Source organism: Martes martes, assembly GCF_963455335.1.
Source record: "Martes martes genome assembly, chromosome: 9".
Classification (NCBI taxonomy): domain Eukaryota; kingdom Metazoa; phylum Chordata; class Mammalia; order Carnivora; family Mustelidae; genus Martes; species Martes martes.
Window position 1 is genome coordinate 102,643,466 of NC_137896.1, and position 61,499 is coordinate 102,704,964.

Here is a 61,499-nt window from a genome sequence, read left to right on the forward strand (position 1 = left end):
AGCCTTAGATAAATATAAGTTTTCTATCCCAGCTGTGTCCTATGCAAAAATACTTCAAATTTATTTGCCTGCGTGTGTTGCTTGGCAGGTATATTCGTTACATAATAATATAAACTAGACTTTAATCTTGGACTTCCTGAGCAAATCTGTGCTTCGGCCCCATATCTGCTGACACACCAGCTCTTTTCAGCTTTCTGTAGGCCCACGGACTGCAAGCCAATTTAAACTTCCTCGCGTAGCTGAACTCTGTTAGGTGAACCCGGAATCAACAGAAATGCTCCTTATTTCAGCCAAACGCGCATAAAACAGTCATTTCAGTCCATGAAGAGGGAAAACCTGGTCCCCGTGAATTCCTGATTGTCTCAGAGGCTGAATGCCTGTCCTTGTGCAGCCGTGAAGGGTTCTATGTTCTCCCCAAGCTGGGGAGATGATGTGCGCGGCCCCTCCGGAAACAGAAACCTCCCCAGCCTCCCTTGGCCCCTGCCACTCCTGCCTGCCAAGCTGCAGGGCTATGTTCTTTGAGATGCTCTCCAGCTAAATCAGGACCAGGAAAGAGAAGAGAGTCACCCTGATTTTTTAAATGGGATGTGTAGCGACCCCTGCCCCAATCTGGGGGCCAAAAGGCAAGACAGAAGAGGGTGCCCTATAACAAATGGGGGGACGCTGCTGGTACCCATGGCCACCATTTTGTTAAAGCTCAGCAGGACACTAGAGCTGTGCCCGGCGTGGTATGGGAGCTACGTAAAGGATTGTGACACAGGCCTCCTGGGCCCACCCTCCGAACAGCAAGCCTCCTTTCTTCAGCCCCCAGGTCCAATCCCAGGATTGGAAAATAGGGGCTTAGGACCTCAGTCATGCCTGCGGGTGTCATTCTCCTTGCTGACAAGGAGAGGCCTGGCCCACATCTCTGTGGTTAGGGGACAGCTTTAGTGAACGCCAGGCACAGCACCCTTCACCCTCGACTCTCTTCTGGGCTCAGCATCCTTGCACTCCTTGTCCCTGATATTCTGGAAGCAACACAAGGGCATCCAATATGTCTGTCTTGTTCAAGGCTGTGACTGCAAGGATCAGGCACATAGAAGACCCTCACTCAGTATTCATCAAATCATTATCAAAATTTCTTTTCTTTTTTTTTTTTCTTTTTGAGAGAGAGCATGCAAGCAGGGGCTGAAAAGCCTGGAGCACATGTAAGGGAGGCTGGGCTAAGCTATGAAGTTCACTTGGTTAGGTGTAGTAGACCCATGTTCAACTCAGGAAATTTCCAACCTATAATGGGTCGGAACATAGGGCTGTGAGCCCATCATAATTCAGGGAGGATCTGTATGTGACATTCACGTGCACACGTGAGGGGCCTTCGAGGCTTTGCAGCTCCTCCCGAGCGACCCGGCCTCCCTTCTTATTTCCAGACTCAGGACTCTTAACTAGCGCCGTCCCCAAATCCCTGCACGCTGGGGATCCCGGGGCCCTGGTAGAGAGCACTAGTTGCTCGAGTTGGGAGTTGATGCCCATCAGAGGCCACCCGGGACCCACTTAGAGTCAACAACAACATGCTTATTATTTGCTGTAGTGCGGGAGAGGTTGCAGTTCAGGGGGCTGGGGGCCATCTCAACAGAAGAGAGTTGGAAAGATAATTCGAGTTCTTGAGACTAGAGTGAGTCATGGGATGGTCTTGGCAGGCATGGGTCAGATTTTGTCAACTAGATAGCTGCTGGCAGGGTCGGTGGTCTTGTCTGTGAGTGAACAAGTGTGAGGAGTCTGCACCGGGACGCTCTGTGACGTGTGTGCCCTGAAGGGAGGCGGGTTGTGGAGTGTGTGAGGCCTAGAGCTTTGCGTTCCATCACGTCGCGGTTTCTGTTTCAGTTCCCTGGTTCTGCTCCACAGCCTGGCTGACAGCAGAGCAGTTTTTCACTCTTTATTAAGGGGAGACTGTGGCAAATCCTATGAGGGGGCACGCTAGGCAGGGACCTGCCTTTCTGACCACCGCGTCCCCCGCCAGCTCTGAGAGGGGCAGCTGCGTACAGCGGTGCCCGTTGAGACTGCCTGGGAGATGGCTCGGCTTCCAGGAGGGCCCTGCCTGGCCTCGGAGGAGTTTCTGTGGCATTCCCATCCGTGTGTGTTTTGCCTCACTTTTGAGCTAGATTATAAATTGTATCTTCTGTTTGTATAAGAGGAAACGGGGGCACCTGGGTAGCTGAGTAGGTTAAGCATCCGACTCTTGATTTTGGCTCAGGCCATGATCTCAGGGTACTGGGATCGAGCCCCACTTTGGACTCCGTGCTCAGCAGGGCATCTGCTTGAGATTCTCTCTCTCCCTCTGCCCCTCCCTCTGTGCGCTCTCTCTCTGAGTAAATAAATAAAATCTTTTAAAAATGAAAAAGAGGAAAAGGAAATGCAGGCCATGTGTTCTGGGTCTTAGGGCACAAGTTAACTGTAATCAAGTCCCCCCCCCCCCCACCACGCCTTGCTCTCTAATGCCACTTCATGTTCATGAAAGCAGAGACTCTCATGGAAGTGCTCGTTCACGGGCAAGCCACAGAGGGAGGGGGCTCCCATAGCTGTGCTGTGGGAGTAAGAGCCGCACCCCTTCTGCTGTGGGAATCCTGCTGGAGAGGGGAGAAGGGAGGGAAAGGAGGGGCAGATTCTGAAGGGAGAATGGCTTTGATTTTGTTTCCAGCCTCTAGGCTAATCCAGGGTTAGGATTAAGAGTCCAAATTCCTTCCTTATCCCTGGAGTCAATGACTCTCTTTATGAAATATGTTGATTGAGCCCTTTGTTTCGGCTGGTCCTGAGGAAAGAAGTAGAATTATATCATTACTAGTTACAATATGAGCCAATTTCTCTTTCAAAAAAAGAAAAAAGGGTACAATGTTTGCAAATCAGCCTCTGCCATGTCCCTGATGTGACTTTGTACTCCTTGCAAATGGCCTTCTTCTGGGATTTTAGCAACAACTGTTACTTTTTCTAAGATAAAAATCTTTATCTAAAGTGTATCTTTATCACTTTATCACTACTGTCATCTTTATCACTCTGCAGTGAGCCAAGATTATTGACAAAGACAAGGATTGCGGGGCCAGGACGTGGACTTCTTTTTAAAAATTTTTTTTTTTTTTTAAGATTTTGTTTATTCATTTGACAGACAGAGATCACAAGTAGGCAGAGAGGCAGGCCAAGAGAGAGGAAGGGAAGCAGACTCCCCACTGAGCAGAGAGCCTGACATGGGGCTCGATCCCAAGACCCTGAGATCATGACCCGAGCCGAAGGCAGAGGCTTAACCCACTGAGCCACCCAGGCGCCCCACAGACGTGGACTTCTAAAGAGAAGTCTGTGCCCCGAGGTTAGTGGCTATCCATGATGCCCGGGATTCCCCGGGTTCAAGATGATGCCTCCCCCAGCAGGTGAGATGACTGACCCTCAGCAGCTGCTCCGGAGGGGAGACTGGAATCCTGGGTGTATTTGTTTCCTCAGGCTGCAGTACCAGAGCACCACAAACTGGGGGCCTTAAGACAATAGAAATGTATTCTCTCACCGTTCTGGAAGCTACAAGTCAGAAGCCAAGGTGGGGGCAGGACCACACTCCCTCTGAAGGCTTTAAGGCCTGATCTTGCCCTGACTCTTCTGTCTTCTGGTGGTCCCTGGTAATCCTTGGCATTTCTTAGCTGTGACAGTGTAAATCCAACCGCTGCCTCTGTCTTCTCTCCCTGTGTTTGTGTCTGTGTCTCGGTTTTCTCTTCTTCTTTTTTTTTTTTTTTTTAAGATTTTATTTATTTATTTCAGAGAGACAGTGAGAGAAAGCATAAGAGGGGAGAAGGTCAGAGAGCGAAGCAGACTCCCCTCGGAGCTGGGAGCCTGATGTGGGACTCGATCCCAGGACTCCGGGATCACGACCCGAGCCGAAGGCAGTTGCTTAACCAACCGAGCCACCCAGGTGCCCTCGGTTTTCCTCTTCTTATAAGGATACTTGTCATTGGATTAAGGCCCACCCTCATTTTCATTTGACTACTTGCATCTGTGAAAACCCTACTTATAAGCAAGGGTCCCATTCACAGGTACCAGGTGTCAGGATTGAACATATCTTTTCAGGAGGACACAATTCAACCAACAGCCCAAAGCCTGCTCTGCTCCAAGGCAAGAGGTTGAGGTAGAGCTGGGTTTGGCTTTTCTGACCTCCTACTACTCTTCCGTGGTGCTGGGAAGCCCACCTCAGCCTTCGAGACCTACCATTCTAGCCCAGTTTTGCAATTTAAGATATTAGTCGTGTGTCTCTCTGTTCACTTGTTGTAAAGCAGCAGGTAGAAGGAGTTGAATTTATTCCATTCCTCCCTCTACAGCATAATCTCATCATCAGTGATGGAGGGATTCTTTCATGTTAATTTTTTCCCCTTTCTGCGCTTACCCAGTCAGGCTATGAACCAGTCAGTTATGCGGGGGTCAGAAACAATCCTAAAATCTCCACGATTTAAAACCACAAGGATGATATGACGCTCATGCTGTTCCTGTCATGGGTCGGCAGTTCGCTGCACTGCTCAGGCACCTGAGTTGAAAGGACAGCCTCCACCTGAGTGGGGGCAGCCGCCATATTGGAGGCTAGAGGACTTGGAGGTTCCAGCTGGCACAGCCCAGTCTTTGGCCCTGAAGAGACGTGCACCACCTCTTGGCCAGGACTGGTCCCACCTCCAGCCACAGGGGAGAGAAGTGCACGTCTACCATGGCCACCCCCCCAGAGGTGGGAGAATAGGAAAGATCTCACCAAATTCACCAGTGTCTGCCAGGAACGCCATTTCTCTTATTCTGTGGCCTGTCCATCACCTTGTCCATAGGTTTCCATTAAGAATTTCCATCTGTAGGAAGCCCTCACTCCTGTTCCCTTCCTGTTCCTCTAATAATTCCCTTCCCAATCTATTGTCTCAGGGCCCTGCCCTTTACATACTGAATTAAACCCGGTTTACGGCAGCGATGGGTAGTCCCTCATGATTTAAGGTTCTTCGGTCATCAGCTGGTGGACAAGTATTGAGCACCTTCTGTGAGCAGGCAGATGCTGAGGCTGCGTCCTCAGCATCTGCTTGCTTACTCACATCTGCCTGCACTTAGGGAGTGCAGAGGAGATGACTGATCTCATGGAGCTGGGAGTCAGGCCGGTTAGATCCAGGCTGTACTGGGCTACAAACAATAAGAACTCCACCTCCAGCCCACCAACACCACAACGACATTATCTCATATAACAGGAAGTCCAGAGGTGGGAAAGGTTCAGGCGTATTTAAATGAAACTGGGACCCCAGCTCATTTCCCTTGGCTCTGCTTTTAGCCAGGAGGCTTTTTCCTTATACTCTCTTGTCAAAAAAAAAAAAAAAAAAAAAAAAAGGCTTCCAGCAGTAACTGTGATGATGTATTTCCTCCCATTCAGTGGAAAGGAGACCTTTCCAACCATAGTGTAAGAAAGCTCTTCCCTTCACTCCGCCTGGGACAATCCCTGGATATATAGCACGAGCTGGGGACTACCCAGTGTCAGCCTGGGTCTCTGACACTCTTCAGCCACGGATGATGCTGTGTTGCCTTGGAGCCTGGAGGGTGGGGGGTGCAGTGGTCCCCTTCCCCTAAGACACAGCCTGGAATAAGGAGTGTATTTGTTGGCTAGTGCTGCCAGAGCAGAGGACCGAACACCGGGTGATGTAACAACAAAACGATTTCCTCACAATTCTGGGGGCTACAAGTCTGAGATGAACCTGTCAGCAAGGTTGATTTCTTCCGAGGCCTTGCTCCTCGACTTGTAGATGTCCATCTTCTTCCTTTGTCCTCGTATGGTCTTCCTTCTGTGTGTGTCTCTTCCCTAATCTCTTTTTATTTTTTAAAGAATATTTATTTTTGTGAGAGAGAGAGAGAGCGCGCGCGCGCGAGAGTGAACACATGCACGCATGAGCTCATGAGCAGGGGGGTGGAGCAAAGGGAGAGGGAGGCCCCCCTGCTGCAAATGGAGCCTGATGCGGGGCTCCCTCCCAAGACCCTGGGATCATGACCTGAACTGAAGTTAGACGTTTAACCGACTGAGCCACCCAGGTGCCCCTAATGACCTCACTTTAACTAAATTGCCTCTTTAAAGACCCTGTCTTTAAAGGTATTAGGAATTAGGACTTCAACATAGGAATCTGAGGGGAGGTGGGGACAGAGTTCAGCCCACAACAACAAGAGAAGGTCATCTGAACAAAATGGGCTTCTTTTCGGAAGGTAGAAAGGGAAAATGGATAGTGGTTAAGCAACCAACAGGGTCTGTGCTATGGAGAGAGGGAAAAAACCGGGTAACCAATACAGTGATGTCAGACAGTGAAAAATACTCGGAAAGAAAATGCAGCAGAGTAAGGCAATCAAGAGGGACTGCATAGGGTGAGCAGCATTGGCGACGGTGGCTGGGATGGCGTTTCTGAAGACGGGATGTTGGAGCTATGCCAAGTGGAAGCCTGAGCGAGGAGAACTGCAGGGAGGAAGCAGCAAATCCAAAGGCCCCCAGGCAGGAATGGACTTGGCAAAGTCAAGGGACAGAGAGGAGGCTGGCGCATTTAGAAGCATCATGAGCAGTGGTCCAGGAGGTCAGCAGGGGCCAGACCACTCAGGACTCCGGATATTTGGGGTTACATTCTACGATCCAGCTGCCTTTGGGGAGACAGCTCGGTGATGATAGAACATGGAGTGTGTTGAGTTTCCACATCGGCAAATAACCACGGAGATATATCTGTCCTGTGGGCAGATTCCAAACCACCTAAACCCAGCACTGGAGTGAGTAAGACACCGCATCCCTCTCCCCCTCCCCGGGGCGGTGTTCTCAACTCCAGCATTCAAGGCCTGGCCCGAGGCCAAGTCTGCCACCTCCTACTGGCCAAAGGCGGAAATGGAGGAATTTGTACCTGAATTTCTAACCTAGGACGGGGCAATGGGTGAGGAACAAACTCTTCCTGTGATGGCCCTTGGTACCTTTGGTGGTGAGGACAGATGCGTCCAAGAAGCAAAGATCTTGTCTTCAGAAGCATATCTGACAACTTGGAAAGGGAAGGGAGGCAAGCCATTGTACAGCGTCCCTGTGTGACTGTTGCATAAGCAAGATGGACATACCACGGGGCCGGTTTTCCCCCCCAAAAGTATATGTAAAGATATTCCTGGAGATAAAGAACTAGATTGCTAAAATCTAATTCTTCACTTGAGGGTGGTCTGATTCAGAAAATTCTTTTAGCTCAAACCCACTTTTCACCAAGTCATACACTCTCATTTCTAAGTTAGCAGACATTTCCGTGGCTTTGCCAGTGCTGGATTTTGTTGGGGATCCTCCTCGTGAGAGTGGGTATGGCGAGCTGTGGCTCACTTCCCACTTGAGTTCCACTAACGAGAAACATTTCAAGGGCCTCCTTCACCAACTGGTCCCGACCCTTTCAGTGGTCTCCTTCCCCCCATCCCTGCCCTTGGCCAGCTTGCAGCACCATGCACGTTGGACTTTCTACCCCTTCTACCGTCGTGAATGGTACCCCTTGTAAGAGTGAAGATCTGATCTCCCGGGCACCTGGGTGGCTCAGTCATTAAGCATCTGCCTTTGGCTCAGGTCATGATCCCGGGGTCCTGGGATCGAGTCCCACGTTGGGCTCCCTGCTCAGTGGGAAGCCTACTTCTCCCTCTCCCACTTCCCCTGCTTGTGTTCCCTCCCTCGCTGTGTCGCTCTCTGTTAAATAAATTAACAAAATCTTAAAAAAAAAATCTGATCTCCCAACATAAGTGTAAGTCCTGTCTCAGGCAGGGTCACCTGTTTGAAAAGGACAGCCAAAAGAGGTTGAGCAAAGGAGGACAGAAAGGACGCAGGGCTATCGGATAAAACCCATAGGCCAGAAGCCAGATTTCACAAGGCACCGGAACCTGAAACAGGAAATTAGAAATGGCCCTAAAATCCTTTAAAACTTCTCAATTCAACTCAACCTGATTCTGACACTGAGGACTCAGTGGTCCATCTCCGTTTCCCTTAACTCAGTGCCTGCCTGTGACTACTTCAACGAACAGTGTGGCTGAAGTGACCCCATGTGACTTCTGAGGCTGGATCACAAAGGCCATGCATACCTTGTTTTCTGGAACACGCACCCTAGGAATCCCGAACCACTGTGTCATAAGTCTGATTATCCTGAGGCCACCACGCTCTTGAGAAACCTGAGCCATGTGAGGAGCCCAGGGATGGCTGTTCTGGTCGTCAGTCACCATCTTCACGTTTCCCGGACAGGTCAGACATGCGAGGGAGTGAGTGATCCTCGGGTCACCGCAGCCCTGGCCCTGGAGTCTTCCTATCAGAGGGAGGTGCAGACATCGTGGAGCAAACACAGACCATACCCCTACACTCTATCTGAATTCCCAACCCACAGAATCCATGAGCGTAGTTCTATAATAAGATATTTCATACAGCAGTGATAACCAGAACACAGAATTAGGCTGCAAGTCCCCATGGTCTCATTTCCTCTCTTTCCATGTCAGCATCATTGTTCTCTGTCTGTGTAGATGCCTTTTTTTTTTTTTAATTTATTTATTTGTTAGAGAGAGAGAGCGAGCACAGGCAGACAGAGTGGCAGGCAGAGGCAGAGGGAGAAGCAGGCGCCCCGCCGAGCAAGGAGCCCGATGTGGGACTCGATCCCAGGACACTGGGATCATGACCCGAGCCGAAGGCAGCCGCTTAACCAACTGAGCCACCCAGGCATCCCGATGCCTTTCTTTTGTGCCCATAAGCCAATCTGGTCATCCTAGGCCTTGCTTTACATGACTCCTTCATTCAGACACTCGAGATGCCGGGTCATAATTGCAAACACACAATTATAGTGACTGCATCTGGGCCCCCTGGGTGATCTGTGTGGGTTTGTGTGTGCATTTTCTATATCCTGTCCCCCTCTCGGGGTGCTTTGGTTTTCAGAGCGCTCACCCCTCTTTGCAATTACGTACTTTTCTTGTTTTCACGTGTATTATCTTCTCACTTGCTGAAACATAAGCTCCAAAAGTCAGGATCTCTGTCAATCTTGTCAACTATTTTGTCCTAGGCAACTAAAACAGTGCCTGCATCAGAGTAGACATCCAGGAATATTTATGCAGCTTATAAATACCCATATATTTTCACATATATGAGATAAATGTCACATGTACGAGATGCCATCATGACGGTCCACCTCTCCATCCCTGCAGAGTGAACGTGGTAAAAGCTGAGACAGCGCCTGGCAGGTGACCCATTCTGGTCTGGCTTCTTCATGACTGACTTTGAGGCACACACTCGGATTCCCAGGAAACCCATCAAGTTTCCTATGACTCTGCAGTGATATTTCGTCCTCAGCTTATTTTCCTTCTTGTTTGCTAGTGTTGGAGATGCTACATTTTAAAAAACATGACTTCTGAATGTTATCCAAAAACTTAGCTAACTTTCCATCTCTCATGAGTCAGGGATCCACTTGGGCTGGTGCCTCATCTCTTTCTGGTGCCTCTTGACGGCTGGGAGCTGAGGACAGGCAAGGGAACTAATTGTGGAATAAACCTACATTCAGGCCTCTCTGTCCTTCCAAAGGAGGGTCTGGTGGGTGTGCAGATGTGAGAAATAGGGACACCACTGGGGCTGTCTTTGATTTAGGAGTAGGAACTCCCATACACTGTTACAGATAGAAAGTAGCATAATCCTCATAGAGGAAAAAATGGACCTCAGCGATACAAAGGCAAAAAGACAAATGTATATTGCCACAATACTTTTAATAGCAAAGGATTGGAAACAACCCCGATGTCAGTCAGGGGTGACTGGTTGAGTAAACAATGGTATGTATGACTTCAAAATGGAGCATTTAATAGACCATTCTATCCGGTTCTATGGAATGATATTCAATACACTGTTACAGGAAAAAAAAGCAAGACCAGGGAAAGTATGAAATAGTGTGCTATCATTTATTGTGTGTGTGTGTATCTTTTTTTAAAAAATTTAATGGAAGGGTGAAATGGAAAAAAAATTAAGGCAGAAGGAGGAATAGGTATAGGGGACTGGGTCAGAATACAGATTTCTCTGAATGTTGCTCATTTCATGGATATGACTTTGGAGCCATGTACATAGTTTACATAATTATAAAAAAATTGAATTGAAAAGAGCAAGGTCTAAAAATTTAAGCAAAATAAAGTGAATAACCATAACCCTGATTCAAGTTTGGAACATAACCACTATTCCAAGTTATTTTAAAATGGTAATCTGACTGAACATCTCTAATGGCAAAAACCCTAAGGACAAAAAGAACTGCAAAAGAAAATTTTAACTGTTCTCAGTAATTATTTTTTATGACAGTTTGGGCATCGTTACTCTGATGATTTAAAACAATATGTAATTATTTTGGTGATTTTTGAGAAAGAGGTTTTTAGAACAAGTGAAAAAAGAGCAGATGTAAAATCAATAAGGTTATATTAAAAACCCTGTAGTCCTGAGTTGAATTGGAAGTACCTTTATAAACTCATGTAGTTAAAAAAACAAACAAACAAAACTCATAGTGCATTATTTCCTAGTTCTGTCCACTAACACCAAGAAACAGAGACCAAACCATTACCAATGAGCACTCCTAGCACCCAGATTTCCCCCACTAAGAGGAACCAGAGATCCCTGGGAATCACTGGATGACTTCAGGACTGGGTCATAAAACACCCAAGATGAGCTTGAAACATCTTGTCATACAAGATAATTACAAAATGTCAAAGACAAACTAGGGTCACGTCAAAAGGAATCAGCCAATTAACGTGATTCCCAAGAGCCAAAGATGGGATAATTTGAGTAACAGTAAAAGAAAACAACTGCAGTGGATTAAAACACACATGAAATATGTTTAATTCAAGAGTGTATGGTGTACTCAAAGAAAAGAAAACAACTCTTGCTGGACAGTTTGGAAAGATGCCAGAAACCCATCTTGGAAACTGAGGAAGGGGAAAAGTCAAGAATTTTTGCGGCCTTCCTCTACAAATCAAACTTCAGGGTGACCAAATGAAAAATTGATAGAAGTAAGTTTCTCTTTATAAAGTATGCCAGCGAACAAAGAAGAGACATCAGCACTAGAATAGTGTTTGCAACCCCTAAAGAGGTCATGGGTCTATGATAATCATGAATGGCTGCTACCACCAGAAAAGAGAAGCAACTAGAGATTATGTGGCTCCCCCCAGAAGTACCTGTCACCACCAATAAAGTAGTCTTGGACAAATAAACACAACTGGACTCTGACTAAATCTCTCGATACAACTACTGATGTGTAAGAAGTGGGACAGAGGAACATGTTAAAAGACACTGCAGAGACGCACCCAGGAAGACCCAGGCTGTGAGAAATTCTCCAGGATACACCATCCAGTACTGATCTCTAACAGGCCTCCGGGTGATCCCAGTATGTACTAACGGGTGAGAGTCGATGCTACATTTAAAGGAGACTCAAGAGGCATGACCACAAATTACAGAGCATGGACCTAACTCGAACAAACAAAAACTCTTGAGCTACTCAGAAGTTTGAACAATGACTGAGTCGTTGACTGTATTAAGGAATTATTGCTAATTTTTAAAAAGATTTTATTTATTTGAGAGAGAGAATGAGAGAGAGAGCATGAGAAGGGGGTTGGGTCAGAGAGAGAAGCAGATTCCCCATGGAGTTGGGAGCCTGATACGGGACTCGATCCCTGGACTCTGGGATCATGACCTGAGCTGAAGGCAGCCGCTCAACCAACTGAGCCACCCAGGCACCCCGAATTATTGCTAATTTTTTAAGTGTGATTGGTATGGAGGTGAAGCTTTTTCTGAAGTCCTTGTGGTTTAGAGATACACGTAGAAATGTCTAGTGTTGAGATGATATGATGTCCAGGATCTGCTTCAGAATCATCACCGGCTGGGGTGAGAGAAGAGGTGGGGGAAGGTTGGCTGTGTGTTAGTTGTTGAAGCTGGTGGTTTGGACGTGGGAGTCACCATACAATTCTCTCTACTTCTGTACATGTTTGTAACTATGCCTGATAACGAGTTTTACATGCCCCCTGCCAATGATAGGAAGCTCTCTTCTTACCTGGAAAGGGGTACAACTCCTGGCTACTCTTTGTTAACTCCTCCCTCCTCTGGCCTAGTGCACACTGCAGCTAGGAAAGGACAGGGGAGAAGTTGGTTTCCCCAGGGGAAAGTGAGTGGCGGAGAGAGAGCAGACACAGGGTACTGCCCATGGAGGAAGGGCCCAGGCATCATCCACAAGAGGGCGTCCCACGCCACCAGGCATTGATATTTTGGTGCTGCAGGGACTGGGCTGGATGTCGGATTTCATCAACAGGAGGCAGCTTTGATGAAGGCAGGTCTTGGTGATGTAAACCACTGGTTTAGACTGGGCCTGCCTGGCATCCCAGTTATCCTCAGACACCAGTCTAGGTGGGGCATGTGCTCTGTTGCTCCCCAAGTCACTCCTTGCCTGCTGGGAGGTGAGAGGCTTGCCCTTTGGAATCAGTCCTGTTCCCAGCAGGAAGAATGTACCACTGTAACACTGTACTTTCAGGGTCACGGCCATGCCCTTGGACTGCCCTCCCTCACGTTCTGCACAGGGGACCGGATGGCACGCGGGCTTCTAACCTGAGTCACAGCACTGCTTGAAAATGCAAGGCTGTGGCTAATAGTTTGACGATAATCTTGTAACAACCCATTGAGGCAGATTTGCAGACCCTCATTCTGTTGTTGGGAGAGACTGCAGCCAAGCTACAGGAGAAGAAACATGTTAAAAGCAGCTCTTGACTGTGTCTCACTCTGAAAAAAATAAGACAAGGATAGGGGATAGGTTTTTCCTGGAAACCGTCTTGGTATATGGCTTGATCACTAAACGGGTGACACACTTCCTCTGGCTCCATCTCATACCAAGACAAATATAGGGAATTTAAAAATAAAATGTCTGATGAAACGTCACCTAGATTAGCATGTATTTGGATACTGAAATCTCCTTCCAGTTTATCTGGCTCTTAAGCTTTAACATGAACAGTCTCCTCCACCCCCCCTCCCCGCCCCCTATCCCAGCCAGTGCTTGCCTTCCTCAGTCAGCTGGAAGGCACTGCCCCTTGGCTCCTACATCAGGAGTAGGAGGCCCCGAAATCAATGTAAATTCAAGCCTTTTCTTAAGCTCATTACAGCCACGTGTGGCTTTACCAATCTCCCATTTGGCCCAGCCAAGTTTCTATTGTTGGCTCAATCCCAAGGTCGCCTCCATGGTTTCTTTTTCGTGCATTTATCTCAGTGGGTCCCGCCTAGATCAGAAGAGAGCCAGGTATCCCTTCCTAGAAGGTCCTGAGCTAACTCATGTGCTGGGACAGGCCAGGCAGGCATGGAGGAGCAACAGACTTTATTTCTTCAGTTGCGAGACCATGTCACGTTCTAAGATACGATTTCTCAAAGGGGAATTCATTCCAGCAGAACTTAGGCTTTAATGTTGTTTCCTTGGTCTAGAAGAATCAGTGTGGGGATTCCAGGCCCTGCCATGGCTTTCTGATGAGAAGGCTGGCCAGCGTGTCACAGAAGGAATGCAGACAAGAGCACTGTGCTGGGCTGTGGCAGAAGACCCACTCCCCATGCCGCACGAGCGGGGCAAGACTGGTCCTCAGCACGCTAGAACCGCTTCATAATGTGGCGTGACTCTAACCATACAGAGGACTGACAGGCCTCTCAGACACATACCGTAACACAGACATAGTCCCTCCCCCGCCAGTTCAAACTCCCAATGCCATTCAGCCAGCATTTTTTAAAACTGCCCACTTCTCTGTAAAGACTTGAGAAAGTTAGTGCATAACCTACAGGAAGAGCTTAAAGCAGAAAAACAAAAAAGAAAAAAACCATCATGGCAGCAGCATGGGTCCCGTAGCTGCCCTTCCCTGCCGCTCCCCGGAAGAGTGTGTGGCACTGCCCGAGAAGCCAGGGCGGGGGGGGCGGGGCACGGGCAGGGAGGCGGGTGGGCGAGGACAAGGCAGGACAGGGAGAGACAGCTGTCGCAGTCGGGGCCCACAGCAGGGTCTCTGAGGAAGCGAAAGGAGCCCAGGTCTCCGTACTGCAGTGACCCCCCCACCCCTGCCCCGGCTGACTTAGAAGTCGTAAGAGGACACAAAGATGGTGACCTTGGACACGTGGTTGGCTTGGAAAGAGCGGTCCAGGTATTCCGACATGTCAACATCCACCTCTAGCGTCTGCGGCCCCTCCAGGGTCTGGACCAGGATCAGCTCCCCCGTCTGCCGGTCTGAGCGCTGCATCACGAAGTGGCCCCGGCTGTTCCCGCCCACGATCCCAAAGCGCAGGCTGTTGGGTCCAGGTCGGCCGGGGGCCGAGGCCGTGGCCATGCGGAAGAGCGTGATGGGTGTCTTTAGGTTGGAGGGCAGAGAGAGGTAATGGAAGGAGATGGTCTTGGGCAAGTGGCGGCAGGGTCGGCTATCCATGGGGCAGGGGTTTCGCTCACACTGGCTGGAACGGAGAGGCCAAAAGGGAAGGAGTCAGCCTTGGGGAGACTCGGAGGGGCTGCCCTGACCTGGCTTGTCTGCCCCACTGCCTTCCTGCAGAGGCCTCCAGAGTGACCTTTCCCAGCCACAGCCCCTCAGCACAGAGGCTCAGAGGGTGGCAGGTGGCAGGTGTGGCCCGGCAAGAGGTGCTCCCCTGACCCACTTGTATATGTACACATGTACACATGTATTTATACATGCTGTTAATGGGGGTTTTACAGACAAGTGAAGCTGGGAAGATAAAGCAGGTGCCCCTTCTGCCCGTGCCAAGACCTCTGTCCGTAATGGCGGGACCCCCAGCAGGTAGCGGCCAACACCTTGGAATGCAGTGCTCAGTGCGAGGTGAACTTTGCAAACACCCAGCGCTGATTCTTACAGAGGAAACCCTGTCTTTCTTAACCATTTGGAATCAAGATCTTGTGGAAGTGCTTCTGGTATTTCTCTACCTTATTCAACACACAGATACAATTTAGCATATCTCGTGGCTCATATAATCACAGTTATGTAGGTTGAGTATCACATCTGGCCGATAATCATGGATGTCCCCAGAGGCTATGACGTGGAGTCCCTTCATTGAGTGACTTTGGCCACTGACTTTCTTGATGCTTCTACTCTGCCATAGCTCAAAAAGCAATTCAGGTATCTGAGCTTGGGAAGTTAACTCATCCTAAAGACAATGCTAAGGCTCTTGTGATCTCTTTTTCAGAAGAAAATACATGTACTTTGTGATAGTTATCGTTACTCTCCTGAAAGGCCTGTCTCCCACCTTTCGAAAACAACCACCACAAACCATCAGGTGCTGAGGTTACCAGAAATCAAACCTAAACCAGTGGAAAAGTCGATCAATATAATACAAAGTATATGGGGCGTGCAGTGTGACTGGAACCGACCAGTTAGTGGGCACGAGAGCCTGAGAAGATGATCCTCTCCCAAACCTGTAATATGTACCTGCCTCCCAGTCACCACAGTGCCCTTGCGGCCAGTGTCGCCCCACCCCTGCACCTGCATGGCTGGAATCCCATCATCCTCCCCGTCAGCAGAGGAACACCTGGAACAGGAACTCCTAGCAGGGTAGACTGAGTTCCTACCGCACCGTGCAGCAATGCGTTAAATGCAACCACCAAAGGGAAATGGAAGCTCAGAGAAGCCAGACTCCCAGCTCCCTGCCTTCCATCTTTCCTTGGATCTGACTGTATCTTCTCCTAAGAACCTCCGAATCTCCCCCAGCCCCCCGGGAGGCCGGGGTGAGGGACGTCATCACCCAGCCGTGAGCGCCCCCAGCTCTACTCACAACGGAGAGGTCTTCACGTAGCTCACGTTGCCACTGCCTTCGGGGCACTCCGGGCTGACGCACTGGAAGCCTCCACCGGTGTTGATGCACATGGTCCCCCGGGGACACACGAGCTGCGGGCTCACACACTCATCGACATCTGAAATAAGGGACAGCCAGGAAGAGTGAAGATCCCCTGACATCCCTTTCTGTCACAGGACCACGTGAAAAACCCAGACAGGCGCTGGAGTGTGGTGGGCTTTCTCAATACCCAGTACTTATTTTTTAAATGGGAAACCCTGTCATCGTTCACTATTTGAAATCCAGACCTCGTGGAAGGGCTGCAAAACCATGCTGGGGAGCTCCCCTCCCCGGGATCCTGTGCTTCCACGGGGTAGACAGGTGACAGAGAAGCATAGGAGATTGACCAGTCCCAGGTCAGGAAGCTTCTCTCCGAGCTGCCTCCTCCTTAGCCTCAGGGCCCTGGAGTCTTCCCTCAAGGTCTATTTTCAGGCCCTTTAAGAGTCAAGTCTTCTGGAAAGACTTTCTCCTCAGCCTCACCCCACCCCAAATGCAGATGTCCTCTCTCTCCTTTGAATGAAGTCTGCTGCCACCTTCGCCCCAGCTGGAGGCTGTTTCTTCCCAATCTGCACAGTTCTACCTGGGCCTTCTTGAATACTTATGGGATGGAGGGAGGGAGGGATGGGTGGCTGGATAGAGGGATGGATGGAGGGAGGGAGGGATGGAAGCGGGGAGAGAGGGATGGATGGTTGGGAAGATGAATGGATGGACGGAGGGATAAAGGGAGGGCTGTATGGACGGATGGAGGTGTCTTCTACGGTCCCAGGTTACCCACTCCTCTGACCCTCGCAGCAGAATCCCACTAGGACGTCACCGGGGAGCCACCTCTTTTCTCACATTCTACCTGGGCCCACGGAGGAGCCCTCTGCCTTCTCTTCTGCTCCTTCTCCCTGCTGTCTGGGACCAGCCAGGCTCTCTCTCGAGCCCTGCAGCCCCCTGCCTCTGCAGCAGCGTCACTCACCCTCACAGCTCTTCCCATCAGCCAGTGTCCGGTACCCGCTGGGGCAGGCACAGCGGTAGGAGCCTGGGGTATTCACGCAGGTGTGCATGCAGAGCCGGGGGCGTCCTTCCTGCCTGTAGAGCTCGCATTCATTCACATCTGGGGACAGAAGTGCCCAGTATGACCAGGAGCCTTGTGGTGGACATCCACCAACCATGACCCAGGTTGGCTATGCCACAGCTCCTGGAGGCAATGGCCACTGTGGCTAAGTGGCTGGGCCTGGGTGGGGGGGCTAGGCAAACCCTATTCCCAGCAGAACGCCCAGAAGAAGAACAAGCATGCTCCCACTCCTCCATAGCCAAGGGCCCAGAAAGCTGTGGGGAGGGCTGAGAGGTCCATGTTAGCTCCTAGATGGGTTCCTTTGTCAGAGGCTGAAGACTAACAGAGAACCCTGTAGAGGCTGCCACATCAGGCGGGCAGCCTGGACTACCGGCCTGGACCCAGCCCCACCTGAACTGGCCTCATCTTTGGGGTTAGAGGAAGAGGGTCTCATTTCTGCTGCTGTAAAATGAGGCAGTTCCACCAGTTGGGCAATTCTCCAGTCTGGGCCCCCTTGGTTTGAGCTGTTCTCAGAAGGCACTTTGGTAACCAGGGGAGGTTAGCTAAAGTTGGCTGGGTCCCTAAACCTAAGTGGAGGAGGGGGGCCAGGGAATGGAGTCCCGGAGCCCCGCACAGCGCAGGGGGCCTGCTTAACCAGCCCAAAGACTCAAGCTCCTGTCTGCCACCCACCCCTGTGTGACTGCAGCCGGGTGGAGGGGAGAGGGGGGCTCCAGCCTCTTCTAGGTGGTTGTGCATGGTTGGCACTGCACTGTGGGGGCCAGCCTGGGCACCCCTGACTGCTTTCTCCACGATCTTGATTTCTTAGGATCGCCTCCGATGTCCAAGTCTCAGCAACTGTTAGGGTGACACTTACCTAGCATGCGACGTGGGCGGGGCTTTCTGAGACTTTGCCCGCCACCCCCGCCCGCTCGCTGGTGCGCCGGTAGCAGGAGGGAGGCGAGTGGGAGCCCTGTCCTCTCCTGGGTCCTCCCCTGCCCCACCCCCCGCCGCCCCCGACAGAGCCCGGGGGGGCCTACCCTGGCAGACGCTGTCGCCGGCCGCGGTGCCGCTCAGGTGGAACCCGGCCTCGCAGCTGCAGTGCTGCGTCCGCTCCACCTGCGCACAGCGCGGTGCGCGGCTGAAGGCGGGGTCGCCGGCTACGGTGTCGTCGGGGGCCGCTGCGGGGAGAAGACACCCTCAGTGCCCGGCCCTGCCGCCTTGCCGCCCTGCCGCGGGCCCGACCTCGGGCAGGGGCCGGGTGGAGAACAAGACGGGGGCGCGGGCCCCTTCTCAGAGCTTACTCTGGAGTAGGGAAGGAAAGACAAGTAAGTCGCCAGAAACCCGGTCGCTCAAGGCCGCCCAGAGGGGCCGGAGCAGGGGGAGCGCAGCCCCAGAGCACTTTGCAGGACCCCGCGGACCGCGCGACTGCCCCCAGCAGGGCTGCGGGCGTGTTCAGTCCACGTTTTCCCTTCAAAAGGCTTAACAGGGATCCCTGGAGCTTGAAACTATGGAATGTAATACACTGCGGGGGGTGGGGGGTGGGAAGGGGTATTTTTTATTATTGTAATTTAAAAAAATATTTATTTGAGAGAAAGAGCCCTACAGGAGGTAAGGGACGTGGGAGAGTGAGAAGCCGACTCCCCTCTGGGCAGGGCGTCCTTTGCAGTGTTGGATCCCAGGACCCTGAGATCATCACCTGAGCCAAAGGCAGACACTTAACTGACTGAGCCACCCAGGCATCCCTATTGTAATTTTTATACTTTTCTAAAGTATCCAAGCTTTTTGTCTTTAAACCAGGAACATTGATTTTTTTTTTTTAAGATTTTATATATTTAGTTGAGAGAGAGAGAGAGCGCACGAGCCTGTGCACACCAGTGAGGACGGAGGTGGAGGGACAGACTCCCCTCTGAACGCTGAGCTGGATGTCGGGCTCGAACCCAAGACCCTGAGATCATGACCTGAGCTAAAGTCAGACGGGCAACCCACTGAGCCACCCAGGTGCCCTAGGAACATTAATTTTCTAATACGAAAAAGAAATTAATGAGCTTTTCAAAGTTTTCAAAGTATTTAGGGCTCTCATACGTTTAGGGGAGATGGTAGAGGAACTGGTGGCGAAAGTAATGACTCAGAAGAGGACACCCGAGGAGACACTGTGTGATTCCACCTAGGCGAGGTTCTCAGAGTAGCCAAATTCATAGAGTGGGAAAGCAGAATGGTTGTGGGCGGGTGGGGGGGGGGCGGGGAAGGAGGAAATGGGGAATTACTGTTTCAAGGGCAGAGTTTCAGTTTTGCAAGATGAAAAAGTGGAGGCGGACGGACGGTTGCACAACAGTGTAAATGTACTTAATGCCTCTGGCTTGTACCCTTAAAATGGTTAGAATGGTAAATTTTATGTTATGTATATTCCACTACAATGGCAGGGGTGATAAAGGTGAATGGATTTAAAAAAGGATTCCGAGAGAGGCTCCCCCTTCGAGCTGGGCAGACCCGGGCAGAGCTGATGGGAAGGAAAGCTCCAGGCTGGGGGACCAGGTGAGCAAGAAGCCAGGACTTGGCAGGGTTGATCATAGAGACCATGAGGACATCAGCTGGCCTCAGCTGCACCTGCTCACTCCCTGTGCCCCTGGGGAGGTTCTTGTTGTGGGGATACTTGATATGTAAAGTGCCCCCTGGACCCGAGGAGCAGATGCCTAGGTCCTGACAGCAGAAACCCTGACACGGAGGGTTTGGAACGTTCAGGGTCCAGTACCAGCTCATTTGGGTTGAAGGAGGGCCCATGTCTTGTTCCTTTCTGTTTGTAGGTAGAAGGCGAGGCAGTGGAGCTGTCAAGAAGGCCACAGAGAGGCCACAGAGAGCAGCCCTCCTCGCCGGGGGTGGGGGGCGGCAGGGAGCTGCATTCTGAGAGAGCTCCCAGCAAGGCTGACTCAGCTGAACGGAACCGAGACAGTTCAGCAGCAGATCTCTGGGGGCAGCGGTGCAAACTGGCCTTGGATTGGGGCTGGCGCAAGAACAGCAAGTACTGACAGAGCCCCTACTCTCTGCATCGGGCTGTTAACCCCTGATCCCTCTTCCCACACGGAGATTACACAGAGAAATCCAGACGACCAGACGGGACACTCCAGGGTTTTCTGGCAAGGAAAGAGGACGTCTTTAGGATCTGTCTTTTTTATATAGGAAGCGCTAGTTACAGCAGAGTGTGGGAACCTTCACAGACTGCTTATCAGACTGTCTAGCTCTCTGCGAAAACAGCCACTTTGTGCCCTCTAGACCTTCTGGCTAGGGCTGTATTGGGGCTCGAGATGTGGATAATAAACTGACCACCAGGGGCGCCTGCGTGGCTCAGTCAGTTAACCATCCGCCCTTGGCCCAGGCCCTGATCTCAGGTTGGTAGGATCGAGCCCTGCATCAGGATCCCCGCTTAGCAGGAAGCTGTTTCTCCCTCTGCCCACTCATGCTCTCTCTCTCTCTCAAATAAATAACAAAAATTTAAAAAAAATTTTTTTTGAATAAGCTCACCACCAGTCAAATGTCTAGTTGCACAGTTCTGCGGGTACTGGGGCTTGTATCAGTAACTACTGACTTTGCAGAGTGTGATGCGAGCATTGGAAAGGAAGAGCCATTCTGCTGATCCGCAGAGAAGCTGCGGACCAAGTGAAGGTGGAACAAGGAAGCCTCTCGGGCCGACTTACCAGTCTGGGGAACTTCCACACTGGGGGGGTCAATCCCTCTACCTGCATTTTCTTCCATAAAAAGCATCAAAACACTGGTTACACAAAAGGGCCAAATTCCATCCCAGATAACCACCTCGGGGAACCGGAGGGATCAAGGGTCAAAAAGCCCTCTCTCCAGGCAGGGAACTGAGCTCCTGCCACGTCTGCATTTGGTGACCCACGACCAGGGAGCTCCTCTCTCGGCAGCAGAACGTCCTCACCCAGCCCCACGGCAGCCACCTACCTGTCTGGGCCAGGTGCTGACAGCGGCTCCCAGTCCTCCCCGGAGGACACATGCATTTGTACTGGTTGACTCCTTCTACACAGGTCCCTCCATTCTGACAAGGCTGGCTGGAGCATTCGCTGATGTCTAGGAAAAGAAATCATTTCCGGATACAAATAGGTGAGTTCTGATTCTAAAACGAACCCAAACCGAAGCTGAGTTGCCTTTCTTTACACAGCAGGATGACTTTGGCTTCTACTCGCTTGCTTGGCCCTTGCCACTGCCCCGAGCCGCAAGAGCTGGGGGGGGGAGGGGGGGGCTGATGGCACTGAGCCGCAGTCCACCCACCATTCCGCAAGCCATGGAGCCTCTGGCACACACTGTGCTCTCACCTGGAGCTCTGCCTGCAGGAGCTGGCCTGTCATCCAGCCATGCTCCCCCGGAGGTCCCATTCCCTAATTTATAGGGTAGGCTGCCCCATGTGCCCACAATTTCTTTGAGTCAAACCAGACTGTCCCCCACAACTCTGCCCTTAGCAGCCGGCACCCAGGAAGAACACCTTTTCATTTTTATTTTTTTTAAGATTTTATTTATTTATTTAGAGCACAGCCGGGGGAGGGGCAGAGGGAGAGGAAGAGAGAGAATCCCCAAAAGACTCCACGCCCAGGGCAGAGCCTGATGTGGGGCTCGCTCCTAAGACCCTGAGGTCATGACTGGAGCTGAAATCAGGAGTTGGACCTGAACCGACCGAGCCACCCGGGCACTCCAGGAGGAACACCTTTTGAATAAGAACCCAATTCAGGGGAGCTATAAGAAGGAGAGATGATGGTCCATCACAGTTTCCAGAGAAGGGGAAAACAAAGTCTCTCCAAGTTCCTACCCAGTAGCCCTCCTGTGCTCATTTCCTGCGTACCCAAGGAAGTCTTTCTTTTGACTTGGACATTTCCTGAATGGTGGAAAAGGGAAATAGTCCTTGCTCGTACACGTGGCAGTCCTGTGGGAAAGCTATATATAGAAAGAGAGTATATATTTAAAAATTTAATAGGTTTCTTTCTGTGTGGTAGGATTCCAGGCAATTTTTCTTTATTTACACGTTTTTGTACTCTTCTGTTTTTCTGCAGCAGAACTTTTCCACGATAAATTTTCTAATTAGAGAAAAAAAATTTTTTTAAACCCTCAGACCACATCTGCTTGTTATGAATCCTTAAGCTTTTTTTTTTTTTTTTTCCAGGCCCAGCCTTAATGCACAGAGCACAGGCCCTTTCTACCAAAGAGAGAAGACTGTCGGTTCACTGACTTGACCACAGCATCTTGGGAAAGGAAGCTGGAAGCCTCTCCTTGCTGGCATAGGAGCATCCTTTCCTGCTGTATCTATCACGAGGAAGAAAGGTGCTTTGCTTCTGATGAGAACAGCAGCCTTGCTGTGGGTGGGTTGGCAGGGACTTCGGCGTCCTCAGCGCCGGGATGCTATATAGACTGTTGTATGGTTTCTGTTAGTCAGGAAAAGGACCCAGACCGTCCAAATGCTGCTTATCCCTGGGGAAGGAGCCTTTTCAGCTTCTCAGTAACCTCAGCCTGGTTGTGCTCTCCCCATCCGTTCTGTTCTCAGATGACCGGTTTCCAGGAATGTGTCTGGAATGACACCGTACCCAAATGCCACGGAGCATGGAATTCCCGTTTCTGCCCGTTGTCCAGCCCCACCATCGCTCACCAGCAGAGTCTGAGAGTGGGCAGACCACGAGGCCATGACGTGGTGAGCCGAGAGCCAAAGAGGTTGAACACAAGTAGCTTTCAGTCTGGCCCCAGTGGGAGCGGCACCATTGTCTCTCCCTGCTGGGCTTCCAGTGGAAGGGACTGGGCCTGGCTCTATGGGGGGTGGAGGGGGGTGGGAAGGGGTGCTTTGGGGGGTGTCACTTGCTCTACAGAGAAATGCACAGGTGTCCCAGGACCTTGGGCTCTATCTCCCTGACTGGATCTTGTTGCCCAGGATTTTTGTCTCTAGACAGGCTCCCCACAGACTCTTATCTTGGTGCCCGGTGAGAGGCAGCCATTCCATGGCCCGATGCACAGTCCTGGTGCCCCATCTGCGTCCTGACTGAAGTCCAGTTGTCGTCACCCTCACGTCTGTCCCAGGCTGTGGGATTTAGCTAAGTGTGGAGTGACTTCAGAGCTGTAAAGGGGGCGGAGGCTGAGGAGAGGCCGCCGAACCGAAAGCGTGGCGGATGATTCTGTTTTAATCTGCTGTTCAGTGAGCGCTTACTGTCTCCCGGGAGCTGAGCTGCGTGTTTCACATGGACAATCTGCTTTTTTTCCCTTTTAGTTCTAATCCTTTCCTGTGTTCTGTCATCTCGTTTCAGATTTTCCATTTCTCCAATCACCTCATCGCTGAGGCTTTCTAATTTTTATTTATGCTGTCCTTTCATAGTTTTTATCTTTTCCAAATTTCTTTCTGCTTGTTTGGAAATATTAGGTAATAGTTTTTCATCTGTTTCATGGTCATTTTCTGGCATTTCCTCATTGTCTGTAGAGACTTTTTATTCTTTTTTTTTTTTTCTTATAAGAGTTTGTATGGGATTTGACAGAAGTCCCTTTCTGTTCCTCCCATTTGGGGGAAACCGGTTTTCCTCGATGGCCGGTCCAGTTTCCCGACATGGCTGTTTTTAGTGCAGCTCAGGATTTCCCCACATCGGCCCCCTTTGTGCTCCTCTCCTGCTTTCCCCTGGGCTGTCTCTTGCACTTGCTTCAAATTTCTTCCCTGGGCTCCATTTGGATCTTCCTCCCATTAGAATCTCCTCAATACCAGACTTTGTCCTGGAAAGTCTCGAGAGTTCCTAGGGGCCAGGAGCATGCGCTCCAGCAGCTGAGACTTCCTATTGAAAAGCTGTGGCCCACCCTTGAGAACACTGGCTCAAGGAAAGCCTGAACTGGAGCGGATCCTAATAAGATGATTAGATTTCAAAGAAAAAGGAAAAAAAAAAATCCTTTGGGGATCCAGGCAAAAAGACCGAGATCCTGATGATGGCAACAAGCAGGATCAGCTGCAACAGAAGACATGGAGACATATTTCACGTACTCAGGGAAAAAAGATGTGAGGCAGGGAGTTGGTGTCCAACCAAACTGGCGTCTGGTGGGGAGGTGACCCATTTTCTGAAAGGGCAAGAACTCAGGGAATTGCTCCCAGTCCCTCTGGAGGAATAGGCTAGAGAGATGTCCGTATGGGAACAGCAGTAGTCTCCCCACAGCATCACAAGGAGGGCTTCCTGGCAGCGGTGTCTACCGCCATCTGGCCCAAATGAAACAAAAATCTCCCTTGGATCTGATCAAGCCTCTGGAGTTAGCTACCAGTTTATAAGAAATTCAGAGACCAGAAAGGTCCAAACTTCCAGTTATACGGTAAGTGAGTACTAGGGACATGGCGTGCAGCATGGGGACTGTGGCTAACACTGATGGGTTGGTATCTAGGGAAGTTGTTAAGAGAGTAGATCCTCAGAGTTCTCCTCGCCGGGGAGAAACCATTTCCTTTCTTTTTCTTTTGGTACGTCTGTATAAGAGGATGGACGTGAACTAAACTTGGCCTGGTCATCATTTCACAATAAACGGAGGTCAGGTCATTATGCTGCACGCTTTAAACTTAACACAGTGCTGGATGTCATTTACATGTCAATGAAACTGGAAGAAGAAGAAAGAAAGAGATCAGAAGATCGCACTCAGTGACCCCTCAGGGATGCGGTGAGCAAAATCACGGCTGTGGGAAACAAACCATTTTCTTCAATAAATAAACCGCAAAGGATTGAGGTGGGGTGGTGGGAGGAAGGATGAGGAGGAGGAGACTGTATAGACTTTTATAATAAAGGCATAAGAGACTGGAACTTGGGTGGCTTGGTCCGTTTAAGCCTCTGACTCGATTTTGGTTCAGATCGTGATCTCAGGGTTGTGGGATCAAGCCCCAAGTCTGGGTCTGTGTTGGGCATGGAACCTGCTTAAGAGTCTCTCTCTCCCTCTGCCCCTTCCCCCCTCTCTAATAGAAATAAAATTAAAATTAAAAAAAAAAAAAAACTACACAAACTAGGGGCACATGGGTGGCTCAGTAGGTTAAGCCTCTGCCTTCGTCTCAGGTCATGATCTCAGGGTCCTGGGATCGAAACCGGCATTGGGCTCTCTGCTCAGTGGGAAGCCTGCTTCTCCCTCTCCTACTCTCCCTGCTTGTATACCCTCTCTCGCCGTGTCTCTCTCTGTCAAATAAATAAATAAAATCTTTAAAAAAAAAAACCCGCAAACTTAAAAAAAAAAAAAAAAGACATATTAGCCAATTGTAATGTGTGACACTTGCTTGGATCCTGGCTTAACTGAAGTGTTAAAACCATGTGAGACAGCTGGAGGAATTTATACCCTGACTAGATATATAGATAATAAGGAATTTGCTATATTTGAGTATGTGAGGATCGTTATACTCCTTTACTTTTGCACATTTGAAATTGTCCATAGTGAACAGTGTTTTAAGATTGCTTGTCTTGGCATTATTTATGATTGCGAAAACCTGGACACAACAAAGGGATAGTTCAGTAAAATGTAGAATAGCCTTGGGGACACTCAGGTGGCTCAGTTGGTTAAGCGTCTGTCTTCGGCTCAGGTCGTGAACCCAGGGTCCTGGGATCGAGTCCCAAATCGGGCTCCTTGTTCAGCAGGGAGCCTGCTTCTCCCTCTCTCTCTGCCCCTCCCCACCCCAGTTGTGCACTCTCTCTCTCTCTAATAAATAAAATCTTTTTTTTTTTTTAAGTGTAGAATAGCTCTTAGGAGCACGTGCTTCATAATCATTAAAGGTTATGTTTAGAAGGAAGCGTTAATGAAGATTTCCTTGCGGTAAGATCTATACACGGATGCCCAGAGAGAAGTCTGGAAGGAAATTCAGTTTCTTAAACATAATCGCTCATGCATTCATCCGATCATTCAGCGAGTTAGCCAGCCAGTCCCTCAGTAACTACTAAGAGACTAGCAGAGGAAGCTCTTTCTACTCAAATTCTTTTTTCAAGTTCTCTGAGGAAGGGCCTCGTATGCAAAATGCCCTTCCGAGCCCCATCCAGAGTCACGGCCCTGCTTTTCCAGTTTCCGGGGGGCTCCAGCCTCTGAGGGCCCCTCGTCTCCCACATCCTCCCTTCCCATCTGACCTCTCTGTGCCCTTCAGGTTGGGCCACTTGTTTTCTGTCTCTCCTCTCTCCTCACCGCTGCTCTTACATGGATTTCAGTCCTGTCAGTAGGCTAGTAACTCCCAAGTGTGGGTGTCTCTCCCATCCTCCCACTGTCCACCTGATTTCTCTGTTGGGAAAGGCAGTCTCAGGCCTGGAGTCTGAGGAGCCCTACTGGGTTGGAGAAGAACGGCCTTGGGCCTGGACCGCTGCCTTGACATGAGGCCAAGAACCCGCGCCGCCTGTGCAGGGCTTACCCCCTCCTGTGGGAAGGGGCGGTCTCCTGACCCTGATTCATGCTCCACGAGCGTTCTTCTGTTCTGCTCATGTGTGGATGTCAATGACCCTCAGCTTTCAATCTTTCAGACCCATGAGAAGGGGCTGGAGTGTCCTTCCCTGCAGCACAAGGGGTCCCCCCACCCAGGAATTGCCCTGTGTCAGCTGCTGCCCCCCCTAACCGGCCCCCACTGCTGAGGCTGACCTTGCTCTGTCTCTTCCCTCCGTGAGCCAAGGGTTCCATCCAGTGTCTGACCATGCTATGTTTTCCTGGGTAACTCCAGGACTAAGATGCCGTGGGCAGAAGTGCCCAGAGTCCTCACTGGGACTGGTAACATGGTGTTCTGCTCGTTGCTCTCCATGGGTGGGATTAATGGGGCTCTGTTATGATGTCCTACAGACGTTTTAACTTAATGTGTCCAAAATGGAGTTCTGGTCAACCGCCCTCACACAGCTTGCTTGAAAGCAAACCTACACTCGTTGCTTAGTCTTTACGGGCTCTATAAATGACACCATCCACCCCAACATTCAAGCGGAGTCAGGGAACCCTGACTTCTCTTCCATGCAGACGGCCCACATGGGATGACGGCAAATTCCATCCGTTCTGTCTCTAGGTTTGCTTTCACTCTCCTCTGCCATCTCTCTCCGCTGAACTTCTGTAGCCCCCAAGTGGTTTCCCAGCTCCTTTCCCGTCCCCTCCAGTGCACTTTCCACACAGCAGTAACAAACACGTCCAATTACTACACCTCTCTCCACACACCTGTTTGTTGTGCTCCAACTACAATCCCGCCTCCCACCCGGCCTCCGAGGCTGCGAGAGCTGGCCTGTGTGTCTCCCCACCTCTCCTGGGTCAGGCTTAGCTCACACCTGCTCCAGCAGGAAGGCTCTATGCTTTCTCTTTTTGTTTCCACAAGCATGCCAAATTTTTCCCTTCCTTAGGGCCTCTGCATGTGTTACTCCCCTTCCTGGGACAGCATCTTTCCCATCACACACCCCACCCAGGTCATCATGGGACTTGACCCCGCAAGTCCTTCCACATCTCTGCATCCCCATGACCGCCTCAGAGAGGCCCTCCCACGTTCCTGCCCCCACCGTATAGATTCTCAGCCCCTGCTTAGATCCCTTCGAGGCACAGATCCCAAACACCTATTTCTTTACTTGTGCATTTGCCTGTCTGTTTTGCTTGTTTCCATCTTAGCAGGTGAGCCCCACGAGGTTGGGCAGTGCCTCGTAGATTTGGCGTGAATCTCCAGCACCTGGCATTATCTTTTGTGCATGGCTGGTGCTCAATGAAAACTGGTTGAATGAATGAATAAAGGTCACAAAAAGAGAGGAGGAGGGAATGACTGCCAATAACAAGTCTTTTTTCCCAGCATGGGAGTGAGGGAAAAAGTTATTTATTTCTCTCAAGTTTTTTCTTTGGTTACCAATGTTGTCAAAGCAACAAGGCCTGTGGCGATGGTTCTCCCAGTGCAGAAAGCTTCAGCTCTTCAAAACATGCCCTTCCAAGAAAGAAAGGCGAAGAGGGAAATAATCCAGGGAGCCAAATGGCTGTTTTCCATTTTGGAGCTCTGGAGCCTACCTCTGCCCACAGGGCTTTCGAATGGCAGGATTATGTGAAACTTCCTTTTATGCCAAGTTGGGTTCATCACCTTCTTTCTGAGCAGCTGGCTGGGGATGGGGTGAGGGGTTGAACTGCTGCTAGAGCTCTCACTGGCACTGACATTTTGGGACTTGAAACGAATCCCCTGTGATTAAGAAGATTCTTTTCCCTCTCTGGTCATGACACAATGACCACAAGACTGCGGATATGGAAAATGAAGCGGAGGCATGCGTAGCTAAGATTCTAGGCCTCTCTGAGATGTGTGTGCGTGTGCGTGTGTGTGTGTGTAGGTCACTGGATTGATGAATCCCGGCTCATGTCCTGCCCACACTGCTAACATTGCTACAGGAGGTCACCCCATAGCACATGGAAGCTCTCCTTCTCCCTCCTGACAGGTTTGGGTGGCATCCCTTTGAGGCTCTTACTGGAGATAGCATCCATTAATTGAATAAATCCCTGCTGGGGACAGAGGTGTCCACGCAGGCACCATCCACGAACCTGGGGTGATGTCCTGGGCCCGTAGCTGTTTGAGCCCACCTTAGGGTGAACTCTCATGCTTCGTTTACACTTAAACAGATGACAAATATCTATCTGAGCTCTCCGTGTGGAATGGCCACAGCCTTGTTCCCTGAGCCCATCTATCCTGGGGTTTAGACAGTGAATGTGGTCCCAGTCGAAGTCCAGGGTAGGCTGCACCAAGCAGTCCTCAGGCAGGGGGGTCAGGGAAGAAGGACACGTGGCTAGGAAGGAGGCCGAGGGGGAGGGGAAACAAAGAACACATGGCAAATGTGGAAGGAGGTGGTAAGTTCAAGGGTGAGAGTCAGGAGGTGCACCACGTTGGACAATGAGGAAGGCCAGGAGACTTGCTGGCTGCACTTGGCGTTGGTCCTCCAGGAAAAGTCACTCTCCACATCTCACGAAAGGTGACTGCCCAGTGGGGCTGGGTGCCCTGATCTTCGAGCTAAGCTGGCCTTCCCAAAATGTCCATGGGGGTGGAGGTGAGAATGTGCAGGTAAGTCATCTGGCCGGGGTGGACACATGCTCAGTCGGGACACAGCCCTACTGTTGGCTTGCTGCAGGTAGCATTCTGATTGGTGAGGGCCCAAAGTGCATCAGGGCTTCAAAATTTTCAATATCTTCTCCTTCTGGCAGTGCCAAGAACCAGCAGAGGGGGGCGCCTGGGTGGCTCAGTGGGTTAATCCTCTGCCTTCGGCTCAGGTCATGATCTCAGGGTCCTGGGATCAAGGCCCGCATCGGGCTCTTTGCTCAGCAGGGAGCTTGCTTCCTCCTCTCTCTCTGCCTGCCTCTCTGCCTACTTGTGATCTCTCTCTCTTTCTCTCTCTGTCAAATAAATAAATAAAATCTTTAAAAAAAAAAAAAAAGAACCAGCAGAGGGGTGTTTCTCCAGAATTAGTTAACGTCAGAATCACACTGAAAACGTAGATTGCCAAAGTCTCACCTACAAAGATCTCACCCAACACAATAGGTCTTTTGAAGCCTAAGTGCCTGCATTTTACAAGCTTTCTCGGTGGCTCTGGAGGACCCAGAAATTTGAAAACCATGGCACACAAATCACGATAGGATAGGACCCTCTTTTCCATGGAGGGGTCCTGTGGCGGGGAGGCAAGGCGCCAACAGACACCTAACACATGCATGAATAGACACCTAAAGCATGCCTGCTCCAGAGGGAGGCTGGCCCAGGATCCTCTGGGGTGTGGGGTGTCCTAGTGAGCTGCTCAGATGGAGCTGGGCTGCGGGGAGCCTTTTGGGTTCCTAGCCTTGTCGAGCCCCTATTCGTTCCTTTGGTCAAGCCATTCCTTGTGACTACGTTCCCGAGCCTCTGAGGTTTCTTTCTCATTTGCTTAAAAAGGCATACTTTCAGCTCTCTCCTCTGATGAACTCATGTTTTCACTGAAACCACATCGTGCTCACTGTAAATGCCTCTCACTACTGAGGACAGAATACATGGACAATACCCGAGCAAGACAGAGAACGGCACACAGGCAACACGTGTTTGTGCGCATAGTACTGCTAGGGGAAGGGGCTGGGGCAGCCCGGCTGAAGAGCAGCGTGGCAGCCCTCGGTTCAGAGGAAGTGAGCATGCGGCCAGCTGCCCTCAACTCCAAACCCAGAGAGATAGCCCCGGTGACAAAGAGGGGAGAGCAGAAGACCTTGCTGGCGCCATTTATGGTGGTGGGGAGTTAGCTGCCATCTGGGCGGCCATGATCTGGGGCGTGGCCAAGTAGGCTACAGGGGGCACCCCAGAAAGGATGATGTGGCCATCAGAGCACCTGAGTGTCGTGAGAAAGAAATCAGTGGGGGTCCATAACTCAATCTGTAAGTTAAAAAATACAGACACCCAAAGAAATGACCATGAGATGCCATTGTGTTCCCACCTCTGCTGCCATAGCTTGTCACCTGTAAGGTGATTAGCTTGGATGGAGATTTTTCAGGGTCAAGGGTAAATCCGATACTGGCATTTCCCCTAGTGTGTTTGCCAGCTACATGGCTTATATTTGTCTGCTGGTTCCCAGCTAGGTCTGAGAGCTGGTGTCTGCAATCAATCGTCAAACCTTTGTTTTTCCCAGAAGATGGGGAATGGAGGTCTAAATCTATGAATGTGGTTCTGGCTGCTGGGTCTCCACATGTCAACCACACAGTCTGTCTTTAGAGATGACAGGGGGCAGAAGGAGAGGGAGAGAATCTTAAGCAGGCCCCATGCTCAGTGTGGAGCCCAGTGTAGGGCTTGATCTCACAACCCTGATATCATGACCTGAGCTGAAATCAAGAGTTGGACGCTTAACTGACCAGGCGCCCTGAGATGATATATTTTCTAATGTTCTGTTATGTTTCCAAGTTCTTTATGCTCTCAAATCCTCTTTATGCCGTTCTTGACAACATGTTTATTTATGTAACATTTGCATTTCCCTTTCAACTCTTGGGCTAAAATCATGAACATTCTGCCCCAGCAGGCCATCCTGTGAGCCCTGCTCTAAACATGACCGGCATCCATGACTTTCTGACCACAGACTTTTGAAAAGCCTCTTTTGGTAGAGAATGCTAAGTCTGATTTTCCTCCACATCAAGAAAGTACAGCTGTTGAACCGAGCACAGACAGTATATGTGCTGCCGAAGCGAGCACAACCGAGCACAGACAAAAGAGAAACCTTTTCATGCCCACTCCCCATCCCCACAGTGTCTCCTGGATCCTATCTACACCAAGTCCCAGAGCAGACACAAAAGACACTGGGAATGTCCTGAACCCTACAAGTCATCAGTGCCCTTGCAAACTACAGCCCCAGAACGTCCGGAAGATCATATCACCAGTATCCGGAGAGAGGTGTCTAGGAGCACAGACTCTGGGGTCAGAGTGTCTGGGAGTGAATCAGCTTAGCCTGCTCCCCCTGCTGGATGGTTTGGGGCAAGTTCCTCCACCTCTCCATGCCTTGATTTCCCCACATGCAAAACAAGACAAAATTGGTGAGAGGGTTTGGCAGAGCCCATGCAGGCCTGTCCAGGCCTGGCCCGGAGATGAGTCAGTGGACATGTGGGCCACTATTCTACAGCCGAGGAATGGTGGAGGAATCAGGCAGAACATGTCCTGTGGAATGACCCCTTTTATCCAGCAGAGAAGGAGGGTCTGTACCTCTACAGTGGGGCTGCTCCCCCCTCCAGGTGCCGTTGGGAAGACACACCACGCTGCTGGGCCCAACCAGCCGGAACCCAGGGTTGCAGGTAAAATGGACTTCATGATCCACTAAGTACTTGCTTCCAAACTTTCTGCCGTCTGGGGGGGCATTCAGAGCAGGGCAGGACACTGCAAGGACAAAACAAAGGACCACGGTCACTTAACATCTCTCTCAGTTCCAAGGCTTCTCATCTCTATGTGCTTCTGTGACAAGTGCCTCCTCCAGGCTGTGCACAGGGCTGGACGCTTTTTTTTTTTTTTTTTTAAGATTTTATGTATTTATTTGATACAGAGAGATAGAGAGAGAGATGCAGTGAGAGAAGGAGCACAAGCAGGGGGATGGGGAGAGGGAGAAGCAGGTTTCCCACAGAGCAGGGAGCCCGACCCGGGGCTTGACCCCAGGACCCCGGGATCATTACCTGAGCCAAAGGCAGATGCTTAACAACTGAGCCACCCAGGAGCCCCAGGGCTGGACATTTTTAATGCTATGACTCACTGAATCCTCCAAGCACTCGTGGGCATGGGTGATATGTGCCCACTAGTACAAGCAGAGTTGGTGTCTCAAGAGACACCGAGGGTTGAGTGCAGGGCCTGGCAGTGTGGGAGGGTCAGAGTTGGGACACCCCTCCCACCCCAGTTGCAGCTGGCCCACCCACTCCTGCCTCCCAGGAGCTCTAGCCCTGCTGGGTTTCTTAGGCCTTCTGAACAGGCCGGGGTCAGGCCCACCTCTAGGCCTTGGCTAATGCTCTTTTCTTGGCCTGGAATATTCTTTCCCCAGAACGTCCCCTCTCTGGCTCCTTCTCACTCTTCAGGTCTCAACTTGATCGCTACTACCTCCCAGAGTGTTCTCTGGCCCCCTCGCTTAGCTAAAACCTCCCCAGGCCGTCTCTACCCCCTTGAACCTTGCTTTCTTCTTAGCATGTGTAATTATTGGAGTTGTCTTCTCGACGTATTTGTTTCCACACTTGTTGTCAGTGTTCTCCCTCCAAAGGCAGCGCAAGAAGGTAGGGACCTCACCTGGCCTCGCATCCCTGATGAGGCCCTAGCACAAACCCCAAGCCTGGCACACAGTGAGTGGTTGATAAATAATTCTTGAACAAATGAACGAATGAAACATTTCTTTATTGAGTGGCTTACCATGTGCCAGGCAGTAGATTAGGCGCTTAGGATACTGAACAAAATGGCAAAACTCAGCTCTCAGCAAAACTCAGCTCTCTCTAACAAGGGTGCCCACCAATGACCAAGATTCTCCATAAGCAGATGGCAGAGTGTGCTAAGAAATGGTAAGTGTCATACAGAAGATACGGTAGGGAGTAGTGTTGGGGACGCCAGGGGAGGGAGTCCATTTTGAATGTGGTGGTCAGGGTAGGCTTCATGGGGGCAGAGTTGAAGAAATGAAGGCATAAGCCTGCAGATATCTGGAAAGGGCAGAGGGAACAAGCTGGTGCAAAGGCCCTGTGGTGGGAGTGTGCCTGGCAGGTCTGAGGAATGTCAAGGGCAGCACAATGGCTGCAGTAGAGGAGACTAGCTGGAAAGCAGTTGGGGATGAAGTCAGATAGGCATCAGGGAGCCCGCAAGGGTGTGAGCCAGGGCAGGAAATGGCCACCTTCCATGGGAACGGCAGCAGCAGGCTGCAGTCTGAGTGTGAAGTGTCAGGTGTAAGGCAGGAAGGAGGGGAGGCGGAAGCCGGAGATGAAGGTGGTGTGGACCAGGGCGGGAGCTGGGAGCACAGATCGGGTGAGGGGGAGGCTGAAACACTGGCTGTGTCACAAAGGCAGAAATGAGTGGATTTCCTGAAGGCATGCTGCTGGCTGCGGGGAGACAGAGGGCCTCCCCACTCCTCCTCTCCTTGCAGCTGGCTGCCTCCCACGACCAGCATTCGTTGTATCAAAGTCCCAAAGGTGGGACAGATTGGATTTGGATTTTGTTTAGTTGGCAATTCAGAGCCACTTCTAAAATGCCTTTTTGGTTTTTTTGTTTAAGATTTTATTTATTTATTTGAGAGAGCACAAGTGAGAGAGAGCCCATGAGTGGGTGGTCAGGGGTGAGGGGAGTTGGGGTGAGAGGAGCAGCAGAGGCAGAGGGAGAAGAAGGCTCTCCCCTGAGAGGGGAGCCTGATATGGGGCTCGATCCCAGGACCCTGAGATCATGACCAGAGCCGAAGGCAGACACTAAACCGACTGAGCCACCCAGGTGCCCCTACGATGCTTTAAGGTAAGTTCCAAGTGTCATTTTGAAAATGCTCTTGGGTTTTAGACAGATGGGAAAGAGGTGTGACGGTTGCAGTGAGTTGCAGTGAGTGACGGGAGAATCACTCAGCGTCAACCATGAGGGGAACGTCTGCCCAGACAGTGATCAGGAGGCGCCCTGGACCCTGACGGGCTCCCGCCCGTCCCAGGCAGGCTGGCCTGTGCCAATGGGCATGAGCTGGCCCCTCCGAGTACTCGCAGTGCCCTCTGGTTACCAGGGGACCACCGCTACACCCCTTTCCTTTAGTAAACCTACAACAGGGCACCCAGTGATAAACACTTTGTGAGATGGAAGCGACTGTGAGCTCACATCCCCATGTGGGGCTTCTCCCAGGCTGCGGCCTCAGTCCCTGCAAATAGCTTCATAGCTCTTTTCCAATAGCAACTACTTTATTGTTCAGAAAGGGATTTCAGATGCTCAGGGTGGCGGGGGTGGGGGAGGCGCTATAGGGAGGGGTAGTGTCTCTTTGGGGAATGAAAAATCTTTAAAATCTTCCAAAAAGAAATTCTACCTGCTGGAGCAACTCACAGGTGAATCATAACCTGAGTAAATGTAACAGCACTGGGCACACAGCAGGTGCTCAGTAAATGTTAGTGGAGTTAACAAATGGGTAGAGACTGATGAAAAATCAGTCTGCAGTCACTTCTCAGGTGGGACCCATAGGCCTCTGTCCAGTGGAAGGATGTGCCCTTTGGCTGATTCACAAGGAGCACGACGTGGTGAGGCTCCAGGGCCACGGGCAAGCTCCCACACCTTCTGGAATGAGGTTACTGTATAAGGCACGAGCTCAGCAGTGAAGCGATCCTAGAGATCCGGGAACACGGAGGGAATGAGACTGCCTGGGTAAAGCCCTGACGCTGATTGGGTGTGATGTTCCCTAAAGAGAAAGACTAGGAAAATAGGAGGGTGATTCCTAGAAGCCAGAAAGAGGAAAGCCAAGAATTCTCCAGGACTAGAAAGTATTCTTTCTGACTCCCCGCAAATGCCCTTGAAAAAAAAAAAAAGTTAAAGATCATTTGCCTACAACCTGCAAGCTTCCGGCTACTCCGGGTACAGGCCCAGCACCCCCAGCCCCAGACCTGCGGTGGAAACCCTGACAGCTGCTAGCCTCCATGTCCAGCCCATGGGAGAGGCAGTGGCACTGTGGCAATACCTAAAAAGAGAATTGGCCATTTAAAAAAACCTCGTATGGTTCAGGGAAGAAAGACCCTGAATCTGGCACTGAGAGGATCAGTAATGTCATAAGAGCTACCTGTCTGTCTATTCTAGCGGACAGAGGTCTCTAACACAGGTGGGGCGGTTTTATGAAGGATCTCTTGCAAGTTCTTCTTGGAAGCTTCCAGGGACCCTAGGAGCTGTGATCCTGGGAAAGCAGAAAGGCTCCATGCATTTGAGCCTCTAGCAGGAACAAAAAAATTCAGATCTAATACCTAGTGCTGCTAACTCAACTTCTCTTGGCCTCAGTTTCTGCATCTGTAGCACAAAGGAAGCATGCCCTGCCTGCCTCTCGGAATCTGGCTGCGGCGAACCGCCCTGAAGGCCGGGGCCTCAAGGTGCCTTGGAAAGTGTGAGGACACTGGTGGGTCAGCCTAGCTCTGCACCAGGGGAGGCAAGGAAAACAGCAGCCGCCAACTTAGTGATGGTGAGACTCCAGATCTACTACCAGATCCTGAAGGGGTAGGAAATCCACTGTCTTCCCCAGGAAACTTCATCTCACACCACAAAAACCACAAAGAGGGCCCTTGATAGATGTGTCTGAAGTGAGTAAATGACATCAGATATTCCCTAGGTTGTCGCCCTGACCCCTGTGACCCTGAGGAGAAGCCACCTGGAGGCCAGGTGGAAGAAATCCAGTCACCCGTGCAACGGCCTCACAGTGAAAGCTGTGACTGGGACCACCAGGGAAATGCCCTCTGTCTCTCAGAGTCCTACCCTCTGGGAGGGAGTCTAGGGACCCACAGGAACCTCACCGAACGGGAATTGGCCTGAGCAGCAACCCCTCCACCCACCACCACCACCAATGGGGGGGCTCACGTCAGAGGGCTGACTGTCATGCCTGAGAAACTGACGCCAATGTTGTTTCATGGGTTGTGGCAGGCGTGCCCCACTGGTGCGGGACGTTGGTGGAGGGGAGGTCGTGTGTGTGTTTGGGGAGGGAACTCTCTGGGCTTTCCATTCAGTTCTGCTGGGAATTTAAAACTGCCAGAAAAAAATAGTCTATGAACTTAAAAAAAAAAAAAAAAAAAAAAAAAAAAAAAAAAAGGATGCCTGGGTGGCTCAGTCGGTTAAGCATCTGCCTTTGGCTCAGGTCATGATCTCAGGGTCGTGGGATCAAGTCCCGCATTGGGCTCCCTGCTAAGTGGGGAGCCTGCTTCTCCCTCTGCCTCTTCCCCTGCTTGTGCTCTCACTCTGACAAATCAATAAAATCTTTTAAAAAAAGGAACCAACCCAAGTCTACCTGGGTGGGGACAGGGAAGGGGAAAGCCGCTCAGGCTCCAGGAACCATGGCTCTCAGCAGTTCTGAAGAAGGACATGTGGAGGAATGTTATTGAGCCTAGAACAAACAGGTCTGAGAGGAACTGGGTGACAGTCAGATGGGGGAGAGGAGAACCAGCAGATGCTCTTCACGCCCTCCCGCCATGCTCCCGGCCAGCCTGGGTGGACAAGTGTCCCCGCCCACCACCACAGGAGGCGAGGCAGGGGAAGGCCTGGGGGTCTACTCCGGGACAGGGGCAGGTGTGGGCCGGGGCTGGGGGGGGCGGGGTGATGGGGAGAGAACCTACAGGGGAAGGACCTGCATGCCCGGTGGCCCCAGCAGCACTGATGCACGGACCCACCTGGGGGGGAGTCCGGACCCGCTCTGGCCACCGAGTGGTGCAGCGCCGCCAGCTGGCTCTTCATGCTGCGGAAGCCCTCAGCGAAGCGGGTCTCCTGCCCCTTCAGCACCTGCTGCAGCTGGCGGATGGCCGTGAGGAGCTGCTGTTTGTTGAGACAGTTCTGGGGAGAGAAGGGGTCAGCACCACCACCGCTGTGGCTCCTCTCAGCTCCCGGCAGCCACCCAGGCTCCTGGGCCCCCGATGGCCCCGCAGCCTCACCAGGCACCCCGACACCCGGGGCTGAGTCAGGTCACCGGACCCAGCACCCCCCGCCAAGCCCACAGATCACGGGGCCAGCTCGCCTCCCGAAAAAAACAAAGCTCCTGCTTTTCAGAGTCAAGGGCAGAACCCACGATTCTGAGCCATTGGATGATTGAGCAGTTCATTCCACCCAAAGTGACTTATCATCAGTCTGTTCCTTCAAAAGACTCCCTCATTCTTCGCTCGGAATCTGTGCTCTGAGATCTGGGCTTGGTGACCTCGTTCTTTCTTTCTCTCTTGGACGTTGTTAAAAACAGCTGGATGATAAAGCATATAAAACAGGCGAAACAGGAAGGCTCCATGCTTCCTGTACTTTTAAAAATGGAACAAGGCAAAGATGGGAGAACCTCGGTAAAGGTAAAGAAGTGTTCGGTGACAGTCAACGCCCCGTTCTGATGGTCTGGAGAAAGCTTGAAAACCAGAACAAGGGGGAGCGCCTGAGTGTCTCAGTGGGTTGAGTGTCTGCCGTCAGCTCAGGTCATGATCCCAGCGTCCTGGGATCGAACCCCGCATCGGGATCTCTGCTGGGCGGGAAGCCTGCTTCCCCCTCTCCCTCTGCCTGCCGCTCCCCCTGCTTGTGCTCGCGCTCTCTCTCTCTCTCTCTCTGTGTGTGTCAAATAAATAAATGAAGTCTTTGGGGGAAAAAAGAAAAAAGAAAAAAACAGAACAAGGTGGCACGTGCTTATCATGATAAAGACTACCTCACTTAAAGCAACACCCAGCATCACACTTAGTGATAAATATCTCCAGCTTTCCCGTCTCAATTACCTTTAAGAGCCAGGACTTGAAAAGGAGTCAAGAAGTAGGTGAACACACTAGGCCCTTGGCTTTGGTCGGGGAGGGGGAGTCCCCTGGGGCCTATGCATTACCTCAGCAGAGCCTTGCCTAACCTGACTCCCATCACCTGCACAGAACAAAGGGGAACATCAAGAAGATAATGAGGGCAGTCTCCAGGGACAGGCTTATGGATCATTTTTAATTTTCTTTTTTACACCCCATTTTTTTTCTATGAGTCCTGGTTTTTATCGTTTTAAAAAATTTTTCTAAAAGGCAGCAGGGTGGCTGGGAGTCACGTGGCCGCCGCAGCCTCGGGAGGCTTCCAGGCTCGCCAGTGGGGCACTGCCGCTGCGGTCTCCCAGGGAGGCTGCCAGGCCGCTGCTGCACCTTGGGGATTTCACCAAACAGATGACTCACTGGCCTGATTCAATGGATGTTTTTGACACAGCTGAATCCCCAGTTGCCCCTGGGACTCGTTAATCCATGGGGGCTCCTTGGCCTCCACCCTACCAGGGCCTGACTGGGCCTAGCCCCAAATGCAACTGCTGGGAAGAGAAGTTTTGTTTGTTTTCCTTCTTTCTCCCCCATTGTGGTCCTTCCCGTGCAGGGTTGGGGGCGCCGGGGCAGCGACCTCCTGCCATCAATCCCCTACCTGCCCACCCAGACCTGATTTCCCACATCCACATCCCCTCCCTTAAAGAGAAAAAAAGAAGCTGCTTATACACTTGATCTTAGCCAAAAGGCTGAGACGTGATGAGAAGCCGTTTTTTATAGATGGTTTCGTGACTTGTGTGTAATTTACATTTGTGAGTTCCTCACAGTTTACAAAGCTAAGTCTGCTTCAAAGACTACTACTGGCTGGGAGCAACCCTGTGAGGGCCTAGGGCTGTCTCTCTTTCACAGATGAAAATGTACAGGCTGCAAGTCGAGCGACATTCCCTACCTCACGCCGCTTAGGAGTGATATGAGAACCCTGAAATGAGAACCCTGGCGACTTCTGTCCCAGAGCCACCACCCCAACCCCCAAGCCCCCGGCTGTATGGGCCCCAGTGGACTGTCTTGGGCCCTGCCTCATTTGTTCTTCACACATCCCTGTGTGGTGAATGCTCTCACTGATTAATTTGTACTAGCAATTGATAACATTATGACCCAAGCAAAATATCCCTCAGGCTCAGACTTCGGACTCCTGTGTGAGCGGCAGGTGAGGGAGCATGGCAGTGGGGGCAGGCTGTGGGGAGGGAGTGGAGGACACATCTCTGACCGCATTGAATCAGTCCAGCAGCTGCCTCCCTTTTGTATAAGGTGGCCAGGGCTCTGACAGCTGGGAGAGGGTTCTCTGGGCCACAGCTGCCCTGCGGGACATGGAAGGGCTACATTTTGAAGTGGGGGCTAGGAGACCAGTGCCAAGACCTCTGCCAGGAGCCCGGGGGTGGTGCCATGGGGCTCCAGTAAGTAGAGAAAGAAGGTCAGAGTATGTAGAGGGAAAGAGGCCTGGGTTCCACTTGGCCGCTGAGCAGCCAAGTGTATCCAACTAGCTCCTGGGCCCAGGCACAGCTATCCTCTGCTTCTAGTGACACTTTTCAGAGCCCTTCCCACCCCCCACACAGTGGACAATAGGCACCAACCTCCCAGGGCTCATTATAGGTGAGTTGTGCTCACCCGGCCGGCCACAATGGAAAAACCTTCAAGACCAAGCACAGTAGGGCTGCATCCCAGCTAGGGAGGGCGATGGCAGGGTTTCAGGCAGACTTGCTGAGGCAAGATCTCGAAACCCCAGCCCATCCCTGCCTGTAATCTCACAGGGGTGAGGCTAACAGGATTAAGTAGGTGTAAGAAAGAACTTTTTGAGCCCAGACATAAACCCATGCACTTGTGGTCAATTTAATTTTATGATAAAGAAGGTAAGAACACACAATGGGGAAACAACAGCATCTTCAATAAGTGGTGTTGGGAGAACGGGACAGCCACGTTCGAAAGGAGGGAACTAGACCTCTATCTTATACCAAACACAAAAACTAACTGAAACTGGATTAAAGACTTGAACGTAAGACCTGAAACCACAAAACTCTTAGAAGACAACATTGGGGATAAGCTTCTTGATATCATTCCTGGCAATGATTTTTTGGATTTAATGCCCAAAGCAAAGGCAAAAAAAAAGGCGAAAATAAACAAGCAGGACTACATCAAACTAAAAAATGTCAGCATAGCAAAGAAAACCATCAACAAGATGAAAAGGTAACCTACAAAATGGGAGAAAAAAATTTTCAAATCATCTATCTGATGAGAGGTTAATATCCAAAATACGTAGAGAACTCATTTAATTCGATAGCAAAAAAAAAAAAAATCTAATTAAAAAATGGACAGAGGAACTGAATAGACATTTTTCCAAAGAAGACATCTGGACGGCCAAGAGGTACATGAAAAGATGCTCAACATCACTCATCTTCAGGGACACGCAAATCAAAACCACAATAAGAAAACACCTCACACCTGTCGAACGGCTAGTATCAAAAGGACAAGAAAGAACAAGTATTGGCGAGGATGTGGAGAAAAGGGAGCCCTCGTGCACTGTTGGTGGGAATGCAAATTGGTGCAGCCACTGTGGAAAACAGTATGGAGGGTCTTCAAAAAATTAAAAATGGAACTTACACATCATCCAGCAATTCTATGTCTGGGGATATATTCAAAGAAAACAAAATTACTCTCTCGGAAAGACGTCTGCAGCCCCGTGTTTGTTGTGGCATTATTCACACTAGTCAAGATATGGAAGCAACCTCAGTGCACACCAATGGATGAAAGGATAAAAAAAAAAAAGGTATATATAAACAATGGAATATTACTCAGCGATAAAAAAAGAAGAAAATCTTACTATTTGAGACTAGCTATGGCTAGACCTTGAGGGCATGATACTAAGTGAAATAAGTCAGACAAAGACAAATGCTGTATGAACTGACTTATATGTAAAATCTAAAATACCAAACTCACAGATCACAGCAAACGGACAGGCGGTTGCCTGAGTTGAGGGGTTGGGGGGTGGAGGAAATGCATGGAGGGGATCAGAAGGAACAAACTTCCAGTTATAAGGTAAATCAGTTCTGGGACGTAACATACAGCATGGTGACTATAGTTAGCTGTACTGTATTGTATTTTTGAAAGTTGCTGAGAGAGTAGATCTTCAAAGATCTCCTCATAAGAGAAAAACAACCTGTAATGATGTAAGGTGATGTTAATGTACTGTGGTGATTATTTCACAGCACAGACACATAAATCAATATATGTCAATATATTGTCAATTGATATAGATGTCAATCATAGCTCAATAAAACTAGAAAAAAATAAAAGAAATAAAGTTCCCAAGAATTGAAAAAAAAATAAAAGAGATCCTTCTGTTCTTGGCAAGCCAGGGTGCCAGAGTCAGGGCCAGGGAGGGTGCCAGGGAATGGAGAGAATTCTGGCCTTTTGATATGAGGTTTGCTGGGTCTGTATGGTGGTTGCTACTAACATGGGAGTTCCTTGTTCCCAAAGTGCTAGAAATGGATACCTTGAGAGTCACGCTCAGGATCTGTCACTTGGAGTGGGACTTGGGCACAGGCTGTAACTGGGTTCATCTGCAGAGTGGAGTGCAGTACGGAACCCTCACAGACCAAGTCCTCGAGAGGTCTGCATTGTGGGAACAAAAGAGGTCACTGGAGGGGACTGAGAAGCTACGTGCTTCCCCTTTCCAAACCGAGAAACCTTTATCCTTTTGCTCGATCATAAAAATAAGACACACTTCCTGCCACACAGTTCAAATCCTGAAAACACACCAAAACAAAGAACAAGTCCCATGCTCAGATTGCTAACTTTTTGGGTTTTTTTTTTAACTGTTGGATCAAACACGCACGTACATGTACCAGTCTCATCTCATGAACCCTGGACCACAGAATGAGGGTTCTAGATAAGCTCTTCCTTCTCCACACAGGGGCGTGGCCTTGTTTCCATGTCAACAAGCCCAGTAACTCATAGGATCTGGGGCCTCCATTCCACTTCTGACCCCTGTGCTCTTCCCAGTCTGGGGGAAGGGACTCCATCTGTCAGCCCGCCTCCCCTCCTACACCCATACCCGCTCCTGCTCTGGGCTGCCAGAAGCAACGGCATGGGAAACAAGTAATTTCCTCCTTGTCCATGTAGCCCTTGGCAAGGCTGATCCGAGAGGACCCGCAAGGGCCTCCGGGGCTTGGCGGGGACAGGAAACAGGCCCCACCTTCCATATCACCCACCTGTACTGAAGCCTGGTCCTCCCACCGCAACGGCTGGCTTGGGGCAGCCCCCGCCCGTCTCAAGGTCTCAGACCCCAACTGTAACAACCACCACAGGCTCCATGTGCCCTTTCACAGCCAACCTCCCATTCGGTGGGAAGGCTCACCAAAGCCACGCCTGGGCAAAGGTCAAACCCAGATGGGGCTAGTGAGGGGAAGTCTCCACGCTGGGAAGGGAGGGTGAACCCCCAGAAGTCGCCGCATCAGGGCCCCAACTTTCAAAGACCTCTTCCAGGGCCCCTGGGGGGGGCCCTCATTTTTAATATTTTTCTTGAAGAGATCCCCTCAACTGGCGTTAAGTTTCCATCCCTTCAAAATCTGGCTCCACGCCTGGCTTATGCCATTGACAATAAATAACAAAAAAAAGTTTCCATTTCTTTGGGTTAATAACCTTCTTTGAAATGGAACCAAGAAGAGACATGCAGTGAAACTCTTCAACCTTTGAGAAGAAAAGACCAGGATTTACGGCTTGTGTGATCAAACCCTTCGAAGGGTGGGCACTTCACATCACTCAAGGCCGATGGCAACATTTACAGAGAAGATGGGAGCCAGTGAAGGAGGTAGCAACTGAAGTCACCCCACCTAGATGTTCCCAAGCTGGGGTGGAGGTGGCATAGATGATTCTGGAACACACGGGCCAGTGCTGAGAGCTGGGAGGGTGGAGGCATTGGTCCAAAGGCTCTTGGAAGTAACACAGTCACAGAATTAGGCTCCACACATCCTGCCGCCCCAGGGAAATCTTGCCCACCTTCCCCCCAACCCATTCTCTCATAATATTGACTCCAGAGGATCTAATGGACACTCCTCAGCGCTCACGACACTCCCTTTCTCTGAGACTACCCAGTGCCCTGGTAGAGGTTGCCTCCAGAGCCATTGTAGACCTCAGGACCTTACCTGCTGGGCCGGGATAGACACAGATGAAGACGTTATGCACCCCGTGCCCCAGCTCACTCTGTCACCATGACAGAACCCAGCAGGCCTGACCCCTGCCACTGCATCCAGGCTTTCCGGCTACATGGGTTCAATTTAGAAATGAAACTGAAGACCCAGATTTGGCTCTCAAGGCACCTGAGGGCAAGGGCGAAACTCCAGAGTGTCATGGTGGGGGAGTGGGGGGTCCTTGAGGCTTTTGTTCTCACGTGGCCTGGCTTGGTGGTCTTCCTTACAGTGGCAGTACTGACACAGTGACAATTCCCACGTGCCCCTCGGTGACAGTAGCTTCTGAGACCCCTCCAGGTGGCCGCGGATGACCCCTCAGACCTCAGAGGGGCTGTCTCTTGAGCTGGCTTCTTCTAAGCCACAGCTATGTGTCCTGTCAGCATTTTGTTAGTGGGAACACAGATGTTTTGATGCCTTTTAGGTCTAGGAAAGGATGGAGCACCCTTGCCAAATGTGTGCCTGCTGGCCAAGGCTCGAAGCCCTCCGCGTCTGAGTCATGTCGGGTTCGTGCGTGCTTGTTCTCCAGAAGTTATTTTAATTTTCAGCCAAGTCAGAAGCGCCTTATAACTCCTTCGGCTTCTCTCGCCCCCGTGACCTTGACCCAGCACCCAAGAAGAGGAGAAAAAGTGGACACTTCTGGGGGAAGTGAGAGAATTTTGCCTGAGGACCTGCCCGAGGCCCTTGTATTCATCAGGGTTCTCTAGAGAAACAGAACCAACGGGATGCGTGTTGTGTATGTGTCCATCCTATTGAGAGGGACGGAGGATGAGAGGCAGATTTATTTTAAGGAACTGTCTCATGAAGTCATGGGGCTGAGAAGTCAAAATCTGCAAAGCATGTGGCAGGCTGGAGACCCAGGGAAGAGCTGATGCTGCTTGCATCCAAGGCCGCCTGGAGGCAGAACTCCCTCCATCCTGGGGAGGATGGGTCTTTCGGCTGGGGCCCACCCACCTTGTGGAAGGCAATCTGCTTTACTCAAAGTCTGTTGGGTTGAGGCTGATCACATCTAAAAAAATACCTTCACAGCAACATCTAGATTCTAGGTGTTTGACCAAATATTTGGGTGCCACGCCCTAGCCAAGTCGGACCCATAAAATTAGCCACCACAGTCCACCTGCTGGAGCCTCCTTTGGGGACTCTGGACCCCTGGGGTGCTCAGGGCATTTGGGAATTTTAGGTTGGCTGTCCCTCACTCTCTATTTACACCCCAACCCCCCTTCTTGTGGATTTTTTATAATGACCACGGGAGAGATGACAACAGAGGGAGCCCGGAGAAAGGACTGTCACCATACCTCATGCCGGTAACTCATTAGATGCTCACGACAAAGTCAGGATGTGGGCAAGTTATTATACCTACATTACAGGCCACGGTGACACGTCCAGGATCCAAACCCCAGCATGCTTTCCCCAGACCCTGACGGGATGGGGTGGCTGGGTCTGCCTTAGAGAGGTCCACGCAGAGCCACCTCTTTCCATCTCCTGACGCCTCTCGGCTTACAGCGCCCCCTGCTGGCCCTGATGGCAGCCTTCTGCACACACTCCCAGCCCACCTCTTCCCTGGCCAATTGGCCCCCCTTGAGAGCAGAAAACAAGCTAGAGATAACTGGGAATCCGTGTCACTGAGCCTAGGATCTGACACGCTAGATGACCCAGCAAACGAATGAACTGAGGAGTGAAGGCGTGAACTGAGTGTGAGCCCGGGACAGTCGTGTGCATCTCACTACCCAGATCCACCTTACTCTTCCACCGGCTTGCTGCCCAGCTAAATTTTGTCCAGTCGCCAACCTTCACCTGCAGACCTGGTTGAACCTTACCAGCATCGGCATTATCTTTAGAAAACACGACGCCCAGCCCAGCGGGGGGCTCAGTTCACACACACACACACACACATACCCATGGCCCGTGCGTGACCACAAGTACACACACACACACACACACACACAGCCGTGTTGCACAACTAGCCACGGTCTTCCTGCTGGAGCCCACCTGGTACACAGGCCCTCCCCTCACCTCTCGCCACAAGGTGGGGACCTCAGAGCCTCAGAAATGGGGCATGTTGTGCCAAATTTAATATAGTGCACAATTCATTCATTCTGTAGTCACGATTCCACAGGTATTTACCTTATCCCCTACTTCATGTCAGGCACTGCTATAGGAGACAGAACCCTCTTTATTTCCATTAGTTCTCCTTGCAGCCCCAGCAGGCGGGCGACGTTATCTCCATTTTACAGCTAGAGAAAGTGAGGCTAAGGGACCCCCAGGGGTGGATGGCATGGCTGCCTTGGGAGTCACGCTGCCTCTGGATGGCCATTCGGAAAGCATTCGGAAAGTGTGCACACACGGACCCTTCCAGGAACGTTCACACGGGCTTGTTGGTTGCTTCTGTGTGTGGCACACATGGGTGTGCATGTTCCCACACGACCCAAGATTTATGAAAATTGCATCTGGGTTTTACTGGAAAACTGTGTCTCCTGCGGTTGACTCTGAAGAGAGAGAGGAGAGAGGGCAGAGCTGAGGGAGGGCCTGATTCCAGCAGGCAGCCTGGGCAAAGCTAATGGCATGGATAAAATGGCTGCTTTGAGCTTGGACATGGCGGGAGGTTCGGAGTCTTGGGAGTCATCACTCTTGGAGTGATAACTAGCCAGGATGGAGGGTGAAGGCTAAATAAAAGATGTGCTATGCTTCTGGATCTTTCTACACTCTCCACTGAACAGTTCCAGGTGTTTCTGGGTGGGTAGGCACCGGCGACACTGAAATGATCCTGCACTGGCCCACAGCATGTGTCCCACCTGCTCTCCCCGTGTCCTCACCCTCCCCCCTATGATCCATGCTTCCCAAGGTCAGAGATCAGAGCCAGATTGCATCACTTCCTTGCTTAAACCCCGCCAATGGCTCCCCACCTACGGGAATGAGGCCAGCTCCTGACCATGGAGCTGACAAGACTGTATTCCTTCCCTACCTGCTGTAACAAGTCAGCATAAACTTGACAGCTTATTGCACAGCAAAGGAAACAGTCAACAAACCAAAAGACAACTGACAGAATGGGAGAAGATATTTGCAAATGACATACCAGATAAAGGCCTAGTATCTAAAATCTAGAACTTATCAAACTCAATACCCAAAGAACAAATAATCCAATCAAGAAATGGGCAGAGGACATGAAGAGACATTTCTGCAGAGAAGACATCCAAATGGCCAACAGACACATGAAAAAGTGCCCAACATCACTCGGCATCAAGGAAAGACAAACCAAGACCACAATAAGATACCACCTCACACCAGTCAGAATGGCTAAAATTAACAAGTCAGGAAATGACAGATGTTGGCGAGAATGTGGAGAAAGGGGAACCCTCCTACACTGTTGGTGGGAATGCATGCCAGTGCAGCCACTCTGGAAAACAGCATGGAGATTCCTCAAAAAGTTGAAAATAGAGCTACCCTATGACCCGAGATCACACTACTGGGTATTTACCCTAAAGATACAAATGTAGTGATCTGAAGAGGCATATGCACCCGAGTGTTTATAGCAGCAATGTCCACAACAGCCAAACTATGGAAAGAACCTAGATGTCCATCAACAGAGGAATGCATAAAGAAGATGTGGCATATATATATGTATGCCTATATACACACACACACACACACACACACACACACATATATGATGGAATATTATGCAGCCATCAATCTTGCCATTTGCAATCTTGAAATCTTGAAATCTTGAAGAAGATGTGGCATATATATATGTATGCCTATACACACACACACACACACACACGCACATATATATGATGGAATATTATGCAGCCATCAATCTTGCCATTTGCAATCTTGAAATCTTGAAATCATGAAATCTTGCCATTTGCAACGACGTGGATGGAACTAGAGGGTATTATGCTGAGTGAAATAAACCAATCAGAGAAAGACAATTATCATATGATTTCAGTGATATGAGGAATTTGAGAAACAAGACAGAGGATCATAGGGGAAGGGAGGGGAAAATGAACAAGATGAAACCAGAGAGGGAGACAAACCATAAGTGATTCTTAATCTCAGGAAACAAGGGAGGGATGGGGTGGCTGGGGGATGGACATTGGGGAGGGTATGTGCTGTGGTGAGCACTGTGAATTGTGTAAGACTGATGATTCACAGAGCTGTAACTCTGAAGCAAATAATACATTATATGTTAATAATAATAAAAAACTTAACAGCTTAAAACAACTGGAATTTATTCTCTCACAGTTCTGTAGGTCAGAAGTCCAACATGGATCTCACTGAGCTAAAATCAAGGTCAGGTTTACAGGTTTCAGGGATGAGAATATAGACCTCTTTGGGGACTATTACTCTGTCTACAGACCTGATCAAGCCCAGCCACTGCCAGCTGTGCCCAGATCGAGCACCCCGCTCCGTCCACCGAACTCCGGTATTTGGACCTCCTCTGAGTCTCTCCACATGCCTCAGCAAGCTCGTTTCTACCTCAGGGCATCTGCACTGCTCTGCTCAGAAAATCTGCCCCTGGTCCTCAGAAGTCGGGTCCTGTCCTTCCACTCTCCCTGAGAAGTCCCCTCTCAGAGAGTACCTGCCTGCTCAGTGTTCAGTGGCCTCCTGATCTTCCTTCAAAACAGCGCCCCAATTCAGTTGTCTGACTTTGGATACTTTTCAGTTTTATCTTGTTTTCCTCTCCCTGCTTGCTAAGCCCCATGATAGCAGGGCCTGTGTCCTCCTCGGCTTCCCCTCCCCTACCACATACTGAGCACTTACAGCGAACACGTTCTCTGAATGGCGTTTTCTCATTACTACAGTCCTCTGAGATGTGTGTGTGTCTCTTACCCTCAGTGTTCATAGGAGGAAACGGATTCATTAAAAGCAGAAACTTGCCCCAGGGCACTCAGCCAGGAAGAGTGGGAGCCAAGACACCGATCAGGTACTGTGAGTCTTTTCCACTTGCTATAGTGCCTGGGGCCCTGCAGCCTCCCCAGGCCGGAACAACACTGGGCCCGGCAGCAGAATGGGTTCTCAGGACATAGTTGTGGAATGAGCACAGTATCTTACGTGTTAGCTTCCTTCTGGGAGGGTAAAATCTTGAATCATGCAATCAGACAAAAGGCCCAAATCACAGGAGCCCCTGAGGTGATACCAACATGTTCCGCGGATTCTCACTTGCTTGTATGTTTTCTCACTACAGTGTAAATGACTGCCACTTCTTTGGAAGCAGTTTTTCTTTGTTTCTTTTTTTCTCTGATACTACAGACACTCCTCCCTGCCCTGAACTCTGTGGTGCTTTCCCTTTCTTCAGAGAAGCTGGGAAGCATCTATGCCCTCAGCTCCCTGGGCCGTGTGCCCAGTTACAGCTGATGCTCTTTGACCCCAGCCCCTCCTGCAGAGATGGGGGACACAGCCCGGGTGCACAGAGGGAAGGGTTCCTCCGGGGCTTGCAGGATGCCTCCCCTTCTGTTGAGGGTCTAGAGGTACATTAATCTCTGGGTAAAGAGAAATGTCTGAGTCCCTGGCCGATCCAAAAGGCCGCAGGGGGGCCAACACCCAGCTTGGGGACTTTAGGGTGCCTAGAGTTGCTGCTACCCTTTCCCCAGCCCTCCCCAGGCTTTGACGTGCACAGTTGTTGTGTCTCCATCTTACGTGGAAACCCAACCCCAGCATGAGTGGCTTGGGCCTTGCTTCCCATTTAGCCTCCTCCCAAGGGAGATTCGGGTGCCCAGACTGCCAGAGGGGCCCACATTTTCCCGCACACAAGGAAAAGAAATGATTACTTCCTTGAGGTATAGCTTTTTTTTTTTTTAAGATTTTATTTATTTATTTGACAGACAGAGATCACAAGTAGGCAGAGAGGAGGGCAGAGAGAGAGAAAGGAGGAAGCAGGCTCCCTGGTGAGCAGAGAGCCCGATGTGGGGCTCGATCCCAGGACCCTGGGATCATGACCTGAGCCGAAGGCAGAGGCTTTAAGCCGCTGAGCCACCCAGGCGCCCGAGGTATAGCTTTTATTTACTGGAGTGGGTAGATGTTGATCCTGGATCCTGTCAAAGTACAGGGACTTGTTTTTTCTTTCATGGAAATGTAGTGGCCTAATTTTAGGTCCTAGGCAGTTACTGAAAAGCATGGAAGACTCTGGTGGGGGATTTGAATGGATGTAGAAAGTTCTACCTGCCCAGGGAGGCTTCCCTGATGTCCCCAGGTCCCTTTGGGCTGCACAAGCCTTGAGAAGGTTGGCAGCCGTCCAGCAGTCCCGCCACTGTCCCTGCAGATCAAGGGAATGACCAGCACACTCAGGTTTCTGTCAACAGTCTGGAGACTTCGGGAGCACGGGCAGCTGGCTGGGAGGCAGGGCTGGTGGTCATGGAGGGAGGGCTGGTGTCCAGACAGTGCGGGGAGCAGCTGTGCAGACCAAGATGGTTTGGTCTGCCTGGAATCCGGTGTGGTGTCAAACACGATTGCTCCTCCGGTGTGAATGGGCCTGTCAGGGCAGCGGTTCCCAGCTGAGAGACTCTGGGTGACCCAAGAAAGCACTGTGTGGCTGGGTCACACCGTCCTTCCCTGGCGGGCCACATCCCAGTCCTCGCTGTCCACACTGTCAATACCCACTACCCAAGGTGGGGTTCCAAAAACTACCCATGGGGAGTGAAGGGGCCTCCATTCTTCTCTGTAATCAGGACTATCCTAGATAGGACTTGAAGCCCATTCCTGAAGGTGCCAGAGAGAGAATGAAATTGCTGGAGAAGGCCCAAGGTGCCAGGAAGGCCTCTCTGTCCCCTGTCCTCACCCTGACTGCACGCCTTTGCCTGGAGTACATCTCTGGGTCCCTCTGTGGGAAAGTTGGCAGAAACAGCCACAGTCCGCCCCCCACTCCCGCTCCAGCCATCCCCATCATCTGCAAGGAGACTGTGCGGCTTGCCCCATAAAGATGGAAATCTGGGCACCTTGGTGACTCCATGGTCATTTAAACGTCTGCCTTCAGAGTGGGTCACTATCCCGGGGTCTTGGGATGGAGCCCCATGTTAGGCCCCCTGCTCTTCGGGGAGCCTGCCTCTCCCTTGGTCCCTCTGTCCTGTTTGTGCTCTCTCTCATTCTCTTGCTCATGTTCTCTCTCTCTCATAAATAAATAAAAAATCGTTTTTAAAAAGAGGTGGAAATCTGTTTTCTCGCCTCCTGGATCTACGCTGGCCTTGTGACTTGCTTGTGACTTGCCTTGGCCAACAGAATTAGTGGGAGCGAAAGACCAGCTCCAAGGCTGGATCTGGATTAGCCGTATTGTCTAGTTTCTGTATCTCATGTTTTGACATCTGGGGCCTTGCCGACTTGGCCCGGACTGCCCCTCTCAGGGCTAGCACACTCCTAGAGGCAGCAAACCCCCAACACCCTGCACCCACCCCCCAGCACAGCCAACCAGTCCAGAACCATTCCCCTACTTTATCTGGCTCTTGCCTGTGTGAGGCACTAACACCCCCTCAGCCTCCCCATCTCTCGCAGCCCCCCACCAAAGAGCCCCAGGTTCAGGCATCAGGCAAGTACAGGCAGGCCTGCACCACTATCCCCTAAAATTAGTCAAAACTAGCCAACCCCAACTTGGTTAGCCCCTTTACCCTGTTTCACCCATTCCTTCACCATACCTGGGTAACCCCCAAATCTCAGGTTCATTTTTTTTTAAGATTTTATTTATTTATTTATTTATTTATTTATTTATTTAGAGACAGAGAAAGAGAGCACGAGGAAGGGCAGAGGGAGAAGGAGACACCCCGCTGAGCAGGGAGCCAGAGGTAGGGCTCAATGCCAGGACCCTGAGATCATGACCTGACACTTAACCGACTGAGCCACCCAGGGGACCCAGGCCAGATTCATTTTAGAACATGGTCTCTAGAAGGCTCGTGCATTGTGCTCAGCTTTAACCCTCTACCACCACACCATGGGAAAAGGCCAGGCTAGCCTGCTGGAGGAAGAGAGGCTGTGTGGGCAGAGCCGAGATGCAACCCACGAGCCACCCGAGACCAACCGGCCCCAGCTAACCTGGCAGCTGCCCACAGATGAAGGAGGGTCCCAGCCCCGAGGGGCCGAGTCTGGAGCAGAGCAGCAGAACAGCCCAGCTGAGCCCAGCTCCACTTGCCGCCCAGCTCCACTTGCCCCACTGGGCTGCAGAATCCAGATCCAGGACAGCTCTTTCAAAACCCAAAACAGGGTCCCTGTCTGTTTTGATCCTGGCACCTGGGCTTCTGGAGGCACCAAATACTTGTTTTGTGAAATCTGGGTCGTTCACCCCCACCCCTCCACCCCCTGTATCTGAAAGTGGAGCGTTCCTCGGAAACCTTTTTGTAAGCCAAAGTGGCGTAAAGCAAAGATGCAACTACCATTAATTTATATGGAAATTTATTTGAGTTTCCCCAAAGCACAGATGCTCCCAGACCGGATTTGGCTGCCGGACGCTGAGAAGGCTGAGTGCAGTTTCCGGGGGAGGCGCTGGGTGGCGCCACTCTCGCCGCTCGCGGTGCGGCCGCGGCTTTACCCGCTCGCTGCAAAACTAACGCGGATCGCTATTTTTGCTTTGCGCCTTTTTTCATAAAAGCGAAAATCCTCTTGGGATTTCCTTCGGAGAGCAGGAACGGGTCCTCATGGAGGTCCTCCCTAAAAGTGAAGTGACCCCATGCAAACTCTCAAAAAGTGGGGAATCTGGATGGCTTCACGTGTGCCTGTCGCTTCAGCCCATCCCCATGCATCCCTGCAGACACCCCTCGTCAGTCGTGGTGTCCTTTCACTCTGAGCTCTGAAGTGACCAACGAGCCCTGTCAGCCTAGACGCGGGGCAGGGCCCGGCGATGGACCCGAAGCAGCAGCGCCGCTGACCGGGATGAGCTGTCCCCGCTCTGCTGGGGACAGACAAGCTCCTCGGGTTTTCCCCCTTTCACCTCTCATGTCATTCATCGCAGACCAAGGACTCCGCCTCGGATCCCCCCTTCCTGGACTCAGTCAGGAGGGGAGAGTGGGTGGGGCAGCCGTCCTCCCCTAACTTCTTCCTGCCCGTGGCCGTGCTCCCCACGAGAGGATTCCGCGGCCACTTTCCGGGGCGCCTCAAGACCCCCATGCACAGCCTGGGGATAGCGGTGCTACTGCTGACTGCTTTAAAGGGTCGGTGTGGAAAAATGGTAATAGCTGCAGTAGGAAAGTGGTCTGGGAATGCCTAACGATTGCAAATTAAAACATCATTTTCCTGGGGATGCGTTCAAAAAAACAAGGGAGGAAGCCAAGAACGAGGAAGAGGTATGATCTATAAAACATAGACTCCAGCTCAGTAGAGCAGGCAGCCAAAGTTAGGGTCAGCGGGACTGGGGAATACAGGCTCCAAGGGAATGCAGCCCGAACAGAGCGTGGAATAGGAAAGAGCTAGAGACCACTGTGCTTATGTATTTGACTGAGGCAAAGGGGGGCTGGGGGACTTCAGGACAACCACAGAGTTGCACAAGAAAGAGCATTAATCCTAGTAGACTATTGGGCTCTGTGTGAACAATAGAACAGAGTATCTATCTGTCATTACAGGAGACTGGCTGTTTAGAATGTGGAGTAATCTCCAGGGCATTCAGAAGCAGTTGTCTCAAGAGAGAGAGGACTACAGATCAATGTTTTGAAAGCCACAAACTACCAAAACTCACCCAAAGAAGAAAGCTAACCCAAGCAGTTCTGTATCTGTCAAAGAAATTGAATTCATAGTGCAAAATCTTCCAGAAAAGAAGTCTCCAGGCCCACATGATTTCATTGGTAAATTCTACCAAACATTTCAAGAACTGACAAATCCTACACAATCTCTTCCAGAAAACAGAAGACAAGGGAACACTTCGCTCATTTTATGAAGCCAGCACTACCCTGGTAACAGGACCCTGCAAAGACGGGACCAGGGGTCAGCAAACGTTATCTGCAGAGGGCTGAGGAGTACATATTTCCTTTTTTGAAGCCCATATGGCTTCTGTTGCAACCTCTCAAGTCTGCAATTGTATAGCAAAAAGCAGCTGCAGAAATATGTAAATGCATGGGTGTGGCCAGATTTGATCAGCGGTGGGGGGGTGGGCTGGATGTGGCCACAGGGCCACAGTGTGCAGACCCCTACTCTATACCGATGTCCCTCAGGAAAATAGGCAAAACTTCTCACAAAATACTAGCAAATGCAATCCAGAAATACGAGGAATACAGAGAAATATATATATAAATAGAGAAATAAAGCCACAACCCGTTAGGATTATCTGGAACTGCAAGGCTGGTTTCAAAATAGAAAATCAACCAAGCTCATCCACCTTTTTAACAAACTGAGGAAAACCCACTGGATCATATCAATTTAAGCAGAAAAAAAGCACGTGACAAAATTCAACATTCATTCATAATACTCTGCCAGATTATGTTTTGAAAGAAATCTTAACTTACCAAATGGCATCTACAAAAAACCTACACTTAATGTAAAAAAAACCCAACAACCCCCCCAAAACTGAATGTTTTCTCCCTAAGTTCTAGAACAAGGCAAGGATGTTCACTTCCCTATTCAACATAGTACTGGAGGTTTCGGCCAGTGTAATAGGGCTAAATAAATAAACCAATGGCACATAAATTAGAAAGGAAGAGATAAAACTGCCCATATTCACAGGTGACACAGTCGTTTATGTAAAAAACCTAGAGAGAATCTACAAAAACAACAAAAACAAAACTCCATAATAAGTGAGTTCCACAATGTCACAGGATACAGGGTCAACACAGAAAAATCCATTAGCTGTCCATATACAAGGAATATACCACTGGAAATGAAAATTTAATAAAACAATACCATTTAAAGGAGTTCCAAAAATGAAACACTTAGGTAGAAATCTAACAAAGCTTATTTATTTAAAAAAATTTTAAGATTTTATTTATTTATTTGACAGAGAAAGAGATCACACGTAGGCAGAGAGGCAGGCAGAGAGAGAGGGGGAAGCAGGCTCCCCGCTGAGCAGAGAACCCTACGTGGGGCTCGATCCCAGGACCCTGAGATCATGACCAGAGCCGAAGGCAGCGGCTTAATCCACTGAGCCACCCAGGCGCCCCTATTTTAAAAATTTTTTAAATGTTGAGGAAAGAAATCAAAGGTCTAGATAAATGGACAGACGTATTATGTCCACAGACTGGAAGACCCAATATTGTTAAGATGCCAATTCACCTCTAATCGATCAATAGCATTAATGTAATCCCAATCAAAATTCCAATAGAATTTCTTGTCTAGAAGAAATAGACAAGCTAATTCTAAGATTTTAATGGAAAGGCAAAGAAACTAGAATAGTTAAAACAATTCTGGAAAAGAATAACAACATCTTAAAACCTACCTGATTTGAAATCTTACTATAGAATTACAGTAATCAAGATAGTGGGTTACTGGCAGAAATAGTCCTGTACCTGCATGACGAACTGATTTTTGTCAAAGTTGTGGTGATAATTCAATGGCAACTCAACCACCTTCTCAACAATGTTGGCACAGTTGGAAATCTATATGCAAAAAGCAATCCCCAACATAAAACTTTCACTTTGTGCGACATTAACTCCAAATTGATCACAGATCTAAATGTCAGAATGCAAAACTATACAAAAAATTGGAAGAAAATACAGAAGAGAAATTTCAGGACCTGGAGTGGGGGCAAAGAGTTCTCAGACTTGACATCAAAGGCATGATCCGTAAAAATAAAAAAAATTGATCAGTTTAGATTCACCAAAATTTAAAATGTTTGCTCTGGGGTGGACATTAAGACAAGCTACAGACTGAGAGAAAATATCTGCGGTTCACATACCTGAAAAAGACTAGTAATGAGACTATATGAAGAACACCCACAACTGAACAGTAAGAAATTAATCCATTTCTTAAAGGGGCAGACACTTTACCCAGTAGACCACTCATGGCAAATGAGATTCTCAATATTAGGCAAAAAAGATTCTCAATTTTAGTAGTCCTTAGGGAAATGGAGATGAAAACCATAATAAGATACCATTGCATACCTATCAGAATGGCCTGGAAACCAACCAACCAACCTGACATTATTAAGTGGTGAGCATGTAGAGTGACAGAGTCTTTTTATCCATTGCTGGTGGGAATGTAAAACGATGCAACTAATATGGAAGACAGTTTGGCAGTTTCTTACAAAGTGAAGTTTACATTTACCATATGACCCTGCAGTCTCACTCCTAGATATTTGTCCGAGAGAAATGAATATTCGTATTCACTCACACACACAAAAGCTGCATGAGAATGTTTATAGCAGCTTCATTCGTGATCACCAAAAAACAGAAATGACACCAGAGGTGTCCACTCCGTTCAGTGGGTGAACCAATGCGCAGACTATGGTACGCCTACCCCACGGAATCTGATTCCGTCACACTATGAGTAAAACGACTGGGCAGACCTGGAACAACACAGAAGACTCTTCATTGCATTATGCTACATTTTAAAAAGCCAAGCTCAAAAGGCTATGCATTTGTTGATTCCATTTGTATGATATTGTGGAGAAGATTAAACTATGGCAATGAAGGACAGATCAGTTCTGGGCAGCGGTGCAGTCTCCTGACTGTGGTGGCGGTTACCACATATGGAACATAGTTCTATGGTACAAATCATGGCAATGTGTTCCAAAAACTGGGGGTTTTCTTCATTCAACTGTAAAAAGCCAATGGGAGAAGCTCACCAAAAGAATGAACCTCTAATGGTGGAATTTGAAACCCTGTGACATCTGTTCACAAGGAGAAGTTTTGGGGAAGGGAAAGCCTTCTGAACCACCCCCCAGGCAAGGAGGATGCTGAGACCCTGCCTTCCTTGCCCGCCTAGAGCTGTTGTGGGGAGGAGAAGGGGGGGGGGTTGTTACATTTCCCTCTCTGGTCTCCCCAACAGAGCTGTTTCTCTTCCAGTGGGAAGGCCACAGAGTGGGCAGCAGTTTTAAGAAAGGGCCCCCACTCGTGGGATCCCCACACTGCTCAACCTGCCCTCCTTCCTCACCACCACCTGCTCCCATCCACCTAATCACAAAACCACTGCAAAGTGACTCAGGACACCTGCACTGAGAAGAGGAAGAGAAGTGGAATGCCACGGAGGACGGCAGGAGAGGGGATGATAACTGTCCATTCCCATGAGACTACTGCTCCAGACTCTTCCAGAAAGCAGCCTCCCCCTACCCTGTAACACACACACACACACACACACACACACACACACGCACACAAAGATACCCCACAGATATGCATGCACATACACACCCCGTAGCAAACTCAACCACCCATTCATGCAGACACAGTTACACTCACGGGCCCTGGCACACAGACACGTGCACAGACTCACAAACACACACCTATCGTGCTTCCCTGGGCTTGCACCTAATGGAACAAAGTGAGCACATTTCCTGGTTAACAGAGGACCCCCAGTGGGGGCTACTGTGAGGAACTCCCACTGCCTCGAGCTAGAGGTGCTTGGATGGCCATGGACTCTGCCCATCTCCCTGAGGCAGCTGATGGTCCCATGAGTGCCATTTACTCTCCAAACATGGGCTGCGTCTCCACCGGCCAGCAAGCCTAATTGTTGGGTTCAAGAGCCCCAGGCTCATCATGTGTTCAGATCAGGTCAACTCCAGCTATGCCACGGCCCCTCAGGTCCTCGTGAGCCCAATTCTTTGTCCCCTCTGAACCACCCCCAACTTGGCCCTTTCCTAGGTCTGCAGCTTTTAACTCTGAAAGATGGGTTTCCACTGGGTCTCATGCACCTGTCTGATTCAAATCACTAGGGACACTCAAAGAAAAAAATACTGATGCTTGAGCCCCAACCCAGACCAGCTGAATCAGATTCTCTGGGATAAGGCTGGCATCAAGATTTCTAGAAGATTCCCAGGTGACATGATGTGCAGCCAAGGTTTACCCTGAGACCGCCCAGCTCTGTCCTGCTCAGAGCAGCACCAGCATGACCACACTCCCTTCATTCTGCTGAACTCCAGCTATGTGGGGTCCCTGGGTAAAAATCCCAGATACGGTCCCTGGCCTTGGGGCTCTGTAGTGGAGCAGACAGACAATAAATTCAAATTCCACCAGAAGAAACTATTACAAATGTGATCAGTCCTATTCCAGAGCCTTTCATGGAACCAAAATAGGAAACACAAGGGCAGGGAGGAGACCCATTTAGCATGGGGTTGGGAAGGCCTCTGCGAAGGGGTGCTTATTAGAGCAAGGACCGGTGACATGAGAAGAAGCCCAGTAAAGAGTGTTCCTGGGGCTTTCTTTATGGTTTACCTAACAGGCTTCCCCAGGTAGGGCCTGGGCGGGGAGACCCCTGAGACTTTGGATGAAGGACGCTTTCACAAGAACTTTTTAAATCAACTTCTATAGACAATCCCTTTTGTTCCCTTTCCCCCTCACAAAGCCCAGGGAGGCAGGGATTGGGGACCAGAGCCTGAGAGGGCTCATTTTCTGCCTCTGCACAGCCATAGACATCTGAGAGCTGCCAGGGTCTCTGCTGTTGTCTGGGTAACCCGGAGAGCCAGTGGCAGAGCCGGAGAGCCAGTGGCAGAGCCGGGGACCCAGAATCTGCTGGCACATCCCGTCCATTCTCCCCCTCTGAGGGCTCTGGCTAGATGTACCCACCCTACACTTCTGGCCTTTGCCTCTGGGCCTGGTGTTTTGTTTTGTTTTGTCTTCTGCAAAGTGGGTGGGAGATCCCTTGCTCTGTTGGTGGTTTCGCGTGGCCTCAGACTAGCCCCTGCTGCCTGGTGGCTGAATGGCTTCCTGCTGACCACTTTTTTTTTTAATTTTTGAAAAAGATTTATTTATTTATTTATTTGAGAGAGAGGGAGAAAGCGCATGCATGCAAGTGGGAAAGGGCAGAGGGAGAGCCCCTTAAGCAGTTTCGTGCTGAGCACAGTGCCCCACCCAAGGATGATCTCATCACTCTGAGATCAGGACCCTAAGATCACTACCTGAACCCAAATCAAGAGTGGGACCCTTCACCAACTGCGCCTCCCAGGCGCCCCCTACTCCCAACTTCTGCACTCACACCACCCACCTCCTCCGGTCTCAACTGCGTTCTCCCTGCCTGGAATTCCTTCCTGCACCCCAGGGGCTTCTAGGTGGCTGTGAGTGTGCCCGCCTGCTTCAGGAATTTAGACGGTAAACCAGTGTCGGTGGGGAAGGGGGAAAGGTTTAGAATCCAAGGAGAGGGACTGAATTTTCTCTACTCCTTGGCCGTGAGACCTTAAGTAAGTCACAATCCCCTTGGGCCTCCGTTCCCTCCTTTGCAAAATGGGGATGACAGTACGCCCCACCTCACTGCTCTGAGATTTAAGGGCGTGGACGATGCTTAGCCAAGAACCGGGCACTCATCGGGCTTTCAGTGAGTGCGTGCAGGCTTTCCTTCTGCCTCCGCCCCTGGTACCGCTGTGGATGGTGATGTTGGGGGGACCGGCGCTCTGTCCGCGGGCCACGCCCACCACAGGGGAGGGGTCTCCCGCCTCCAGGGCCAGTCTGGCGGTTGCTGGCTCAGAAATCAGCAATTCCAGTTCCACCTTCCACCTATCGGAAGATGTATTTTTTTTAAAGATTTTATTTATTTATTTGACAGAGAGAGAGAGATCACAAGTAGGCAGAGAGGCAGGCAGAGAGAGAAAGAGGAGGAAGCAGGCTCCTTGCTGAGAAGAGCCGATGCGGGGCTCGATCCCAGGACCCTGAGACCATGACCTGAGCCAAAGGCAGGGGCTTAACCCACTGAGCCACCCAGGTGCCCCGGAAGATATATTTTTATCCGCATTCTTATCTCAATTTTAACCACCGGTTCTTACTGGTTAGTATAAAAAGTGAATCTGGTCCAATAAATAAACCCAGTGAGACTCCAACAAACACAAACGGCAGGGAGAGAAAAACGAAACGGCAAGCTCTCAGGGTGGGAAAGAAAATGCAGTCCCAAATCGAAGGCCCCCTAAGCGCGCGATGCCACGGCTTCAGAGACCTCCCGGCCCGCCTCTGCCTGCGCAGCGCAAACGCCGCTAGCCGACTCCGCGCGCGCTTAAAATCGGCGGCGGTGGGAATGAGATTTCAGTTAGAAATTTGAATGTTGGGAGCTGGAGGGCGGGGACAGTCTCCACCCTCACGGGGTGACCAGGAGCTCCAGGGGGGAGCCCCACCAAAGCCCGGCGTCTCATACATCCCAGGGACACCTTCCTCCAACCCACGATCGTCACGCGCAGCCCTGTCCCCCGCGGACCGAGGCTGTCGCCCAGACGGCGCCGCTGGACCAGCCCGGGTCTTCCCAGGCGCCCGGCCCGCGATGCAGCTCAGGTGACAGGCGGGGGGTCCCAAGAGCCGCTCCGCGCCCCCTACCCAAGCCTCCAAGCGCCGAGCCACGAGCCCAGGTCCTTGGCGTTGCCTCCCCGGCGAGCCGGACGGGCGAGAGGCGGGAGGGCACTGACCTGGGAAGCCCGCGACGCGGGGCAGGCGAGGAGCAGCAGCAGCGGCAGCAGGAGCGCGCGGGGACAGCTGGGCACCATCTTGCCGGTGGGAACCGCGCGGCTGGGTAAGGGGAGACACCGCCTTGGGCCGGCCCACGCCGCGGCCCGGCAGCGGCTGGCGCAGGGAGGGCGGCGGGAGCCCCGGAGCGCGACGGGCGCCGTCTCGGGTCCAGGTGCGCAGCGCGCGGGCCACGAGCGTCCGCAGCCGCCCGCACGAGACAGCCCCGGCGAGGCGGGGAGGCGCCAGCCCCGGGGCCGAGGCCGAGGAGGAGGGGCTGCCCGGCCAGGAATGCGCCTGGGAGCGCGCCCAACCCGCGCGGCTCCCCGAGGAGGCCGGGCGCGACGCCGAGGACGAGCGCGGGCATCCGGAGGGCCTCGCGGGCCAGGGCGGCCGAGGCCGCGTGGCCAGTGCCCCGCACGCGTGCCCGGCCGCCAGCCCACCCCGGACGGGCAGCCCTCCCGACCGTCCCCTGGCCCCGCTGGGGAGCCCGAGACGCGCGTCGCCGGCGGGGGGCGGCGGAGTGGCGATCCCGCTCCAGCTCTGCCTTACTTCGCAGCCCGCGTCCGGGACCCTTTCCTCCACGGCGTTCAGAGAGCAGCACCGGCTCGGCCGGGAGACGGGCTGCCTAAGCTTAGACCAAGTTCTCCATTGAGTGGACGAGTGTCCTTCTCAGCCATGCTAGTGGGGAATGAGAACACACATGCACGGGGACCAAGAATCTCCTGTCCTCATTGATAGTTCTCCCCTCCCCAACCTGAAGGAGGAACTCCGTTTAAAACGAAGGCCAAGGCCAGGTTATCAGAATCTTGGATGCTTTGCTGAAGTCGATGGGAAATCCCGCTGGGAAAGACAGACACGAGTGGTCTGAAGTCCCCTGCATCCTGGGGCTGTGGAAGGAACCAGATGGCTTCAGCCCCAAGCTCCTGGAAAACATTATTTAAGTTCTTACTGGAAGAATGTTTTCAGAAGGCAACACTGCAGATGTCATGGTGCACACCAAGTCTGGCCAAGCCTCAAATCTATTTTTCCTTTCCGCATTTCATTTAGCAGAGCCCACTCAGAGCTCCAGGAATGGAGCTCAGAAGACTGTCGTCTCAGACCAAGAGTTCCACTGGAAGGCAGAAAGGAAAGTTGGAGTCCCCTGGAAAGCGAGGGTGTGGTGAAGGCTGGCCACCTGAGCATTCATTATCCAGGAAATCCTACTGTGCTTCTCCCTCCACTTTCCTGTCACAGGAAGTAGAGCGGGGCCCATGTAATCTCAGTTTGCGCTCCTGGAGACTGGGCAAAACCTTGCTTTTCCCGGTCCAAGTGGAGGGACCAGGCAGCAGTGGTCCCATCCCAGGAAGCCTGTGGAAATTATGGTTTTCTGCCTCAATCTATCATGTGTTCACCCTTGATGCCAAAGCCAGTGCTCCCTCAGCCCCCATCACTTACCCTTCTTTCTCCCTCCCACTCATGAAAGATTGGGTTCTGGCTGGTGTGGCCGTGTTCCGTGTATTTTATCCCACCTCCTGTTTACATGGTGACCTCCCCTGGAGGCCAAGACTTCTCAGCCTGCTTCTGGCTGTGAACTGGGAGCCAGACTTTGGCACATGGAAGGAAGTGTTCTTTTTTCCTCTCTTGCCCTCTCTGTGGATTCATAAAGCTGAATCTGGGCATGGTTGAGTGACTTGCCTACGGTATGTAAACCCCAGACTCAGGCCCCTCCCAGAGCTGTGCTGTCTCCAGCATAGGCTACCTTCCACCCCTAGCACCTTTCACTTAAATACACATGTACAGGATTTCAGGAATTTAGTTACAGTTACAGAATTTTTTCTGTTCTGTGTTGTCTTTTTCCTCTCCTCTCCTCTCCTCTCCCTCCCTCCCTTCCTCTTTCTTTTTCTTTTTTTTTTTTTAATTTTTAAAAGATTATTTATTTATTTATTTGACAGAGAGAGATCACAGGTAGGCAGAGAGGCAGGCAGAGAGAGAGGGGGAAGCAGGCTCCCCGCTGAGCAGAGAGCCCAATGTGGGGCGCGAACCAAGGACGCTGGGATCATGACCTGAGC

At 50.9% G+C, this 61,499-nt stretch overlaps 1 protein-coding gene and 1 long non-coding RNA gene across 2 annotated transcripts; one reads left to right on the top strand and one right to left on the bottom strand.

Moving 5' to 3' along the window:
* Positions 1 to 13,342: 13,342 nt before the first annotated feature.
* Positions 13,343 to 59,489, bottom strand: FBLN7 (fibulin 7; the record flags this gene model as incomplete). The annotated part of the gene is made up of 8 exons (XM_080813952.1): positions 13,343 to 14,464; positions 15,791 to 15,929; positions 16,812 to 16,949; positions 17,927 to 18,067; positions 20,844 to 20,969; positions 31,531 to 31,701; positions 36,606 to 36,819; positions 59,412 to 59,489. 8 exons carry the CDS (start codon positions 59,487 to 59,489, stop codon positions 14,092 to 14,094), a joined length of 1,380 nt encoding a protein of 459 aa, XP_080670078.1. The 3' UTR covers positions 13,343 to 14,091.
* On the top strand, positions 20,741 to 23,779 carry LOC308349325. Its single transcript, XR_013967441.1, has 3 exons — positions 20,741 to 21,002; positions 22,054 to 22,211; positions 22,432 to 23,779. It is a non-coding gene; the product is annotated as an uncharacterized lncRNA (long non-coding RNA).
* Positions 59,490 to 61,499: the final 2,010 nt, after the last annotated feature.